The sequence below is a fragment of the Nannobrachium achirus genome (genome assembly GCF_963921795.1).
Source record: "Nannobrachium achirus genome assembly, chromosome: 16".
Lineage (NCBI taxonomy): Eukaryota > Metazoa > Chordata > Actinopteri > Myctophiformes > Myctophidae > Nannobrachium > Nannobrachium achirus.
The window spans coordinates 27001216-27073304 of NC_137823.1; the positions used below are offsets into that span (position 1 = coordinate 27001216).

The window sequence follows — 72089 nt, forward strand, 5'->3', positions numbered from 1 at the left end:
TGGTTCCTTATGAGGGAGAATATATAATCACAGTCTTGTAGCTGATGTAGAGGAGCTGGCTTTGAATCTCATTGAGGCATTACAGTAAGTGATCCAACAGCTATTAATAATAGGAGTGGACAGAGAGAGAGAGAGAGAGAGAGAGAGAGAGAGAGAGAGAGAGAGAGAGAGAGAGAGAGAGAGAGAGAGAGAGAGTGAGAGAGAGAATTGGATGTATATCAAATCTATACTATCCCATGTCCAATCTCTGTTTTCTGGAAACAATTTTCCAGAATTGTCATCCTCTTCATCAATGATGGTTGGAACCAAATCAAACAGAACAACACAAGTCTCCGTTGGAGCTGGATTCAAAGTAAATGTATGCCCACTGAGGGACCATGCATGGAAGAGGAATTTCAACAATCCAAAAAAAAAAAGATAGAGCTGTACCACAGAAAAATGTGGTTCTGTGTTCAGTGATGGATAGCCTACCCACCTGTTTCAGCGAGAATTTACTGTAGCAATATTTGCAACCGTTGTGCGCTTGTAGATCACTCGGCTGCGGCGCCTGAAGCTGCCTGCACATTCTGCGCAATGCACAATGGGATGTTGGAAAGTTGTGGATAGGCCTATACTTCAACTTTGTGTCAAAAGTAAACATGTCTAAGAAAAGCATCATTCCAGGTCAATTAACCTGCAGCATTCATCAGGTTCTTCTGATATGATAATGATATGATAGTTACCTACTCCTCCCGCGGGGGAAATTCGGGTATCGTAGCCCAACCCAGCTGCTTTTTTTTCAGCTTAACCCAGCTGAACCCTTATGAGGCAGCCCATAAGGAGCGCAAGGGGGGGAGCAGTGATAGCTGGAGCAGGGGATCGTACCTGCGACCTCTGGGGTCTCCAGAGTCCTAGGTATGGACACTAACCACTCAGCCATCACTGCTCTGTCAGGTGGGTCTCCCCAATACCTAGAATAGTGTCATTCTCTCATTAATGTCTGGTGACTGTTTAGACAAGCATTGCACAGGTTCTTCTTTGAAGCGACTGGGTTTTCTCCAAATGATGCTGCAGCTTTGATGGCATCATAGATTTATTTGATCGCACTGGTGTTGGGTACATAAAATGTGTTTTGTTGTTTTACACATTGTTTTGCTAATAAGATATTCACGTTATTTTTTGTAGGTTGAGGCCGCTATGTGGACCTCACACCTACGTCCCACCGCCGATCCGAACGATTTGGGCTTTGCTTTGTACCCGCGTTGTAGGCTACCCGCCCGTCTGTGTCCCTTTTGTGCCCATACATGGATATCTCTGTATCAGTCTGTCTACATGTTTATGGTTTATTTGTTGTTGCGACTGTAGGTCTCTATTAACATTCAGCTCATGTCCGTCCGTCTGTCTGTCACACCACATGCTCTTCTGACATCACAATGATGTTGCCAAGACAGAATTCATTTGCACTGACCTGTTCTGACATCACAGCAGAAGGCCAGCTCAGCAGAAGGATGTAGTTGACATGTTCTGACGTCACAATGATGACTCGACCAGCTCAGCATTCTCAACGGGCCTGAAAATGAAGGCCTGGCCCTAACTGGGCTGGCCCGAGGCCCTGTGTGGCCTTACTAATTGGCATAAATGTTACGCCCTACCCGGCCCGAGAACGTCAATATTAAATATCATGTAACTTTTTTTATAAAACAAATCTTAAAATTGTCCTAACTGTTAAATCGCTAAAGTTTTAGAACCCCCACTCCGTTATTTTCAGCTTCTGAAGCCTTCTCTTTATATGTTTTCTACTTAGCCGTGACAGGGGCGGGATTTCCCGGCAAAATTACGTCATCACACTACCGGCCAATCACAGCGAGGGTTATACACTGCCGGCCAATCACAGCGCATCTTGAAGTGGGGTCGCTATGGCGGCCATATTTGTAGTCGCCCGTGTGTCTCTATACTCATATGGGCATTCCCCCGATGATGCCCTGTTAGGGCAACCACACTAATACAATCCCTTTTATGCCCATATTATGGAGATCCCTGATGTCATCAATATTAAGCTCATGAAGCCCATGTATGTGCGACCTCGCCCTAAATCTCGCCCTTAGGGCGTCTTACTGGTTTATTTAAACGGATCCCCATTAGCTGACGCCATAACGCCAGCCAAAATCCATTAACAAAAAATATATATATAAAATATCACAAAGTATTACAAAGAAATACAAAAACAGCAAAAATACATAATTTTACAAAAGTATCACATAAAAAGAGAATACCCACATGTATACAAACATTTAAAAAGTAAGAAAATGTGTTATTTTATGTTTCTAAGTTTAATATGAAGAAGGAAGACTATTCCAGAGTATAATTGATCTATAAAAAGCAAAAGCTCTCTTCGAATTTGACTTAGATTGTGGTAAAATGATCTGTCCATCACTTGCTCCACGTTTGGAATATGTATGAATGTCTGAACAGCAAGTTATATTCTTCTTCTTTTATTTAAAGTTGTACCATGTAACTTTTTTTATAAAACAAATCTTAAAATTGTCCTAACTGTTAAATCGCTAAAGTTTTAGAACACCCACTCCGTGAATTTCAGCCTGTAAAGCCTTCTCTATATATGTAAACTGCGATCCTTGCCGGGGACCGTATCTCGCGCCAAAATTGCGTCATCACACTACCGGCCAATCACAGCGAGGGTTATACAACTGCCGGCCAATCACAGCGCATCTTGAAGTGGGGTCGCTATGGCAGCCATATTTGTTGTCGCCCGTTTGTACCATCCCTTCTCTAGGTAATTTCGCCTACCAGGCAGGGTGAAGGAGTCCGTATCTCTGGAATTACTGAACGCACAGGAACAAGGGACCCCTCAAAAGATAGATCTCAGCGAGGTGGAGGCAGACGCGGGGGTCTGAAGGTACGAAAAACGGCCGAAAGACGCGGACGCGACCGCGGTTTGCTATAGGGCTAATGACCACTAGTTGGGCATCTTACACAGTATAGCTTTAAGACTAGGAGTGTGGGCGTTATGTCTGAGTCATAATGAAGTGGCTGTGGTCCGCCCTCCCATTAGCCAATTTGAACATAGATAAAACCACACCCGTGTGAAGTGAGCAGTGCACTTCACACCAGAAAATACCGTTCCTGAACAAACACTGGTATACTGATGTCCTGTGACGTCATGTCACGTGGTAATTTTAACCCCATGGGAAAACCCTTGGAAAGCTTACATCAAACTTAGGGCATCCAATGGGAAACCCCTTGGTAAAACAAATGGCGAAAACGTATTGGCAGCGGTTAGTGCTGCTCAGAACGGTCCTATCACAAGTAACAACTCTCTGAGGACACCCAAACCCCCCCTCTCTCTCTCACACACACACACACACACACACACACACACACACACACACACACACACACACACACACACACACACACACACACACACACACGCGCGCGCACACACACACACACATAACCCCAGGGGCCCCCGTTTTATAGCATACAGTGTGTATCTATAAAAGAGGATTACGCGCATGTTTTTATTATTACGAACGGTTCCTCCTGCCACTGAGTAGCTCAGCATATTGGTTTGGGGATTAGAAGTACAGCAAGATGAAGCAATGAGGAACAGCAAGTGACGGATGGGGAATAATTGAGTGATTAAACAGTGAAATGTGAGTGCTAAATGCTAATCACTAACAGGACTGTCTGTCTGGTTCGAGTCTTTTTTTTTACCTCCACCAACAGAGTTGGATCGGGTAGTGGTGTTAATGCAATGTAGAAATTCTCTGTTACAAGTAAAAGTCTGGAATTCAACATTTACTTGAGTAAAAGTACAAAAGTATTGGTTTCAAAATATACTTAAAGTACCAAAAGTAGAAATTGCTCATTATGCAGAATGTCCCATTTCACAAGTTTTCAAATGTATGAAATGTAAAATGATCTTTTGAACATATATCTACAAGCACACAATGAGTCACGATTGTGAGCTTGTAAATCGGCTATTTTCAAATGGCAGAAATACATGTACTGTCGGGCTGAATTCTGTAATGTATGTTTTCTTTTAATATAATAATCAAAATCTACAAGGGTTTCAAACTTTGTGGAAAGTTCGGTCATGTGACATGGAAGAGCTACAAGGGAACACTGTTGATTTGTTACCATTCATTGTTTTTGATTATCATAGTCTTATAAAAACAACAATATTTATGATACGACCCATATTGGCAAAGAAAAGTCTCCTTTCTTTCTTTATATTTTGGCTGTACCCACACAGGAACGCACGCACATCAACAGTGACAGTGCCAAGTGCCAAAACTAGTGTCGTAAGAGGCTGCCTTTCGGATAGTACGGGAAGTACCCTTCGTTTTGCACACATTTCACAACTATATTTTGTTTATCATGACAGGAACTATGGGTTCCTGATATCCTAATTCTCAGTATTATTTTGATTCAAAACAGACTATACAGTATGCAAATACTGCATAATCCTTTTTTCCCAGAAAACTCCACCAATTATGTACACACCCTTACAACATTTATGACACAACACAAATTGACAGAGAAGTCTCCTTTCTTTACACTTTGGCCCTTCTCTGTGTACCTACAACTGTGTATCCCACAATTGTATGTTGTGGTACAGCAGGGTTCCCCAATAGGCGGCCCGCGGGCCATTTGCGGCCTGTGGGGGGCTACTGTCTGGCCCCCACCAACCCCAGTAATAATGGTGGTATAAGAGCAGCAACAACACTAGTATATCGTCGTCGTTGGGTGGAAACCTCGTATCTCCAAATGTGTACGTTCTTTCGCAAAGTAAAGCCCTGCCTCATCATACAAGGCTGTCGCACAAAAGTAGTGAAAACAGCAGATCTACAAGCACACAACGCCTCGCGGTACGAGGCGTTGTGTGCTTGTAGATCGTCTGTTTTCACTAGTTTAAATCATTTTTAAAATGATAAATGCAAAACAAACTGTTTTGGACATACAAGATTTTCACCCCACAACGACGATATCTGAACTGTCGCTGGAGTAGCGGGAACGCCATCGTCACCCCCTGCAATGTTGTGGCCCTCAGCTTGGTACCCTAGACATGATTCGGCCCTTAGGAAAAACTATTTGGGGAACCCTGGGGTACAGTATAAGCACTGGCCTGGCATGCCCATACACTGTACAACCGCCATTACATCAACCTGATTCATATCAAATCAAATTCCCTGTGTATTGATTGACTGTGTACTGAACTAGTTGGAGACACAACCCTTGTTTCCCGTGTCACAAGGCCATTTAACCTTTTGACCCAGCTTAACATTGTGTAACAATGAGGGATAGAATCGTATAGTTTCCCGGTCTGTTTTATGTGCATGCTTGGGAAGCTATAGTTTAGGCTCCCTCTGCTACGAGACAATAAAGATGTCAACGCAAGCAGGGGGGAGGTCCCCAGCTAATGACCCTGTGCCAAAGGTTGCCACAGTCATTATGCCTTGCACAAATCCCAATTAAAGCGACAGCTCTGGCCAAGGCACCATTCCTGAGCGGAGAGAGCTGGGCCATTAGTGTGGGGATAATTGTTTCCATGTTGCACTTAAGAAACCACACATGCAACAACTGGTTGATCATCATGAGCATATGTTCAGGACATGTCACCATTAATCGTGTGGGTTCAAATGATGTTTATACGGCGTTTCATCATTGTTTGCATGTTTCTGTCCAGGCTCACTGCACAGGTCATTTAACCACACGCATCCTAGCAACCCTACTCTGGGCATGACATAATAGTCAAACATTCTGCAAAAATGGGCAAACATTCACTAAAGATAGCTGCAAGTTCACAATCACAACGTGAGCTTGTAAGTCTATTTTAGGCAGACATAGAGGGGGGGAAAAGGGGAGACGAATTATAGACCTGTGGGGGACACCGGTCAATGAAGTATATAAGGTTTAAGAGGTGAAAGTGACAGACGGCTATGTTTGCTATTATTGTTGACTGCCCAGTGCCCATCTCCCTGGAATGTACAATAGACAGCACTAGACCTTACCCGTTCGAAGATATGTGCTCCAAAATATGTGCAGAGTGTGGGTTGTGGGGAAAGTTACTGTGGTGCGTGCGTGAGAATATGTGGGAGCATCATAATGTAAGGAGCAGCTCATGGAGGAGTGTGTATTTATGATGCAAATAATTTAACAGCAAATTTAGGTGAATAGAAGTATGAATGCGCTTGCTCCACATAGTTTTTTCATACCCGTTGGAAGATGAGACACACATCAAACGCACCTGGTAAAAGCGAGAGAGAGAGAGAGAGAGAGAGAGAGAGAGAGAGAGAGAGAGAGAGGGAGAGAGAAAGAGAGAGAGAGAGAGAATGCACATTCCTAACTGTGAGAGAGGGGTGTGTGTGTGGGGCTACAGATCCCATGGCCTGGAGGAACGGACCGTAACCATGACAACAGGCAAAGAAAACGCTAATAAACAGCTTTAATTTGGGAGAAATGAAATTCGGGCTCCGTCACCGTTGGTATAATGCTAATGGCCAATACCATGTGAAGTTTGGGATCAGTTGCTGAAGCGAGTGAATAGATAAACGTAGATAAACGTAGATAAGCGTTAGAGCGTTAGAGCGTTAGAGCGTGAGTGTGTGAGTGAGTGAGTGAGTTTGGTGGTTTATCTGATAGATGACAGCATGTCTATGTGTTTTTGTGTTTATGAGGGTTTAGAGGAAATCAGATACATACAGCTGGATTTAAAGTACCTCACAACCTCCATAGTCAAAGTAAGGTCCAAAATGGCGGGCTGGGTTTGCCTACAAACATGTGCAAAAGAAGAAAATACATATAATGGTTTCCCTCTCACTTCTCTCTCTGTCCTTGACGCTTTCCAACTTTAATAACAAACATGTGTATCTTACATGGATGGAAAGCATTGCTTTGCATCGCTGGATTCTTTCCTATCTCAATGAAGGGTGGAGTATGTGTTTTTGAATTCCTTATCAGATGGTAGTTGAATTCTTAAAATCTCTTGCGTTGATATTTTGCCTTCTCTTGATTAAAAGTCTCACATTCTTCTCCTAGTGTATCTTCAGGTTCATCTTCTTTTAACCCTTGTGAGGCAAATAAAATGGATAACGCAACTCAGATGAGAATCTGTACATTTTCATTACATTCTCAGGTTCTCGTGGTGATAATGAAGATTTGCAGAAATGTGCACTTATAGCAACAGAAATCACAGCTCTCCGAGATGGTTGTTGTTGTTCTGACATATTAATCTAGAAACTGCTGCTCATAACTCACAAAATCCTATTTCACGTGCAAACAGCCACTATGCAACTGTTTACCACAAACTCAAAAGCACGTATGATTTCTTTGTTTCACAGAAAGATTCCTGTGGCTGGTGTTTATTACCAACAGAGGCTGTAATAGCTTCGAAAGTAAAATATGCCTGAGAGGACCCAATGGGGGAGGCCAAGTCTGAGCTCTATTGCCCGGGGGAAGGAGTTTGTCACAGTTCAGGACGGTAGGAGACATTGCCTGCATGGCCACCACAGCTTTAGTAGCCTATAACCACAGCTGAGGCGCAGAGCAGCTCTCCCAGAAGAGTTTATCCAAATAAATCAACCCCGGCATCTTTATTTTCGGCATGTCATTATAGGTGAAAATGTTTAAAAGAAAAGTGTCCAAAATGTTTCAAATATAGCACATTTTCGAACAGCCAAAGTATAAAACAGGCTTTTATACCATAACCACTTGGTTATGGTTCGTTTGCGAGAGCAGGGATATCCCTCTTAAATCCCTTTTCCCAGATCGGTCGTTTTCTTTTATTATCCCTCACCTCTTCAGGATATCACATTTTAGTACAGCAATTTGATATACAGTAAACCACCCAGTGGTGGAAAGTAACTTAAGTACATTTACTCAAGTACTGTACTTAAGTTCAAGTTTATGGTATTTTTAGTTTGCTGGAGTATTTCCAATTTTCAATAATTTTACTTCTACTAAACCACATCTCTGAAGAAAATATTTGTACAGCCATTTCTGCCCGACAAGATGTTCGAGTGTTATCTACAAAACACGCTTTTTGCTACTATAGATATATATACGCCTACATATTGTTCCCAAAACTCACACACATCGGGTTAGATCAAGATGTATCAGTCAGATTTTTTGGATTCCATTCCAATTCCATTTCAGGGCTCCCCGCTGTGCAGAAAAGATGTCACAAATCATGAACACAGCGTCGGATTGCTGTGAAGCTTTGCACGGACACTCCCAGTATAGGCCAAGGAAGATCTGGCAAACTGCCACCCCCACTTCATGGTGGTGCTGTAACAGATCACTTCACGTTTTGGCCTATAACTCTTGAACCATAGGTTACACAACTGTCTGTAATATAATTCAAAAGTCAGTGATGATTTCTGGTGCTATGGCATCTGCATGCTTTTTTTTTAGATGGATCTGTAGGTCCCCCCATTTCCATCTGATTACCCTGAATTGATAAGAGATGTCCTTTTTCCCAAAATGTGGCTGTTGGGTAAAGTGAGACAGTTGCTTCGGGGTAAAGCGAGACACTATCTCATGTTACCCCAACATGATAGACAGGGAGAAAGCTGTAAACACCTGATTAAAGGGTGTACCAAACTTTTCTTTACTTTGCATAATTAATGAGATAATTAGCATATTTGAAATATGCTAATTATCTCATTAGTTATGCACAATACAAAATATACTTTGCAGAAATGGATTCTACAGGATAATTACATAAGGATCAACTGAGAAAGGTTTGGTAAACCCTTTTATACATTTTAGGGTTTTCCCTGTTCTTTCTGCCCGGAAATGACAGGACAAACCCTATTTAAAAAAATTCTGCTATGTACATTTTTGTATTGTGCATATTTTTTATGGTAGTTTTAAAGGGAAACAAGTGGATCACTTTATCCCCTTGATTTCTCTGGTCTGTCTCAGTTTGTTGGTGTGAGACACAAGACCACTTTTAAACAATCATATTTTCACTGCCTTGTGTCTTGAATACATTCTGATAACTTGTTAGGAACATCCCAAATTACTGATATAGCTTTTAGTTTGCCTAGAGGGGAGCAAATGTAAAAAGTGTCTCAGTTTACCCCACTCTCCCATACAGTAGATCTCTGGAGTGATATGATCAAGATGTACTGTATTAGTCTGATTTTTCATATTCCATTCCGATTGGCTATGATTGACTTCCAAGTCAATGGGTAACCAACCCAGCCTGGCCTGTCTGCACTCAGAGGAACACATTCTTCCAGTCCTGTACCCCAGGGGTGTAGAACACATTTTTTTATTGGCTACATAGTGTGAACTCTGCAACCACAAACCTGCAATATTGCAATCAATACAGATGCACTCATTTGTCATTTTGACAACATGACAACAAAGTTTATCCACGGGTTTCCAACGCCCCATAGTGCATTGCGCAGACGCCGTACCGAGCTTCCGGCGCCGCAGCCGAGTGTGATTTACAAGCTCACAACGGGCTGCATCTGCGACGCGACGTGAGCTTGTATGTCTGCTGTTAAACCGGAAGTGTGGTCCAAATAATCTCCAGTAAACTCCCGCGGAAACAGGTGGATAGATTCTGAAAAACACTTTGACACAACTGCTTGTTTGACATGCAGGGTGGGGCGGGGTGAAGGAGCTCAGGTGAATGATGTTTGTTGGCAAGTAGCATGTGAGGAATCTATTCTATTCTATTCTATTCTATTCTATTCTATTCTATTCTATGGCCGTGGCCAAATATACCTGCTGCTGTCAGCAGTCAGGAGCAGAGATAAGCAGAAACAAAGTTTGGGAATAATGTCTGGTTATCCCCATGAGGGGGGAACAACTGGATAATTTACAAAACTCCCAGCTGCTTGACTAATTTAACAGTAGTGGTTCACAGCATAGGCCAAGTTGGCATGACAAAACAAGTTGAGGAAAGCTCTATGAATGAATGATAGTTAAAGACAAAAGCTGTGGATGTGGGGAAGATGATATATTATTGTGAAGGAGACAAAACAGTCAGACATGCATGTTTAGGGAGGTATGAATTGGCTAATACAATTGGCTCTGCACACATGACGTTTTGGAGTGTGAAATACAGAGAAAGAAAGAAAGAAAGAAAGAAAGAAAGAAAGAAAGAAAGAAAGAAAGAAAGAAAGACTGGAGAGTGAGTGAGTGAGTGAGTGAGTGAGTGAGTGGGTGAGTGAGTGAGTGGAGAGTGAGTGAGTGAGTGAGTGAGTGAGTGAGTCAGGTCTAGTTCTCAACGGGCCTGAAAATTAAGGCTCAGCCCTAACCAGACCCTAACTGGGCCGGCCTAAGGCCCGGCCTGGCACGACTATTGAACATACATTTTAGGCCCTACTCGGCCCGAAAACGTCGGGTAAGTTCGGGTTCGGGAAGAATTTAGAACTCTAGTCAGGTCATTCAGTCAGTCAGAATATCAGTGAAAATGAGTCCAGAGCAGAAGCGAACACTGTATGAGAGGCAGGAGGGATTGGTGCTACCACCAGCTGAACAACAGTTTTACTGAACAACAGTTAACCTCCCTTTTTATCAAATGTTTTCACCCGGCGCTAATTGCCTAAGCTGTAATCCTGGGCTCTGCTCTCCCTCTGCCAACCATGAGGAGTGAGCAAGCCGTTTCTTATCACCTGACGGGGGAGCTTCCCCGGTTCGACCCGTTATTAATTTGATGTGTGTTGCTTACATCACTGTGTACTAAAGTACAGTCTACAGTGATTATGCAGCCTGCCATTTTCTTTCCCTGATGTAGTATTAACCTTTAGCCGATGGTGTCATGCCCGCCAGGCCTGGTTAACGATTTGTGTATAAATTAGAACTGATGTGTTTTCCCACTGTTAATGAAGTTTATCTTTGAGAATTCAACAATTAAATGTCAGCAAAGTCTACATTAGTTTGACAAGGGGCATGTGTACCTGACCTTGATTATTAAAGTTTCCTTTGGTGTGGCAAGTCCCATAGAAGACCCATTCTTCAAGAATAGAAGAATAGAAAATTCCCTTCAATAACATCTTAAGGAAATTAAAATGAGCAACTTGTATGGTTCATTCAAAGGAAGAAACCATTTTCGTGGGCTGAGGGGAGGTCACATCCTTTTTCAAGGCATCAAGTTAGCTTTCACAAGCTAAAGTGGAAAAAGGTCAGCAAGTTCGAGTTCCTTGGAGTTCACATCGAGGAGGAGCTGAAGTAAGACATACACACACGCACGCACGCACGCACGCACGCACGCACACACACACACACACACACACACACAGTCACACACACACACACACACACACACACACACACACACACACACACACACACACACACACACACACACACACACACACACCATACGCACGTGACGAGAAAAGCTCAGCAGCAACTATAATGGTTTTGTCGCTTGTAGAAGTTTAGAAACAGCGTCAAAGCTCTCCGTAACACTGTATCATCAAAGACATGTAACACCCCAGCCACGAACTGTTCACACCACTATTACAAATGAGGCCACCCAAGGGGCCTATCATAAAACCAAGGGCAAGACCACCAGATTTCTGAACAGCCTCCACCTGACTACCGTCAGATTGCTGAACAAGGCCCATGATCACCGCCCATCTCCAGGTTGGCCTGTCAACTGGAATATCTTACTATACTGTTTTTTCCGCCCTTCATGTGGATATTCCTCTCTTTGCAGACTTTACTTGTGTCATGATTCAAGGAAACTCATACCTGCCAAGTGCCAACATTAGGCTGTAGTATATCAGCAAATAGCTCACCTGCAGCTACAGTATTTGCAACTTGCCTCTATATGCAAAAACTATGAGTGGGTGTGTGTGTGTGTGTGTGTGTGTGTGTGTGTGTGTGTGTGTGTGTGTGTGTGTGTGTGTGTCTGTGTGTGTGTGTGTGTGTGTGTGTGTGTGTGTGTGTGTGTGTGCGTGTGCGTGTGCGTGTGTGTGCGCGTGTGCGCGTGTGCGCGCGTGTGTGCGTGTGTGCGTGCGTGCGTGTGTGTGTACGTGCGCGCGCTAGTGCATAGGTCGTAAGAAATGGAGAAGGTCTCATTCCAAGTTGACTGGAATTTAGCAGAGTTTGTTTGCACATGCATTGTGAATGAAATCGATTGATACAAGAAGACATTACCAACGTGGCAGAAACTGGACGTTTTTTATTTTGATGCCATACGGTTCAAGAGCCATAGGCCAAAACTAAAAGAGCCTGGTATAAATAGCTCCATCGTGAGGCTGATTTGAAAGATTTGACGTACTGGCAGCATGCACAAAAGGTTTGATGCTGATGCGTTCAGCGGTTTGGGAGATTACTGTGGCTGAGATGAGAACACACACAGACGCAAAGACTGACGGGGCAAAAAAAATAATCTCCACCTTCCGGTCTGGCGGAGAATGAGAAAGGTTACGATGTGAAACAGACTCTTATTGAGTTCGGTTTGTTGACACGACACTGCAGTTAGCAGCAGTAGCACTGGACAAGTCGGCTGGTGCTACAGGCAGCAGGAGGAGGAAAGTGCAGTCAACAGAGCTTGAAATTCAAATTAGCACCCGCTAACCTGCCAAATTCAGATGAAGATTGACTGTGGCAGGTAACACGGTCAAGTTACGAGCCAATTTGGCGGGTGATGAATGACGCTCTAAAATGCAATGTCTGAAACTGCTAAATCACTATTTCTTCCTGTGGTAATCCTACAATTCCCATGAACACAAGGCTTATGTGTAACACAATCGCTGCATGCGCGATAGGGTCCGTAATCCATTCCAGGATCACAGGTTTTGCTTGTTGTTGTTTGCTGAAAACAGGAACATTTTGTAGAAATAGTAGAAAGGCCACATAGGCCTATTTGTGGAATGCAACATTTTAAGTACCGTGTCCTCGCCATGATTTAATGGACAGTGATCCACTATCAGAACACAAGATCTTGCGGCAGCAAGTAGCCTACAATAACTGTTTTCAGTGTTTTCATCAGCGTGTCAAATGTAATGCAAATCTGATATAAATCTACAACACAGTTAGTTCACTTGCTGAGTTGTGTTCTTTTTCTCCTTTTTTGTGCTTGTATTGATAAAGAGAGGCGAGAACTCATCAGTCAAGTAATTCACAGTTTGCATGTGTCCGGTGCACGGTTCTGGCAGAAATAGTCTCAAGGATTACCAGCAGTCACAATGTTCCTTTTAGGATTTCTGGTTTATTTAATCATTAGCCCTAGCAGCAGATCATAACCTGTATTGATCTGTTATCTGCATTTGACCCATCCTAACTTCATTGATCTGTTATCTGCATTTGACCCATCCTAACTTCATTGATCCGTTATCTGCATTTGACCCATCCTAACTTCAATGAAAGGAGAGATCAAGTTGTTGCAAACAACAGTTTTTGTTCATTGCTGATGATGATGATGTTTGAGTAAAAGACAAACATTTTGGCAATTACCTGTAGACGTCAACAGTTAACGTAAGATTAAGTGCAGATGAATCTCCTTAACTGTAGACGATTGAGACAATTTGAGTTGGGGCTGAAAAGAGAATGGGTCAGAGGCAGTGATATTTAAAGGCGGAGTCCAATTGCCTGATTGGCTGACTGCCGATTGGCCAGAAGTGCTCACGCTTTGAGCTGTGAATGGAAATCTTCCTTATTGAATTCACACTTAGAGCTACATTATTAGGAGCAGTGGGCAGCCTCCTAGAGGCACTCAGGGAGCAGTTATAGGGATCCTTGCAAATAATCAACTACATTAGCATATTTCTATTGATCTGACAAGCTGTTTGTGTTTCTCCTCCCCGACTGTCACCTCTCTCCTTTGGGGCATCACTGCTGGCTTGCGCAACAGTGTTGCCAGATGGATGGATCATGTTATCGTATTAGAGGCTTAACATTATTGTAATTTAAAGAAAACTGCAAAAAAAAAAAAAAAATCACAGCCATAAATGTGTAATTTCACTAAATATGTGTATTTATTTTAAGAAACAACCTTGTTTGACACATCTACTCGAGGAAAACGCACCACACACGCTGTGTGGAAGCAGGCAACTGGACTGGAAAGATATGACTATTTCTTATAGATTACAGGGCCTGTTTCTTATGATAAGGCATTTCTTAAGAAATGCCTTATCATGAATGCAACATGAGACGGCTGCAACCCACATATTACACTAGCCTGACGGGGCCTGATGTCATACTGCGTTCACTCAGTCTGGCCTTCGGCCTATTGGCAGCTTGAAAAGTGGGCGGGAGTACTTGCCTTGACAGACAACTCCTCTAACCAATCAGCATAGCAAAACATCTCTCAGCCAGTCAGAAGAACGGCAAACAAACACGTCTTTTCGGCCGATGAACTCCGCTAGCGCATCCCCTGTGTTCCTTTTTAATTGTTGTAATTGATTCCAACTCTGAAATAACTGCACTTATTGCTTGTTTTATTGTTAGAGCCTTAACTGTTACACTTGTTGCATCGCGAGGGCAGCCATTGTTGTTTTGAAAATTCTGCAGCATGCATCTACGTCACCGTTTACAGATGGACCAATCAGGGAAAGCTTTTCACTTGTTGTCAGGAAGACTACGTTTGTTGTGCGGACAGCAGTCACTGATTGGCCCCGATCAGAAAATAATCAGTATATCGCTGCCTATACCCGTAAGGCCAGTGAGTGAACGCAGTATTACGTCAGGCCCCGCCAGGCTAATATTACACAGCACTGGGTGGGCCACTGAACCTGGAGGAGATATGCGCCCCTTTTTGGGAATCACAATCAACATCAAGTTCATGATTATTATTATTTTTTTAGTTGAAAGGTCAAGGTCACAAGAGACCAAACAAGATTAGCAACCAGGGGCTCAACAGAGATGAAGTACAAAGTTTTAAGGTCGCTCTGGGAATTCACAAGCACAAACAGCGCTACAATGAGAGATAAAGTGGGCGAGAGAGAGTGATGGATGGCAGACCCAGGACTTTTATGGTGGATTCAGACAGGGACGTGCTGGCCATTGGGAAAAGCGGGACAACTCCCGAACGGCCGGTTCATTCACGGCCAGGCCGGCCATTAGGAAAAAAAAAATAAACTGTTTGCACAAAAGTAAAAATTTAACTGTACAAAAGTAGTGAAAACAGCTGATCTACAAGCACACAACGTGTGCTTGTAGATCGTCTGTTTTCACTAGTTTAAATTTTTAAAATGATAAATACAAAACAAATGGTTTTGGACAAACAAGGTTTCCACCCGACAACGACAAAATATAATAACTCATGTAATTGGCCCACTGGCTTGTCACTTGTCATGATCTGAAATGGCAAATCTTTGAGTAGCAGCAGCAGCGCTATAGAGAGAGATCTCTCTCTATAGCGCGCAATGAGGGCCTCTCCAACTCTTTTTCCCGGGCTGAATCAGGGGCCCAGCATGTCCCTGGATTCAGAGGAGCATGAGCAGAAAATGGGAGGCACAATATGATGAAGCTTTGACCAGATACAGTAACAGGTTAATTGGCACAGACAGACAATGAGTTGATTGGTGAGTGACTATAGAACATAACACAAATAATAAGCCTTTATTAATGCATGGCTTGTCAAAGTTAAAAAGTCCAGATCTTTTTTTTTTTACCACAAAACATCCACTGTGGTTGAAACATGTTGACAGCATGTTTCCACCACATCGGTCTTCATCGGGAGATTTTGTCCAGATTTCTTTTGGTCAACAAATGTTTTTTTGTATCACTTAAAGTTTATTTAAGCTTTCACACAACATACAAACAACAAAACAGACATAAAAACCCAACAAGCCACAAAAACAAAAGCCACAATAAATTTTAAACTAGAAAAGATGCAATTGAAAATTGCGAGTGTGGTTGCCAGGGATGTGCTGGGCCCTTGATTTAGCCCGGGAAAAGGAGTTGGAGAGGCCCTCATTGCGCGCGGCCACCACAGATTTCTTTGCCTCCCAGACGCGCTGCGATCGAGGCCCCAAATACTAATGATGCGCGTTAACTGTGATCTTAGGTCTCATCGTTTTTCTGGTATAAAGACAGTCTAACGATCTTGTTTGTAGACCATCTAGGAGTAGTCAAGGAAGCCAGGGAGTAGTGGGCCGTTATACAGATGATAGACAAGCCAGTGGGGCCAATGTGATGGCTCTGTGGGCTGCTGCTACTCAGTGCTAAAGAGAGAGATCTCTCTATAGTGCTGCTGTTACTCAAAGATTGGCCATTTCAGATCATGAGAGACAAGCCAGTGGGCCAATTACATTATATTTACTTTGTAGGGGCCAGCCATTTCTTTTAATGGCCGGCCCAGACCGGCCGGGAATGGACCGGCCGTTCGGGAGTTGTCCCGCTTTTCCCAATGGCCAGCATGTCCCTGGTGGTTGCTGACGGTTGCTTACGTGACTATATTCTGCAGTAAGCTAATTGTCACGTGAAGCTCAACCAATTGTCCCATTGACTCGCTGTCCCATTGATTCCCTACTGATTCCCACTCCCTTTGATTCCCTATTGATTCCCTATCCCAGACAGATGTCTGTCTGTCTGTCTGTCAATTTCCAATGGCAGCGGAAAAGTTACCCTAGTAATAAATAAAGTTTCCCCAGGACTATAATGTGTTGCCCTGTTGGGCAACCACATTACAAAAACAACACAGTGACAACTGTTCCTACTACAACTCTGATTTCACTTTCATCCCATAGTAATCGGCTCAGGCTCTGCCCTTGTTTCATGTGTCTTTCCCAACCCCACTGTCTCTGTTAGAGTTCTTATGTGATGTCCATTTAACCCATTTGTCCTCAAATTGTTCTTCCTGTAACCTCAAGTGATGAGTCAGCTTCTCCATAACACTTTTGAACTTTGACAACCATGTATTGACTAGTAAGACGCCTCAGGACATAGGTGATGTCACCTGTGATGTCACCTGTGATGTCACAGTGATGTGTCAGGGGAACCACAGTGTCAGACGTGACCTACATACAGACAGAGATACCGTACCTGGACAAGATGTGCCAGTTTTCATAGTGATCATAGTAGGTCACTTGTGATCTACGGTCGCAATAAATGCTTTCGTTATACTTCCATTCCCTTTTTTCCCCTGAGTGTCTGAAACTTTCTCTCTGTTTTCATAGAACAAGCGATGTTGGTGGACAGTGTTTAATTTGTGAGTGTGTGATCAGGATCAATATTGTTGGTTAATGGGACAATCACAGGTTCAAAGGTCAAACAGCAGCCCAGTTCATAGTGTGGGGTCCGGGGACCCCAGGGGTCCTTGGGGGGAGGGGGTGTTCCAGGGGGTCCCAGTTGAATAACAGTTTTGTGCCGTGCTGTGAGCTTGTATGGCTTGTACAATAATAATACATCTTGAAAGGATTGAAAATGTTTTAACACAAATATGCTATTCTTTGGGTCCACTGCATTTAAATCGTACTTTATTCCAAAGCACTTTACATAGATTGTGCATTACATTCACCCATGTACACACACATTCATACACAGGAAACATTGCAAGGTGCCAACCAGCACATCAGGAGCAATCAGGGGTTCAGTGTCTTGCTCAAGGACACTTTGACAATCTGGGGGATCCCGGAATCGGACTGGGAACCTTGTAGTTCTCTATCCGGCCGGCCGCCCTACCTGCCACTCTACCTCTGGGTCACTGCCGCCCCTAAGTCAATGTCACTTTGTAAAGGGTTCAGGGCACTCATATGAACTCTGATGTGCAGGAGATTGTTGTTAAAAAAGTGATCAAGACAACCAACCAATAGCTTGCGAGGCAAGTGATAGAATAGAAATGTATGATATGCTTTTGTTTTAAACATGTTTGTATTTCAGTTTATATTAAAATGCAGTCTGTGTGCACGTAACTAAAATCTAAAGTCGTCAGTATGTCCCATCTGAGGTGTCAATGTCTGTCTGAGGGATGTGGATTGCGATCTGCTGTATCCTGAGGAAATCGTACCTACAGTTGTTTGATGAGTTTTGTATTCCTGTTTGAACAGCTGTCTGTCTGTATAGGGTGTGCCAAATGTAGTTCTAAGAGCGGCCATTTCTTGAGTAAACACAGCCTTACACAGGTGTTCTGATTAGACTATAGCATTAATTCTATGCAATCAAACAATTGAAACACCTGTGTTTTTACCCAAGAAATGGCCGCTAAGGACTACAATGATGTAGGCGCTGGCACACACTATAGGCCATATGACATGTTTATTGGACATTGTATTTAAACTCACTGTATTCTTGATGTTGAGGACAGTAACCTGGCTGTCAGGCCGCGAGGTGGGACAGGTCCCAGCTCTCTCGTACAGGCTTTTGCTATGCTGTTTGCCATTCTTGGATTATGCTGTTATTCTAAAATAAACGCTTGGACATCTACACATAATCATTCTGGAATCATATTCTTATTAGATAGTTAAGGTTTTAGAGTGAAATTCTTATTTATCAGCAAGCTATAGCCATAGGTACATGTACCAACTGTGAAACACCCAGTGAAAGTAATAAACTCAGTCTTACCACATCTCATTACTAATTTAAACCACATTCTACTAAATGGTTTAGCAGTATAACAGTTAATTATTATTTGGCATATACTGTAGTCTGTATTTGCCATCAATATAGTTGTCCATAAATCTGCTTAAATGTTAAGATGTTTATACATACCTCAATTATTGAGGGTTTATCAGTTAGTCTGTGGGAATGATTGCAACATCAATCTGACAAAGGCCAGAAATGCTGCAAATCTGTTGTGATCTGCGCCATGAGGACTGCATAACGTCATTAAATGACAAGGGGACAGGCAGGCATGCAGACAATGTTCGGTGACCACATTTTTGGTGTCACAGGGGAGTTTGCTGACCTTTTCCCTGAAGTGGGAAATGGTTCATTTTAGCAGTTTTGTCCCCTCAGCCATTGCAGCACTAACAAACTGCCAAACCGATAGGATGGTTTTCTGTGTACAGTAGGGACCTCGTGTTTTTGTCTTTGCGATATGTTGTTCTTGTGTTATATGGCTATATGTTGTTTTTGTTGTTTTCGAACAGACTTGTGAAGACAAATATTCCTTCTGAGACCATAAAGATAATTGTTAGTATTAATAGTCCCTTTTTTCCCATTATAATTTCAAAGTGGTCATATATTCCTTATTTAAATAACTGGATAGGCTTGTTTATAGATTTTCATTGCTGTTGAGCATTATGGACAAATGATAACGTAGAAAACTATTTTCATATAAAGAAGACACGCAAAAATTGGCAAATTATACTGCATGCCTATCATGTATGTTTTCTGTTTACAGGTTCAGCCTATGAACCTGTAAATGTGGCGCCCCCTGTTGAAATAAAATCACCCCATACACTACTCTGGCTTGATAATAATAGAGATTCAATCCTTTTTAGATTGTCATTCTTAGATTTTATTTTTAACGTTTGATGGGAGAATTGCCAGTGTGTTTTTTAAATAAATGTTATGCTGTAGGCTATTAGAAATTACCAAGAAACCAAGACAGATATTGTAAAAAAAATAATGTGGCTTTTGGGACTGTGTGCTCTCGCTCTCAACAAATAAAATCACGTGACAACAGCCATCTGGGCATATTGTTTAAGTTACGTTTAATGTAGGCCTACAATTTCCTACATGTAGACTACTTAATGTCTAATCGTTTTTGTATAAGGCAACAAGAAATGTTTGCCTGATCAGGTCAGCAATAAGCAAATGCAATCGGACATAGTTGGACACTCGAGTTGCGCACTTGGGTTCAATTGCGCGCTGCTGTCCTTTCAGCACCAAGTTGCCATTACGCACGGCCACAATGCGCACAATGTCAATGGGGCATGGATGAATGAATGAACGAATGGGAATATACCGTGGTGGGGATTGTCAATGTGTCACTGTCTTTATCTTAATCTAATTGTGTAACTTAAAAAGTGAAATGAGAATGTAGTTTCGTCAGTTTCACTTAACCCTGCTATTCTACAGTACTTTTTTTACCGAGCTTCTTTTCATAGTTCTGTATTGTTGCTTTTTGGGGGAGGGAATTAGGCCAGCCAATTGCATGCCGTCACTTAAAGAGTTTTCTAGCGACCATAGGGTATTAGCTACAAACTAATCTACATCATCTAGACGGAGGATAAAGTTTAGCTGCGGGTTGTTGTTGGTCTACGTCGCTCCGGCTAGAAAACTGACCATAAAAATGATTTAATATCAGTGCGTATTTGATCTCTAAAAATGGCCGTGGAACCGCTGTAGGCTAATGGCCTGTTTAGTACAACCAATATAACCCATTATGGATTTTAAGCGAGCAAGGAAAGTGAACCGAAAGGATGTTCTGAGAATAGCGCGGAGGTTATGAGAGCATTGCCAACAATAAGGGATGCATGCCGGTAGATCTGTGGCGCGTGTCGGCTGATTGGAACTCCAATCAAAGGAAAGGCTTCCTGTTAACGGACTGGACAGATACAAGTGGAGTGACGAGAAGGGAGAGGGAGGGAGGGGGCGCAGAGAAACTTCTCACGGCACCGAGCGATGGTCCAAACTGATGTGAACTTTCTCTCCGGGAGGAGAGTTACAACGCGATTCTAATTAAAGAGGCTGGCATGGTATAATCCACAAGGGACAGGTCACCACGTCCGCAGGACACAATAAAAAGTCAGCGGCGGCACCTTGGCAAACGATCTGACACTTTGCTGAGAGACGGCACGGGAGTTGTTGGGGATCCTCGAGACGGAACCGAACGGCGGTTATATTTTTCCCACCATCTTTTCTGTTCATTCAAAGGATTATGAAGATGTCTGACCAGTGAACACGAATGCTGAAGTGTACTTTATAACTTCGAAAGACAATCATTTTGTTTCCAAAAGGATCCATATATGGCGCTGGACATCGCCAAAGCGCTGAATTGATTTTACGCGCGACTTTATTCCCGTTTTCTTGTTGTTGGATGCACTGGAAGTATTTTTGTCTATAGGCTACTACTCCAAGAGGTTACAACTTAAGCTCTAAGGTAATTGATTGATTGAATACTTTATTACAGTGCAGTTCACTGATACAAGGTCAACTAAAAGGATAAAGACCACAAGAAAGCTTTTGGGCTTGTTTAAATTGGGGTCCCTTTTTCTCAATTCATATACAAAAGTCACAATAATCACTATTTTAAACGCCTGCTTGCATTTGCCAACATTCCCTTCTTCTGACTAAAATGAGCCCCAAAAACTTCACACATCACATATTTCGTTACAAAAGTGCCTTTGGTCACTGCTGTCAGCTTCTACACGGACTGAATAGAACTCTAATTATCTAATTATCTCCAATTAGAATTGGCTAATTAGAATACAAGGATCGCACACTGTGGGGGAGGCAAGATGCATGCATATATTATGGGCTACAATACATATTTTCACAACATCAACGAGTCTAATGCAGTGGTTCTCAAAGTGGGGTCCGGGTACCCCCAGGGGTCCTCCCCAGCTAAATGATAGATATAGCTAGGAACCAAATGGACCCTTATGGGAAAGTAACCCAGAAAGTATACAAATGTACACTCTCAGAGTGAAATTAACATTGATTTTACAATAAAAGGTCTCGGAGATATAGACATGCCATTAAATTGGGGAAAACAATCTTCTCTTATGGGTGTCCATGGAATATCTATTCAAATGGGGGGTCCCTGGGCTAATACGTGTCAATCTATGGGTCCTTGCATGAAAAAGTTTGAAAACCACTGATCTAATGCAGTGGTTAGCTCAAAGTGGATTCCAGGGACTCTGTGGGTTCCTCTAAGGGGGTCTAAATTGACCCATACAAGTCTATAACTCTGTCAGTGTACACATGGAACGGGTTCCATGTGTACACTGTCAGAGTTAAGGGGAGACCTTGAAATTTGAAAATGTTAGAACCTCTGATCTAAATGGACGAACAGCTTTGCGCACTGAGAGAGAGATATGTGTGCGCTGATGATGGCGACTCCAACCTCTCTTTTGCAGTTGTTCAGACAGAGAGCGACAGGGAGAAAAGGAGCTCAACCACGGCGTTCCCCTCCTCCTCCTCCTCCGCCTGCCGGGAGCGATGAGCGGCCGACTGCAGCGCAAGCCCGTTATGATGGGACTCGTGCTGCTCCTGTGCACTATCAGTGGCCACCGCGGCCAGGGCGCGCACCACACGGTGGCCCAGCCCGCCGCCACGACGACGGCGAGGGACGACAAGAACCTGCTGCTGAGGCGGATAGCGGACATGGTGAGGCACGTGGACGCGAGCCGGGGTCCGAGCAGCAGCGGCGGCGACAGGGAGAAGGTGTCCTCACCGTCGTCCGGCGCGGCTCGCTCGGTGGAGCCGAGGGATTTACGCAACCACAAAGCGGACAGAGGAGATCAAATTATTGGTGAGCACAGTAGTGGGGGAAAAAGTGCTCAAATGTTGCACTTTAAAGTAAAAGTATCAGTTCTGTATTGGCATCAAAAGTAAAAATACAAAATGTTTGAAAATAGCAGATCTTCAAGCTCACAACAGCATCGCAACGTGACGCGTTGTGAGCTTGTAGATCGGCTATTTTCAAACAGCCTACGTATAAAATAGGGCATAAGTGGTTAATGTATGTTTTATAATATTATAATTTATACCGGCAAAGTAACTAGTTAATTAATAACTAAAGTTTTCAAATAAATTCAGTGGAGTAAAAGTACAATATTTGGATCCGAGATGTTGTGGAGTAGAAGTAAAAAGTATTGAAAATGAGAAATACTGAAGTAAAGTACAAATACCTCAAAATTGTACTTAAAGTACAGATCTTAAGTAAATGTACTTAGTTACTTTACACCACCGTTGGTGGGTGTACGGCCCAAGAAACCTAGCCTAGCACAGCTAAACTATCCACCCATGTTAACACAAATACTCACTCACGCAGTTAACTGCAGTATGTAGTATGGCTACGCCAGGCTACAAGAAACCCCCCTAATCTGAGTTACAACTGTATTTGGAACGCTTTCCCCCCATTCTTAGCCCCATTCATGTTTCTCCCAGATCTAGGCATGTTGCCTGACTGGGGTTCAAGTGGTTAAATATCCCGAGTCCCGAGTCCTGACTTTGAGGCCCCTACCACCTCGAAGAGAATGTTCTCGCCTACAACTGTGTATAAACACCTATAAGAACATTAAATGCCTGTATGCGCATTGTCACCTGATAACTGTAGAGAGCAATACGCGATATCCAAATATTTTACTGGTTTAAAAGCTGACGTCCCCTTTCTCGTCTTCTTGTCTTTAATAGAAATATTCCCCAGAGATCTGAGAAAGAAAGAGAAGTTTCTCAAACATTTAACAGGTAAGCGGGTTATTGTGGCCTATGTACTATGAGCGACAGGTGTGTGTGTGTGTGTGTGTGTGTGTGTGTGTGTGTGTGTGTGTGTGTGTGTGAGTGAGAGAGAGAGAGAGAGAGAGAGAGAGAGAGAGCATGCATACATGTGTGAGTGAGTGACGTAGCGAGAGAGGGGAGAAGCATCAGCCTAATGCTAAAAAAAGAAAAGAAAAGAATGCATGGATTAGAGACAGATGAAGGGGTGTGTGTGTGTGTGTGTGTGTGTGTGTGTGTGTGTGTGTGTGTGTGTGTGTGTGTGTGTGTGTGTCTGAGAGAGAGAGCGAGAGAGAGAGATAGAGAGAAAGTATGTGAGAGAGAAAGCGTGCAGTCAGAAATAAGAAAACTAGAAAAGAGAATGGTAGTCGACGGCTGTGCTTGTTGTGGGGCAGGTGGCTGTGACCTGGATTTTCATATCGATGCATGTTCTCTTTCAGGTCCTCTGTACTTCAGTCCCAAGTGCAGAAAGCATGTATACAGACTCTACCACAACACCAGGGACTGCACGTTACCTGCATGTAAGTTGTGCAACCACGCCGAGGACGCATGCTCCTCTTGAGCTCATCCACATTGTTTTAGAAGAAGCATCACACATGTTTCAGATGAACGGCATTGGCGGAGGGAGGAGGAGGGGGCTGCGGAGCAGCAATGTACCTCCGTATGCAGTTACGTATTCGCTATAAGTCACTCCATTTCATCTTGTCTCCTCCACAGACTTCAAAAGGTGTGCGCGGCTTCTCACGCGGTTGGCGGGCAGCCCACGGTGCACGGAGGGTTAACGGACGCAAGGTACGGAACATTGACATCTCCTGTCGATTCTGTCGTGAAATGCGTTAAGGCGGCCCGAGACCCTTAAGAGACTTTCATTTCAATGAAAGACATGTGCAAGACTGCAAGTGCTGGCACTGGGCCACTGTTAGACAATGGGATGCCAGCGGGGTGGCTTCATGGGTGATATGATGTGTCTAGGTGATTCACAACACGGCACAGGTAGAACATATGGTGATACCGTCCCACTTGAAAGAGTCATTCTGCTCTAAATGTGTGACCTGTGAAAATCCATATGGCCCAATCTATAACGTGGATCAGTCACACACTGTACTTAACCAATGGGACGAATCTGATTAAAGTAAGAAGAAGAGTGATGTTTGCTCGCTATGCCTGCCACAGACTCATGTGCCAATACAGGTGATTTCTTTATAGTAAACGGCCCTGAAGTGGATTAATACACACGTGATGAGTAGCAAAAGTAATGACGCTGTAATGTGTAGCCCAGTGGCAGATAAACAACATTAGTAAGGATTTAGCAAGCAGTTAATCACTTTTAGTCTGCTGCACGCTCAATGCACTGCCAGTTCAAGTTTTGCCCATGTTATTATCCTTTTGTGTCAAACAAATACTTTAAAAGCAGTGCCATGCACGCTGCGCACAATCGTAACTGCAGAACACTATGAACGGCAGATACTGCAACAAATCATTTTTCATTGTACTTTCTGGAAAGGAAAACATTTCTTTGGGTGCTGCCAAGTTGGAGACAGCACTAAATCTCACTTACTCGCTTTTTCTTGTAGGTTCAAGCCAAACCCGAACTATCCAGAAGAGGACAAAAAAAAGAAAAACCCGGACAAAAAGTGCCTTTGGACAGTAACAGGGAAGCTAAAACACTCTGACCATCCCCGGCCGTCTGCTATTAGGCACTGCATTCTCCTCCAGAGTGGTCTCTCTGACTGAGGCGCGGAGTATAACCATCCCTGGACCCTGCCTGGCCTCAGCTGGAGGTAACCACTTGGGTCTCCGCAGAAGAGGCAGCGACCAGGCAAAAAGGACAGACTATATGATGTACTGTAGAGCGTGACAGTGGACAGTTGGACACGGAAAAGAGATGGTGTATGACAAAATGTACCATTGACTTGACACGGCCATCTTGAGACCTTGTTCCTTTTTTTTCCCAAAACAAAAAGGGATTGGATTTTATTTTTCCTTTCTTCTTCTTCTTTTGTGTGTGTGTGTGTGTGTGTGTGTGTGTGTGTGTGTGTGTGTGTGAGAGAGAGAGGGGTGGGTCATTTCTTAAAACAAAGAGTGGAATCAAAATGTGAGTTTGTATTTTAGGTGTGTGTGGACGTGACATGGCTTTTAACATTGGTAGTGGTATATTGATGTTTTGGGTCGAGCCTGCCACTTCCTCTTAAGCACTGCATATTACTGGACAAAAGGCTCTCTCAGACCCCAGTCAGCAGAGCTGCATTCTTTTTCGTCTACTTGTGCACTGAAAACTATGATTAAATTATTATACCGCATGAACACATCCTTGCCTCTTGATGTCTTTGCAGGACATTGAAGACATAGATGCGATCTTAAGGTTAGGTTCAGCAATTTTAGACCTATATGATTTGTCTCCTAAAGTACATACTCTGTACTTGGACCCACAGAGAACGTTAGCCTCTTGCACATAACGAGCAGTTCTCAAACTGGTTATTTTATAAATAATAAAGCCAGCTTGTGAAAGTGTGATGGTGACCATCCATCGTTTTAAACCGACATCTGACTCTGGTGCTTTTAGTCTCTGCAGATCCAAGTACTACAAGTAGTATATTGTTAAATATAGGTCTAAAATCAATGAACTTACCCTTTAAGTAATGGTTGCAGTCAAAATGTTAAGTTGCAGACCTCCTGTGAATCTTGGTCGAGTGTGGTACATTGTATATTTATATATCCAAGTTGTCACAAGTTTCTGCTGTACATCATGTGTACGCTATAAACCTCCTCACCAAGTGCAATATGTACATATTGTAAAAAAGCATAAAAAGGAAACCTTATAACTAGCATAAATTAAAGTGTCTGGCATATATCAAATGGGTGTTTAAAAAAAAGCATATATATTTAAAAATTAAATATATTTAAATAAATTATAAGATTGGTACAAATATGAGTGGTCTGTTTTGTATTGTTATCCCACTTTGTCAGAAGGGCATTTTAAATAGAGAGCCCCGCAAGCCTTTGTGTTTTTTACACTTTTTAAAGTAAAAACACAGAATGGAAATGTATTTTTGCGAGCAAATATTAGGCGACGTTTCTCAGAACTGAATAAAGCTTGTGAGAGTGTTCATTGCATTCAAACCGTGTTCTAGTTTAGATGCAAGAGGCAGCAAGCAGTTCACTCAATGTCGTCCAGAACAGGACATGACTTCATCAGAATGAGTACGGTATTTGAGAAAACAAATATTGGTCTATAAACATTCAATTGTTTATGCTTAAAACGATAACACAAGCAAACTGTCTCATTCTGTGCGGGGGAAGGCTTCAGAATTAGGCAGTCGACTCGTCATACACTTGTACCAGGGTGTGTTTGTACTGGCCATCTGGCACATCATTTACTGTTAACAATGCGCGAGTTGTCTGATTCTAAAGGCACAATAATACTGTCCTACCTAGGGAGTCCTCTTCATTCAATACAGGCATATATTCTTCTCGCAACAATCAAAAACTGTTGTGATTTGTGATCTAGTCCAGGGGTTACAAACCTTTTTGGTTCAGGGCAGCCCTATAAATATTTTTTTGATTCGAGGCACCCTAACCCACGTCATATTTTACTATTAACTTTAGCAAAACAGTATGATCTAAAAATAATTTAAATCAGTAATATTAAACATTTTGTTATTAATTATTATAAGACGATGACAACATCTGAATGAATTTGTGTTATCGGGTAAATCACGTTACTTGGCACAGGCTGCATTTGATGACTTCTCCAGGCAAAGGAGGCATACTGGTTCAGGGCTTGCCGTCACGGCACCCCAGGGTGCCTGGGCAATCACTTTGAAAACCCCAGATGTAGTCTTTCATGCTTTTGACACACACGCTTTATGTATCAACGGCAAAAACATAAAAAAGGACTTTAATTTCAAACAAATGGTGGCAAGGACAGAAGCATGGATTTACAAGACAATCTCAATCATCTCATCAATAATGCCAGAACACACTCCACCTCAGCTGGTGCAGTGAAATGATTGATAGCAGGAAGGATAGTGTTGTATGCATCCTGGGGATGCAGGGATGCTTAGTTTAATGAGTCCTTTATTAAAAATATGGGTCAGGGACTCAGGATGCAGAATTTTTCTGATGACAACTAAGCAGCTTGAGTGGAGCTGTTAACTGCCCTGCCAAAGAGCAACAGTTCTTAATGGAGAGGAGTGCATTTCTCATTTATATTATATTTTTATGACTTGTGCTATGTTCCACCTGCAAGTGCAACCATTCTGAAATTAGTGGTAGTTGCCATAGGAAAGAGCTCTGTTGCTTTGGAGTCATGAAGATTATAAAGGAGATCACAGAACAGACCTTTATTTCATTTGGGCCATGAACAAAAGAAACAAGGAGCAAATATTTTTGTCAGATGTCAAACAGCTGGTTTAATAAACATATTTTTGTTACAACAGACAGGTTTGTATGAAGCAATAAATTCCAAACAGAAATAATAGTATTGTCAAGAACGAACCAAGAAAGCCCAAAACCAAACTAGGATTAGCATTTAGACTATAATTAACTTTGACCTCAGTCCCAGCCTTTAACCTTGCCCTATGATCCCCAAAGACCTCTCTGGTCATGCAAAATCATCTCAATGGTATCTGGACGTCTGATGCCTGTGTGTAGAGACAGAGCTACTTAGGATTATGTCTGAAGTAGACGTAGAATGGGAATAATCGGAAAATGGTCTGAATTAACACTCAACAAACTCCTAAAAAGGCATTGTTCTAAAGAGTGATGTGTTTTCTTTAAACAGGTAAAGCTTAATTTATACTGCATCACATGACACTGACGCTTGCTAAAAAGAACTGGCGTTATTAGCTATCCTTTTAGGTAAGCAACCCCCGTTGTTCTGCAGAGTATAAATGTAGCATTTAGGCCTAGAATTATTGACTGCTTTAACTGTTGAAAAATAGCAGATCTACAAGCTCACAGCGCGGCACCGAGTGCCGCGCTGCGAGCTTGCAGACCTGCTATTTTTGAAAAAGTCGTGAAAATGTGTGCAAATCTTTGAATATATGTATTTTTAGAGCGAACGTTTGTAACTAAAATTTTGCCTCTGGGTGGTCCTTGGAGCTACAATATTTTGTGATATGAATATTCTTTTACAGGGGTCCTTCACATGTAAAGGTTTGAGAACCACTGACATAGTAGTCTCTCAAGAACAGACAAACTGAGCTGTTAACAGTTAAAGCAGTAGTTCACCACTTTTCAACCTGTCTTCATATAGGTCCTCACTAATGTTCATAATAAAATAGCACAATTGTTTTCTATTCAGTCTGGGTCTCATAGGAGAGCTGTCAAATCCTTCTACCGGTGACATCATCGTTTGACAAAAAAAATAATAATAATATTTTATCATGAACATTAGTGAGGACCTATTATATGAAGATAGGTTGAAAAGTGGTGGAGTGCCCCTTTAAGTGAAAAGGACCTTTTCTTTGACGATGGCTGGCCAGATCGCTGACATAGAAACAGGATTCCGAAGACACTTATAGAATCGGGTAAAAATTCAAATTTTCACGATTTTTCAAAAATAGCAGATCTACAAGCTCGCAGCACGGCACTCGGTGCCGCGCTGTGAGCTTGTATATCTGCTATTTTTCAATAGTTAAAGCATAAAATAATAATACACCATAATGTATACCCGTTCTGAATGGGTTAAGACATTGCAGAAATTGATCTGTGGTGATCATTCCTTATAATCACAGTAAAGCGCTCGTTTGTCACGGGCCACAGCATAATGCAACTGCAGATGTGAGGGTGATTCCCTGGCGTCGGTCCAACAGAGAAAGGATAGATCATCTGAGGTGACACCGTGGCGGTTAGTTATTGCTCTCCAAAAATCCTTTGCAGCATCTCATGCACTGTTCGTACACCTTTTCAAAGTCTTCATCGCTTCCCTTGGGGACAGATAGATAGATAGATAGATACCTTTAATATCCCAAGGGGGAAATTCAGTTGTCCAGTTGTAGCACAGCAGTATACAGTTATTTACAAAGTTACAGAGAAGTAAGAAAAAAAGATAGATAGGAGGAAAAAACAAGAGCAGTACAGTACCAATAAAGAGAAGGTGCATCAAGAGAGGGGGCGAATAATATATAAATATATATACATAAAGTGTCTTACAAAAAGAGACCATAGCGGCCAATGCTAGTTAGTGCAACAAGTATCTCACTGTCATTGTTAAACAAAGCAAAATACTCAGAAACTACCAACACAACCTAATAGTGCCAATGTCAAAAATCAGTGCGAAAGAAACAAAAAAACAGCTCAGAGAAGAAGAAAACTAGGAAGCTTGTCACCGCAAGACACACATGAGCACCCTCCCTGGAAGGTCCTTAGAGGTCAAAGTCAATACAGCAATAGTTCCGTCAGTCTAAGTTAGGAAGGAAGTCCCTTTCAATCGTCCAGATATGAGAAAGAGATGAATTCCAAACAAAATGCTTAAGACATTCAATTCAATAATAGAATGCCACAAAAACTATTACATTAATCTAATTACATGACTTAATTATATATCTTTTTGTACTTGTGGTCAACAGGATGAATTACCACCCTTGCTATTAAAACCGCTCTGTGTTTTTATGGCGTGGCTCTTATAAAGAGGCTATTCATCTACCGTTTGTCCAGAGGTAAATCTCACAAACCGCGCTATTCCGGTCAGCGCCAAAATTTCACATTGCCAGTTGGATAATTTAGTACCTCCACTATTGTTTTCCACTATTGTTTGATACTTTTTGGAATGTCTAACTTCATGGATGGAAAGTCATTCCATGGCTAGCCTCTTTCAAAGACAAATTTCCCGCCCTCTCCAATACAGCGGCGTAACGGTCAAGTTGGTGACCTGCCAAAATATGTGACCATCTTGTGGACTTAAGAGCAAATGTCTCAACGCACAGTAAATCACTGCTGTTGGTTTATTAACCGAGTTAAACCTAGTGGTATTCAGGGCACGTGTTGCAAGACCTCAATGTGCGTTATGTTAAGTCCACAAGATAGTCACATATTTCGGAAAGGTCACCAATTTCACTGCAACTTGGACATGCTGGACGACGGAGGAGGCGAGGAGTCAGACATTTGAGCAGTGGAGTTTGGTATAAGAGTTTCTGTGTGTGCGCGTGCGTGTTGTGTGATTGTGTGCGTGTGAGCGTGTCCATTTGTCCACTCAAAAGTCAATCTTGCAATCTTTTAAAATAACATTTGAGTTGTGCTTTTTTAAATATTTAACATAAACGTTATAATGGACAAGTCGAAGGCAGTGGGATGGGGCTGAAAACCTGGCCCAAGTCATAGATCATAGATAAGTCATACAGTAGATGACTGACATCACAGACCGGCCAAATGAAGTCCAAGATCTACAATGAGGACACACTGTTATTGTACCCCGTCTTGTTTGTGTTATATTGCGTGTAGGGCTATATATAGTATCCAGATCAAAATACCCTAGTTTGCCCTCATAGCTGTTTCCCAATCTCTTAGAATATCGATGATATCTAATACTGTACATTGTCACGGTCACAGCCTCTGTCTTTCTCCTCTTGTCTTTCTCTTCAGTTTTGCCTTCATTCTCCTCTGCCACTCCCTTCTGTGCTGAGCTACTGCCCCTACTCCTGCCTGATCGCCCTGAGTGGACTCTGTGTGGATGCCAGCTGTGCCGGGTTGGCAAACAAGCTCAAGAGACTGAGGGCGGATTCACACTGCGGTCTCGGGACCAGTCTCGAGGCTACTTGGCAGATGTTTAGACCGGTTTTGACAGTGTGAAGCGTGCGGTTTTCATCAGAAACGGATAGCCTCGAAACCACCTCAAGAGGTAGTCTCGAGACTGCATTGTGCGACCTCGAGACCGGTGAGCTGCAGTGTGAAGCAACCGTCCTCAAAAACGGTATTGATGTTGAACGTGACCTCATATAATGTCGACGAGTCAGGCGTCGCCACAAATAAACACTGGGTAACAGTTGTCGACATGGCCTGGTCTAACAGAGAGATTGTTTGCTTGTAGGACTCAAACGCCAATTGTTAGAGTCGAGGAGTCAAAAATGTATATATTTTTATATCACCAGTTAGCCTACTACTGCGGTGCGCTGGACTGGTGTCATGTACTTCCAATTGAGAGAAGTAGCAAGTGGCGACAGTTATAGGGTGACCATATTTTCAGCCACTCAAACCGGGACGCAAAACACTGTTGCCTAAAACTGGGACCCTAAAAGCAATGCGCAGATTGCGCACGTTACCGCGCACGCGCGTGCCCATTCTCTAACGTTCGTGCACGCGCACCGCAGGGTTGCAAACGGGCAGTGAGTGATTGACAAACAGCCTCAGTGTTGAATTCAGACACGCAATGAATGTGTTCCTTTCTTCTGATTGGTTAGGTGAGCATGTTTTCATGAAAAGAACATGATAAATGTCTATGCAACCAACCACTGAAAACAGCTACTATTATTTTAATTCTGGCGAAAAACGGGACAATTTTGTAGTGGATGTTGAAAACCGGGACATATTAGTGTTTTAGAAATATTTGTCGGGACACCGGGACACGTAGCTTGAAAACGGGACTGTCCCGGGTAAAACGGGACGTCTGGTCACCCTAGACAGTTATTTATTGTCTCGCACCAGCGCACTGAGCGCAGGGGTGAAAGTGAGACGGAACGGCCAGAACCGCCGCTCCGTTAAAACATTCGGAGCCGGGACGGTGCTCCATTAAGAGGAAGAAGCAAGCTGTCAAAATCCCATATTAAATAACCTGCCACAGCACAAACGCACGTACAAGTCCAAGAAGTAAACAATCTAGCCTACTAATGTCAGATTAACATACACAGCTACTAGTTACATTTTCTAATTAAGTGCTTCTGAATTGTTCCAGTGTTTTTGTAATCCAAATGCTGTTTGTGTTTCGCAGCCTGTGTCCATGACATGTCCACACTGCTAGCTCTCGTCCGTGAGCTGTGCCTCCCCCATCCGTTTTTTCTGATACCGTTCTCGACACTGACTCATTGCTCTGTGTCCCGCGACTGCGGACTGGATCCCATCCTTCATTTAAAAGAGCCGTTCAAGAGAGTCAAATCGTTCGCGAATGTCTCATCTCTACTGCGCGCTGCTTGGGACGGGGCAGAGTTGGCCTAGCGGAGAAGTTTTATTTGTTTTAACGGTGTTATCGGTGTGCACTGCTGTGCCTGCTTGACGTGCTTGTTACCCTTAATGTGAATATTAAGCCACACCGTGGCTTGTGAAAGCGTTTCAATTGTAGGCCATGTTGATTATTAAATAATAAAAATAATAACGTGCGCTGCGCTGCACGTCTCGCTCATCATTCTGCACGTTTATGCGCCTGGAAAATAGCAGATCTACAAGCTCACAACGCGTCGCGGATGCGAGGTCAGTGTGAGCTTGTAGATCAGCGAACGTCGCTCGACACCTACTATACAGGTCAATTGATATGCAAATAGGCTTGTTTCTTTGTTAAACAGTTGTCGAGGTGTGGGGGGTGCGAGACCCAAGACCACTGCTACACTGTTCCACACTGCGCTGTCGCGCGTCATTGAATTGTTACACCAACTTTCGTGCCTGAATTTATTGGCGACCACCATCAGCAATGTCGCATAGTTGATGACGTCTGTATTCACCAGCGAGGCACTATGTGCATACCGCCACCTGTAGGACCGGGATGTATAGTGCTAGTGGTCTCCATGGAGGCCAGAAGGTCTGCCAATGTGAATGCTGGCCAGCGTGAACCAGCAACCGTTTTCAGAATCAGTTCTAATCAAACGGATTGCAGTGTGAATCCGCCCTTAAAAGACTGCCCGAGAGTTCATTCCTTGCTGGATCATTGATTTGGTTTTGTTGGTCAGAGTTTGCTCCTGTTCTGCTAAGTTTTAGTTAGAGTTCAGTGTTCCTATTGCTCTTCTACTGTTCTGTAATGTTGTGTTTTAGTAAAGTCTTCGCTAAATATCCTTCTTCCCTCTCAAGATTGGTTTTGCGTTTTGAGTTCCTGCTATTTATTTATTTATTTATTTATTTGGACGGGACATTGTATATTGATGAACACTACATAAAGCAATGTAAATATACCAGACTTAGCAAGAATGCTAAATGCCATCCATAGTCCCCATATGAAACACCATACAAAACATTTACCAACAACAACAATCTTACATCAAGAGAAGACACCTAAAACTGCTATTACGGTATATAGTTGTATATATGTGATAAAATCATGCATTGGAGATACGTTTTAGCAGCACTAGCTGTCAAGAAGGGTCTGATTTGCCTTGTACGATGAAGCAGGGATTTACTTTGCGAAAGAACGTACACATTTGAAACTTGGAGATACGAGGTTTCTGCCCGACAACGACGATATGTACATCTTTACAAACATCAGGTAGGTTGTTTATTAACAGAGAAAACAGAATTGGTCCTAGTATTGATCCCTGGGGGACACCAACCGAGCAATTGGGTCCTGCCTTCACATTCAAGAGTCATTTCTGCCTGGAATACTCTCTTGAATGTAATCAGGCAAAAAAGGGAAAAAAGAAAAGTAGTTTCTTTCTCATACAGAAAGATATATTGTACTCCTATCTTCATCACAAATTAGTTTGTTTTAACGGTGTAAAATTAGCCAATGAAAATAACATTATGCCTAACATAGGTAAGTAACATAACACCTATCCCAATTTTCTTTTTTAATTCTGTTGTCTTATAAGAAATGTATGCTTTTGCAATTTAACATTTCACATTAGTAGCCATTGTTAAAGTGAACCACATTTTGGACTAAGTGAACCTATTAGTCTACATTGAATTGCCCCAGAAGCCCAAAAAATACCTGCCTCCCTTAAATATAGAAACGGACAGTTGCTATGCATTGCTTGTGCTATAGCATGTAGCCAGGCCTCCTACTTTAGCTGGGTGTATAACTTTATATAAAGTATATTCTGTGAATCTATACATTGAACTTCAAGCCAAGCAGTCACACACCTACCCAGAAGCATTATGCTTCATTCTCCAACATCCAGCATCATCAACATCCTGCCACCATGCAGCTACATCATGTGAGCTTGACATTGGCTTCACACTTGAACTAGAAAACTTGTGTTTTCCATTCATTCTCCTAAAGGTCTTTGCAGACAGGCGCGTTTATCCACACGGATAAAACAGATTTTTTTCTTCTTTTTTTAAGAAAACAATGATTCTCTATGACCTCATGCACACCGGATCCGAATTAGCCGTGCGACGAGTGGCTGCGGCCGTGCGGTTTTCTCTCGATCGAACCCAGTTCGATTTGTGCGTCTTGTCGCATGCGGTAAAAAAAATCATCACTCCTTTTATGACTCCTTTTGGGATCCGCAGCGCCGATTCCGCACAGCATTGCACACCAAATCCAATGCGTTTTATTCATGCAGCAAACTAAAAAAAAAAAACCCTGCAACTGTCCTGTGTGCAAATGGCTTAACACACACACACAGGCTCTGCTCTTCAGCTTGGCCTTCTAGCCATACGCTGTGGCCACTGGTAAGGGACCGCAGCCCAATATTGTTGAGCCTCCCAAGTTTTTACATGACTCAAAAACCACAAGTTGCAGGCCTGTAGTTCTGTTGGCTGCCAGAGGCACACAAATACACGCACAAGGGAAAACGTTTAAGTTGTTAACACCACGTTAACACCAAATCCAGAGCTAGAGACATGTTGATGTGATTGACTGCATTCACATAAACGTCTGTGGTCAACCACAACCTCTCCTTCCACCCCAGTCACTAATATTTTCTGTATAATTCAATCAAAAGAATGCCATTTCCAAAAAATCCTAATAAAAAGCCACAGTTATTCAGACGCATCATTAGTCCAAGAAGCCACAGTGATGCAGACAGATCATTAGACCAATAGGGGCATTATCAAAATGTCATGTGAATTATGTAAACCTCACTGCAAACTCCCGAGAGCCAAACAGGCAGTTAAAGTGTGCGTTAACATTCCTAAGATGTTAATAGCTCTTGTTTTAGTGCACATTAATAATATACTTCCTATCGTCAGACCAACACCAATGCTTACGCAAATCCAAGCGCGTCTTCATTATGGTTTTACCTTTATTTTCACAATCGTAAAAATTATGCAGGAACCCAATTTACTCTACACAAAATGACCAGAGTTTGGCAGAACCTCCAAAATGCAGATGGGAGTATTTGAGGTCAAAAGAAGCTAAATGAGCCACGAAACATGACGTGGCAAACTAAAATGGGAACCACAAAAAAATTAAACAAAAATAAAACAACCTTTGACAGCAATTTGGCATACCCGGAGTGGTACATCAATGTCAAGGGAATTAAACAATGGTTTGGGGATGATACAATATATACAAGATGTGGCCAGACAGGAAAGATTAGACCTTAAGTATACAGGTCATCAGTTCTGATTACTGCCTGTGAGTGAAGGAGAACACGAGTTGTGTGTGTGAAAAGTGAGGTAGCCATAATTTCCCTGGCATGAGGACTATAGCTCTGGTTTGCTCCAATTTGCTTTTATTGCCTGCGCCTTGCGCCTGGGTATGATCTGATCCCTCCCTCCCTCCCTTTAGGGACGGATACTTTTCCATGAATGCTGACTTCTTTTCCAGAACCACCACGTGCACCTGAACCCCGAGAGATACTGTCCACATTATTGTGGTCTTCGAAAAACGAACCGACTACTAATTATGTTCTGTCTGCAGAATCTATAAAACTTGAGTTGTAAATCAAGTTGTATGTTTTACCTTTTAGGTACGTTTAATTCACAAAATCAATTAGAACCCCCGGCATTTAAAAAGAACCGGGTGGCTATTTGTCAAAACAGTGTCAGACACCCCCCGGGTATTTGGTGCCCGGCGGCTGTTTGCCCCCGGGTGATTATTTGGAAATATACAGTAGATCGTTCATTTAAACGTAACATAATGAAATATGTAAATATATGTACAATTTAGTTTAAAGGTTCATGCTTAAGACTGAACCATAACAGGAATTTCATAGAGGCCATGAATGCTATGGCTGCCACGCTCCCTCAGTTTGGCCTTATGCCCCTAAAAAAACATAAATGCCCACAGCTGCCTTGATGCCCCACCCGAGTTGATTCAGATTCAGATTCCTTTATTTACCATTGTGCAACACACATAGGAATTTGCTTTGGAAACATACACGTGTGCATTCAATCATTTTTTCACACATAACATGAAACAAACACAAAACAACACCGTGCAGAAAAGAAATAATAATATAATATAAAGTGCAGTAGTGTTCAGTAGTGCGACATATTGCTGGTGTCCCTAAGGGTCAGGGGAAAAAGGGAAACCAGAGTCAGTGAGTAGCCTGGCGGCTGAGGGGAAAGACTGCGTCTGTGTCGCTCTGTCGTAGCCCCCAGATGCTGCATCCTTCTCCCAGAGGGGAGCAGGGTGAGGAGGCCGTGGCCAGGATGGGAGGGGTCGGCCATGAACTTTCTTGCCCTCCTCAGCGCCCTGGAGTCGTGCAGGGATTTGACTGAGGGCAGGGGATGGCCAATCAGCCGCTCCGCAGAGCGTATCACCCGCTGCAGCTTGATGAGATCTTTTGCAGCTGCAGCGGGGAACCAGGTGATGATGGAGTGTGTGAGGATGGACTCAATGATGGCCGTGTAAGTACCGAAGGAAGTACAAAATCTGCTGGGCCTTTCTCAGGAGGGCCGTGATGTTGAGTTCCCACTTCAGGTCCCTGGAGATGATCATTCCCCGGAACTTGCAGGACTCAACAGAGTGCACCTGAGTGCTACCCAGCATGATGGGAGGGGGCGGGGCTGGGTCCCTCCGGAAGTCCACCACCATCTCCACTGTCTTAAGGGCATTTAGCTCCAGGTTGTTGTTGCTACACCAGCTTCGCAGCCTCTCGATCTCCCTCCGGTAGGCCGACTCGTCCTCCTTGGAGATGAGGCCCACCAAGGTGGTGTCAACCGCCATCTTAACTCATTTCCTGCGATCCCCGTCGAAACCGGAGATTTCCCGCTGTACCACTCTGCGATGCCCGTAGATCCCGGAAATGTAATTAGCTTTAATCATTATGAAACAATTAAAAGTATGGTCGCTGTATATAGCCGCTTCGGAGACTTTAGGCCCGCCTCCTAACTCTATCCGGTCGTATTTCCTGTTTAGACCGGATCTAGGTTTCCATATCCGGTCTGAGAGCCAATCATAGCTCCGAGCTCATAGCTCCCATAAGCCATGTAAACAAGGAAGCATCCTGCTCGGTCATATCATCGTCTTTTTTCACACGTTTATTTATTTGTTTGATAGCTGTTTGATTCTTGTGCCCGCCTGGCATATGATCCGCGCACATATCGTCTGCTATGTGCGCGAACGTGTCCACGTGTTACCATAGCGCACAGCTGGCTGTTTCCAATGTTTTCTTATGTAAATACTGGCGGATACAGCAGGATACTGCCTGGCAACGGATTTGTCTATTCCAATGGATTTTTTTTATTCGAAAGCTGTAATCTTGTCTACCGGTCTACTACATGAGTCACGCACAGATCATGCACTATGCGTGCACGTGCCCACGTTAAAAGGTAATAGTCAGGGACCCACCCCTAGAGGATGTGAGATGACCTGTGATTTTCTGCCGTACTTTTTATTTCAGTTACTTTTATCTATTAGTTTGGTCATTAAGGTACACAGAAGGAGAGGCCTGCTCTGCCGGAAACATCGCGAAAAAAAGTTATGGCCATTTGTATATTCACTGTCCCATTGACTCCACTACACTGTGACTACACAGGGAAAGAAAAATATTAAAAAAAAGAAAGAAATCTACTATAAGTAGCATGTGAGGGGTCAAACTGGGGGTTCTTCATGATTCTGAATCCATTGCAAGCATTTGTTTTGCATGAAAAACATTCCTTGGGCTACATTTTGACCCCAGAAAATGGTGAAAAGTGATGTCATCAAGAAAATGTTTAAAAAATCCATTGAAAGCATTTGTTTTGCATGAAAAACATTCCTTGGGCAAAAATTCAGACCCAGAAAACGGTGAAAAGTGATGAATCATCACCTTTTTTTTTTACTTTTTTTGATGACTCATCACCTTTCACCATTTTCTGGGGTCGAAATGTAGCCCAAGGAATGTTTTTCATGCAAAACAAATGCTTGCAATGGATTCAGAATCATGAAGAACCCCCAGTTTGACCCCTCACATGCTACTTAAAGTAGATTTTTTTCTTTTTTTAATATTTTTCTTTTACAGTGTAGTGGAGTCAATGGGACAGTGAATATACAAATGGCCATAACAATTTTTCGCGATGTTTCTGGCAAAGCAGGCCTCTCATTCTGTGGACAGAAATAAAAAGTATGGCAGAAAATCACATGTCCTACCCTATTCCTTGCGCTTTTGGGCTTGTGGGTCCCCGGCTATAAGGACAATTTGGCAGGAAAACAGTTCAGCCTATGTTTAAAATAGCAGCATATGAGTTAAGGAGCATGACCGATGGGTGGAGGGAAACACAGCTGTTGGTGTACAGGGAGAACAGTAGTGGGGACCTGCGAGGAACCGGTGCTGGTGGACCTAGAGCTGGAAATGCTCTTCCCCAGCCTGACCCGCTGAGACCTATTTGTCAAAAAGTCTGTAATTCACCTGCGAGTAGAGGCAGGCACTTGCAGCAGGGACAGCTGGTGCTCCAGGATAGATGGTAGGATGGTGTTGAAGGCCGAACTGAAGTCGACGAACAGGATCCTGGCATAGCTGCTGGCAGTGTCCAGATGTTTAATTTAGGGTGTAGTGCAGAGCCATGTTCACGGCGTCCTCCGTGGATCTATTCGCTCTGTACGCAAACTGAGGATCAGACAGTGATGCGCTTCAGATGGGCCAGGACAAGTCGCTCCAGTACCTTCATGACCACAGAGGTCATGGCGACGGGTCTATAGTCATTTAGGCCTGTGACCTTGGCCTTCTTGGGGACAGGAATGATGGTCGAGGCCTTGAAGCATGCTGGGACATGACCCAGCTCCAGCGAGGTGTTGAAGATGTTGGTGAACACCGGGGCGAGCTGGTCAGCGTAGTGCTTTAGGACGGAGGGGGAGACAGAATCCGGGCCGGACGCCTTCCGGGGGTTCTGGCTCCTGAGCCTAGGTAACGTTGATTCCACTTTCTCCTCTGCCTCTTTCCTGACAATATTATGTTTTCTTTTTTGTTGTGATACTGAATTCTTATTGGGCAACATCAAATAAAATGTTTTGCACATAATCAGTGGTGGCTTTGATTTAGAGAAAGTTACTGTATGAACCGCTGGAAAAACAGTACATTTACAGTATGATGATAGTTTGGCACAAATCTAGTACCAGCCAACAAGAGACTTAATCAAACTCATCTAGGGCTGCAACTAACTCTTTTACTGCCAGTCTCCCACTACCAGCGATTTCGAGAGTTTTTACTTAAGATCCAGACTTTTTTTTTTTTTTTTATAGCGCGCATGTCAACAGCGTATGATTACTTATTGTAAAAACAGGATACCAGTCGAAGAGGGACAGCGTGCGCGCAGCTCGGATCAAATAGAAAATATATATTGTTTGTTTTCATAACTTGATACGTTGATTGTCCCTGCAAAATAAGTAAATTAATGTGTAATAATAATAATAGTAATAATAATAATAATAATCGAATATATTCGATATTCGTGCCAATTTTTAAGACCAATATTCAAATGTAATGTCTGAGAAATGTGAACAGCCCTAATACACTATATATTTATATATATATATATATATATATACACTATTTATTTGTATATCAACAACAAACAAATCGACACAACTTTCTAACACAACTGATGTCGTGCAAAAAAAGCCGATCTACAAGCACACAATGTGTTGCCTTGCGACACGTTATGACAACACATTACTGCTTGTGAAACAAACAGCTTTCTCCCCTCATTTATTTTACTGACAGTGAGATTATGTATTAAAATTATAATCACCTCTAAGCCTTAAGTTCAATGTGTTGTGTGTTGTTCATGTTCACACATGTACCGCCTTTTCTCACAAGGTCAGGACATGGGCTGGTAATGTAAATCTGTCTTATTTAGCAACAAGAGCCAAGCCTTGTTGGTAAAGGATGATTACTGCAAAAGAACAGGATGTTTAACAAGACGAATGCTTTTTTTTTCTCGTAATAAGGAATATTATGGCACAGTGGAAAAAGAACACAAACTACCTTAGTAGTTTGTGCTGCCAGGTTTGGGTTCATTGTTTCAATATGCATAAAATGGAGACCGCACTGTTCCCCGGCAGGAATTCCATTGGCCACGCAGAGTTTGACCTTTTGTCAAATAGACCAGGGGTTCCCAAACTTTTTTGTCTCAGGGCACCCCATGAATATGTTTTTAATCTGAGGCACCCCTACATTATAACTTTCACTCCCAGCACCTTAAATTCATAGATTATCGTCGTTGTCGGGTGGAAACCTTGTATGTCCAAAACCTTTCTTTTTGTATTTATCATCTATAAAATGTACTAAACTAGTGAAAACAGCAGATCTACAAGCTTGTAGATCGGCTGTTTTCACTAGTTTTGTGCGACAGAGGTTTCTGCCTGAGTGTGACGATATTTTAGTGATTATGTTGCGAGGAAAACGTTGAGATAATAGCCATTTCGGTTAGAACTGACTTTGTACTTCAAGTTTAAAATGATACTAAATATTTCTTCAAGTGGCCAAATAAATTCCAAATATTATCAAATTATCTCGCGGCACCCCTGGACTGCCGTCACGGCACCCCAGGGTGCCCCTTCACCCACTTTGAAAACCCCTGGTATAGACAACTTAATTTGTTTATATTCATTCATCCATTCATTCCTTATCATTTAATATATTCATCCTTTACCCCTTACGTTCAATTCATTCATTTTCATGGACTCCTTCAATGAGTTCATCATTGTTTTATTTGATGGCCTTGCTGCCCTGGCATTTGTCCTCCGTGCCTTGAAAAATACTGACATCACTAAAAGCCAAGTGGCCTTTCCCCTAAAATGATGAAATTCTAGGCCTGAATAAACTGAATAAACATTTGTATTGGGCAAGCACAATGAATGACAGCCTCACTGTCACAACTATTGTCCAACAGTACAATATTTACTTTTGAACTGTTTTTCTTTTAACCTGTTCCTTTGTAAGTACGTCATGATGTACGGTATGGTCTGTGTAATGTGACTAGGGCTGCAAATGTTTGGACACATTCAAAGATGGACATTTAGAAATATCTAGTGCTGAAGGGTAAATTGTGGCCTGACAGTGGTGCTAGAGACACAGCCGTGAGGGCAACATCAGCAGGGTTCATCCTCTGCGGGGCATAAATGCCCTGAGCCGGTTTCATGGCAATCTGCTCATTATTTCATTCTACATAATGATATTGTGTGCATGTGCAACATTTGGTCTAAATAAAAATGCAACGCAACTGCTTGCAACAAAAGAGTTTTAAGGCCAGTCCACACCAATGAAACTCTTTGCAACTGCCAAGAAAACAAGGAAAAAACAGGTGCTCCTTGCAATTGGCATTGAGAATAATCATTGAGAATAATCATTGAAAGTAGTTAAAAGTAGTTGAATGTTGCAAGGTGTTGCATTGGTGTAGAGTGTAGACTGGCCTTAATGGCGTAAAGAAAAGTACGGTAAACCTTTTTATTGAAACTGTTCAAAATTCCAAAGGAAAATGTATGGACATTGCCAGAAAGCTTAACTAACCTTTTGCAACCCTAAGTAGGACCAATACTCTCGTCCAGCACACTTTTAATTAGGCCTACCTAGTATACCAGGCCTAATTAAAGGCATGCATATTACAGAAATGTTGCTCAATACTAGACAATAAGCCATGTTTCACTTCGTGATTAGGTTATCAATTGCATTGCTAGAATGGGGATCAAGATTTAAATTCTAAATTTAAATTAACCCCCATTGTATTGGGCGAGAGAAACACATTTTATTATTAACCACTTGAACCCTAGCAGTCCCTATAGTGGGGCAAACATTCAGAGAAAACAGCAGATCTACAAACTCAAAACGCTTTACACAAGCTTGCAGATGGCTACTGTATATTTCCAAATAGCCTCCCACTACCTAATACCTGCCGGGGGTCTGATACCATTTCTATTTGCGTATAAAACGCCCCGTCCAAATAAACGCCCCGGTCCATGCAAACACCAGGGCTATTATTTGCAGTTCCTCAGCCTAATTGGAACTGTAACCAAATAAAGGGGGGGGGGGACTGCATCCATGAATGAAGTATACAGTAGTAGGCAGTGGTGGAAAAAGTACTCACATTTTCTACTAAAGTAAAAGTATCAATACTGTATTCTAGAAATACTCCGTTACAAGTAGAAGTCCAGAATTCAACATTTACTTGAGTAAAAGTACAAAAGTATTGGCATCAAATGTACTCAAAAAATGAAAATAGCAGATCTACAAGCTCACAACGCGTTGCGACGCATCGTGAGCTTGTAGATCATCTTTTTTCAAATAGCCTAGCAATAAAATAGGGCTAAAGTGGATTAATGTATGTTTTATAATATAATCATGTATATCTGCAAAGTAACTAGTAACTAAAGTTTTCAAGTAAATGTAGTGGAGTAAAATGACAAAATTTGGATCCGAGATGTAGTAGAGTAGAAGTAAAAGTATTGGAAATTGGAAGTACTCAAGTAAAGTGCAAATAACTCAAAATTGTACTTAAGGGTTAGGGTTAGTACTTAGTTACTTTACAACACTGGTAGTAGGCTGTGGTTCTCAAAGTGGGGTCCATGGACCCTAAGGGTTTCTTGAGGGGGGTTCCAACCTATAAGGGATAGGTCTGCAACGCTGAGAGTGTACAAATGTTGTTGTACACTCTCATTTGTACACTCTCAGAGTTATGGGGATTCTTGACATAAAGAAAAGTTTGAGAACCACTGCTGTAGGGTTTAAGACTGGTTAATTGGTTAAAGTGGTATGGAGTGTGGGAATCCACTATTATCATTAGGCACCTCATAAAAGGAAAAAACTTACATAATATGGGTCTTTGATGATCAACTGTTTCTGAGGGTCGTATGAACCGAGGAGTTCAATCTTTGCCTTGCAGTTTTTCACCGAGTTAGCCTTCTTTTTCAGGTCGCTGCACACAAAGAGAAAACAGATCACAAAATTGGAAGGAACGACAACTCCTGTCTGATATTATGTGTTTGGGCCCAAACAGTATATAATCCTGCACGTCAGAGAGAATAAAACTGATGGACATCACATTTCAAATTTCAATATGGTGTCCAATATGTAGATAGAAACTGTAATCCTGATCCTCCGGGCAACGATCAGAACAGCTTGGACACAAATGTAGGCCATATGCAATGCATATGAACACGGTTAAAGAGAAGCTACTATGATGGTTACAAAGCAACACAAGAAATCAATACAGGGGACGTTTATGGCTTTATAAGGCATCATTCCAGTGCCAGCTGATGGGAAGCTTTCCCAACGTCTACAGATGGCTACTTACTTGGATCCGAAACTATGCAACACCTCCAGCAACTTACAGTATTATAGGACTGCAGGCAAAATATGGCAGATACTGGTGCCAAATTGGGAGCTGATCCATAATCCAGTACAGGGCTGAATCTAACAACAGGGATCTCTATGAAACTGATACCCTGTGATGAAAATATAATATTTGGTGGCGTTACAGACAAAAAAAAATCTCAACTTTGACCTAATTCAGAAAAAGCTCTTGCCTGAAATGGAAAGGTCAAGAATTAAGCACATTTCACTAACTGATAACAATGAGGCAGAGTCTGGTAAGGTCGTGGACGAGGCCCCCTTTTAAGACTGGTCTCTATTTCTCATTCTGGCCCGATTAACATATGTGGAGGGGGGAAATAACAGCCCCCAAAGAGCAAAGACAAGGCATCCAAGGAACTCAGTAAGCTGCTTACAGATCAGATCCGCTATATAGGCATGTGATCTCAAAATGATCCTTAAACGTTCAAAGTAGCAACAAAAAAAAAAAGGGAAAGAAAATCCCTCCCCCTGCCCCTGGAAAGAGCTTAAGGAAGGATATTGCTCATTAAAGGGAGACCTTCACCTACACATGACGTATAGGTTTGATGTTTTTCACTGGTTTTCTTGTACAGATGTGTTATTTGAAAGACTGGCACACGTCCATCTTGGGTTATTTTCGAGGCCATTTCTCTGCACTGATGAGGACATAAAACACATACTGACCTCTTCCAAACCAGGCTTATTTTCAGGGCCAACGAAAACCGCTGCTGTTTCCTACGGCTTGAATAATAAAATGGGATAATCATGGACGGGACTTGAGAAGTGTATTTTGTGTCCGGCGCATGCCAAGAGGCGACGTCTAAACCATTTGCACATTCAACTCTACAAAGTTGAATAAATTAGCAGGGAATCACAATCACCAATTTAGACTTGGTGGCTCTGAACTGAGCACTAAGTGCTTTTGAATGGCAGCCAACTAGGGCCATACAATCACTAGGGATGGGACGATAAGCAATATTATCGTTTATCGTGATAAAAAACTCTCATGATAATCATATCGTGGAGATTTAAATTATTGTGATATCGTCCTCCGTCATGCACTGGGATCAATTCACCTTTTATTTGCCGAGTTGCATATCTGGTACCACTTAAACAGTCTATAATTGGTAAAAAAGTACTTTTACCAATAAATAATATACGTACTTGATACAGTCTTTTTTCACCCTCTATCAAATGTCTTTGCCAAAAAATAGCCGATCTACAAGCTCAAGTTGCGACGCGTTGTGAGCTTGTAGATCTGCTATTTTTGGGCAAATGTTCTGCCCCAGGTTACTGGATTTTGATTATCGCGATAACATCGTAAATCGCGATTTCTTTTGTCACAATAATCGTGATATGAAATGTTCATATCGTCCCATCCCATACAATGCCACAGCATAGGCTAGATGTTTTTCAGACACCAATATTAGAGATGCAATTTATGGCTCTTTGAAGTGAGCCAGAGCCATGGCTCTGGCTCACTTAAAAGAGCCGTTCAAAAGACTGGCTCATTTGGCTCTTTTGGCTCAATGCATATTTAAAATATTTTCGTTGAAACATGAATCCACAAGGTGGCACGGTGTGGCACCACATTCCTCTGCTGACAGTTGAGATCACAATTTTGTATTTACCCTTTTTATAAAACATGTGTGTGTAAATTAAGCTACCTTGACTAATGTTGTTATTCATGCAACACCTTAAAAAAACCAAGCAGGCAACAATGAACTCGCTCCTCCCTAGCGGTGTATAGCCAGGATTTACCAACTGGCTAGGCCTGGCACAATGTGAGCTTGTACATCGGCTATTTTAAAATAGCAAACATTTAAATATTTGCAGGGACATAATACAGTCATTTGTCATGGAAGTGGACTTCCCAAGCAATATGGAGACGTTTTAATTATAGAAATCGCTTAATAATTGTCTAAGCCATGATCAAATCAAACTGTAGTGTCTTAATTTGCTTCCTAGATAGCTGCACATTGCCGCGCCGCACCGCGCAACGCGGCGCCGGCGTCGCCGCACCGTGTTGCGAGCCAATTCAGCCAAATGAACGGCTCCCTACTCCGCGAACCGGATCCCATCGTTCACTTCAAAGAGCCGTTCAAAAGATTCGATTCGTTCGCGAACGTTGCATCTCTAGACACCATGTCCACATGGAAGTTGTTCCCCCAACTGCAATCCACACCCACAGAAACTCAAAACACTGGGACCGAGTCCAAAATACGCATACCTCAAATTGCTCTCGTCCATGCACAGGATGTAGTCAAAGCTGATGAAATCTTCCTTAGTCACCTAGAAGAGTGAGGGAAACAGAACAGAACAATGGTCAGCGTTGGCACTTTCTGAGCAGGCATCACACTGTAAAGCATCATTTATTTCAGGGGCATTCCGGCACGGTCCCCCATAATCTGCTGCTCTGAATATGACCCGTTTTTGTTTTAGTTTTACGGCGAAGGATGAGCAGGGTGCACCACACTGATATTTAAAAATCATTCTGATCTCATAGAAAACTTGTCAGGGTGCCAGAGATCTTAGAGTGAGAGAGAGGATGAAAGGGGGGGGGGGGGGGGGGGGTAGACCCTTCGACAGAGTTATGAAAGGAATCAAAGCAGCACATCTGTAAGTGTGTGGAGGGCTGTTGTGCAACAGCTTCCAACAGGACTGGCGGGCCGGTGTGACTCAATGAAACCAGCAGTAAGAACCGCAGCCTCTTAAGTAGTTGTTGAGGCGTTTCGATTTAGAGTGCAGTGCATGTTGCCTTGGAGAGAAGGTGAGGAAAGCAAGAGGCAGAGGGGAGAATTAATAGAGGCTAGGGAGAAGATAGTACGCTCAATAGCGTACTAGCCCCATATACAGTAGATAAAGACTGCGCTGATTTGACAGGGACAGCGTGGCCAATTAAGGGAACGCTCGAGAACTGGATGGGTCGCATAAGAACAGTTTTATTCTAAACCAATAAAATGTTTGTAGTCCGTGTTTCCTCTTGCAGCCACTGGCATTTTATGGCTGCATTTTATGGCTGCATCTTCATGCACGCACGCACACCCCCACAAATCCTCTGTTACACATCGTCTCAGAGACATGGTGGTAATATTAACACATCGGATGCCCACGTGGTGTCTACAAGTCAATTTCTTTGATGTCGCTGGAGGCCCACGACGCGTTTGGCGCGTTGTACAGTAAACTAAACTATACTGTACTGTAGCTACTGCACTTGGCTACCGCGGTGATGAAACAAACTCCATTTCCCAACATGCAGCGCGCAATTACGTCACCCGGACGTGCTGTGTGTCTCGTTGACTTCCTGTTTAGCGGCTGCACAAAAATGCTGTTTTCTCCGGATTCTCTTCCTTTTTTCATTTTTTTCTCAAAACGGCAGCCTCTTCTACATGCCGTAACACAAACACTGTGGCTTAGAAATGATAAAAAACGGTCCTGACTGAAAGAAAAGATTTTCGCGAAATAAACAGGACATACTCGGATTACATTTACTCGGATTACTTTTCTCGCCAGTACTCTCGCCGGTAGGTAAAATGACGCGTTGCCATGGGCACCAGCAAATTAAGACGTCAAAACCACGTGGGCGTCCGATGTGTTAAATGTAGATGTTGATGGCTTTATTTCTCTCTCACACACATATACACTCTGGTAATCTCATGTTGAATGCATTATGTGAACCCTCCCATGAGTTAGACATAGGCCCTGGTTAGATTTCTCAAATGCTTGACTGACAGCTAAGCAGGGAGGCTGTTACTGTGCATGAGGAATGGGTTGGGAGTCCACAGTTCAATATTATAAGTATAAAGTTATAAATATAAAACTAGACAATTTTGTGATTTATTGGATTCCAACCACTGTGACCTAATCTGCTGGGAAATATAGCATTTCTACATTTCTTACGCATTTGTGGTGCCCACTTTGAACAGAAAAGTGGGAAATACTCCTGGCAGTGCTTTCTATAGAGGCCTCTCAATACACAATTCAAATTTGGGGTTTATCGGATATTATATATATTTTAAAAAAAGCTTGCTGATCTGCTATTTTCACATTAGTGAAACGTTAAAATCAACATTAGTTATTCGTTTTTTTGTTTGTTTTTTAGGGTCTTACCTTGATTCTTTTTTATTTTATTCATGGAATTATTTTTGTTTTCAACTCATGAACATGTGTGAAATTTTGGGGGAAATCTTCAGAAAACCTTTTAAAATAATAATAATTAATGAATTAGTAAACAAAAAAATTAAGGGATATTCACTCGCAACCTGTGGGTCCTGACTAAGAGCAACCTAGGGGCCATCACTATATTTTCGGTTCAGTCCATCGTAGACCCACCCGACACAATATTGTAGCATTTTATTACCAGTGAAGAGCAGGGATATCATTTGGCAAGAAGCACATCATTTTTGTTGGATACGGCCACATTTGAACGCATCGACTATTTGCACAATTATTTTTCCCTGGACCAAGCAGGACAGCCCAAGTCCTCTCTCAAAATATTATTATTCACATGCAAACAAGAAAGAAGAGTCCTTTAGTCTTTCTTAATGGTGGCTCCCTCTTTTGGGCCGATTCACACTCAAACAAGGAGCCGAGTTTATTTCGGTTCGGGAGGGCTCCTCCCACCGAAGTCGCTTGTAAATATTGGATGTCCTTGGCATGAAAACGTTTGTGGCCGATAAATGAGGTTAGCAGGACGGACACATATCTGACTGGCCCTCGCGGCTGCACGCTGAATGACTGGAGGTCCAGTGAGCAGCAGCTCCAGCACCCCCCAGATCGGCTATAAACCATAGAGGTAATATATAGCTATAAACCTATCAACACGGAACACTAGCAAAGTTGTGTTTAAGCTCTTCTTTTCTCTTTAAAACGGGATTCAATTCGACGGGTGACACGGTCTGTTTTGGAAAAATCCAATCGGTTACTTTCGCTGTTTGTTTCCTGCTGTTTTTCGCTGTTTGTTTCCTCATCTGTCTCTGTTTCTGTCAGCGACTGTGTGTGTGTGTGTGTGTGTGTGTGTGTGTGTGTGTGTGTGTGTGTGTGTGTGTGTGTGTGTGTGTGTGTGAGTCTCCAGCCAGAGCGAGAGTCAATGTATGCAATGCTCAATACACGGCCACAAGCATTTGGAAGTTGGCTTGTGTCCTTTCCAAACAACCGCTGTTTCCTTGCCTTCACTGCCGGAAAAATTAACTTGAAGCTGGGCTGAATGAATGAGAAGACACCACTGAGAGCCGAAGTGAGTTCAGGTCGTTCATATCGTACAAAAGAGTATAAATAAGCATAAACAGGACCGAATGGCCCTGGAGAGAGGGAGAGAGCACACCAAGCTGGACAGTCCGTACAGCGATTTGGATTTTGAATGCCTGAGCTAGGGCTGCTTGATTAGGGAAAAAATCATAATCACCATTATTTTGGTCGATATTGAAGTCATGATTATCGAACATGTTGACTTGGGAAACATTGTGCATCCATTTCACTTTTGTTTTTAATAACATGTCTTTTTAAGTATGGGCTGCCATAGTTTTGCCATAACTAATGTAGATTAACTGCCATGTATCTGTCCTATAGATTTCCTGATTTTCAGTGGCGGCGTGCAACATATTGTCTTTCACACAGAGAAGAAAAACTACAGCCGCGATGATCTGTGTAGTTTTTATGGTCCATAAAAAACAGGTGGTTTTGACCAAACAATCCATATGGGAAAAGAAGCGGAGATAAATCCATGTTTGTGCAAGAGCTTATATAATGTACAAAGCAATGAGGAAAAGGAAGTGAGTAGCAGCGGTTTCACGAGGCATCATGGGAAATTGAGTTTTTTCACTCAGTTAACACGTCCCTGGACGTGATAACGGGGCCGCCGCACCCCACGGGGGGTAATCCTTATCACGTTCCTGGCGTTTTTGGCATCACATGTGTTAATAGTGTTTTTTCTAGGTTTTTATTTATTTTCAGCTTTTTGCTCCTTTATCGTTTTAACAAGCCATTGTGCTTTCTTGGGATTAAATCCATTAGTAGAACTTGTATGAACCGTACTGTCCTGTGCTTTTCCTATGCGCACTGCTAATAAAAGTATTCAATCAATCAATCAATCAAGGTCATAGACTACTTTGTATTTGAATTTCGGATGATTAGACAAATTTATCGCTATGCCTTGCGGTGCATACACCACCTTGTCTGACCAAATTCAAGGCTCTCTATCCATCATCTTGACTTGAGTTAGAGCTGCACAATTATGGGAAAAATTATAATCATAATAAGATTATCAAATTAACTACAGACGTCAAGTAAACAACTCCTTGGGTGCTACAGTGCACACGCACGCACAGTTTCCTTTAGTTATTGTACTGCCTCCATACGCAAGCACAAGTCTCCCTTACATACGTCCCCTCAGTAAAAACAACCACTGGATCATTGTTTCCAAAACAAATTAAAACTTTTTTTTTAAGTAATAATAAATCTACAAGCTCTGTGAGCTCACAACATGTCGCATCGCAACTTGTTGTGAGCTTGTAGAAGGGCTATTTTCACTAGTTTCTCGTTTGGGTCTCGAGCTAAAAACTTTGGGAACCCCTGCACTAGATGGCAGTCTGTTTGAAGTTTGGTTCTGAAGGGGAACACACCGGCTGTGGACAGGCTGCGGACATTTTTCACCGCGCGGCAACGCCTGGAAATAAAACAGTGGCATATCAGGGTGGTTGGCAAGGCGTGAACGTGCGCTGTGCGCCTACGCAAGTCTGAAGCCACTGGTGTGGGTAGGTTCATTAAAAATAACAGGGGCAGCTGAGCTGTGTTCCCCTTAAGAAAGATAATGCTTCTCTTATTCAAACATCAACTTCTTCTCTTCTATGTTGGAAGTATTCCAAGCAGCGTGCAGATTGGGGTTGGGATATGGCCACAGAATTAGCTAAAATGTCAGGGTCACTCCTCAGATGAGGCTGATCTGAAGTCACGTTGAATGTGAAGTTGTAAGTTCTCCAGCCATTAAATCTAACCTCCAGCCAGAGGTGTCTGATAAGCTCCAAATTGCTCGACATAATCCATTATGGAGTACATTAATAATAGCTTGGATTGTTGTCTGCTTGCGTCATAAAGCATCTAAACTTTGTTTTTGTGGGACCAGCACAGTCTCCAAATGGTCTGCTCCTCTTTGGCCGGCCTGTCTGCATGTACTGGCAGCAGTAGAAGTTCAGCAAAGTTCAGAAAAGACACAAGTCGTGAGGGGAGAGGGAGAAAAGAGAGGTTGAGCTAAAGAGCGAGGAGGCAAATGACAGACAGAGAAAGAGGGCAATGGAAGAATAGGGGGGGGCAAAACCTTGTCAAAGTTCATTGTGAGGATTGTGGATTTGGCTGGCTTCGGGCCAAGGGTTGAGCCTCCCCATCCCTACTTTGAAGAGATTAGTTCAGTGCCTGACTGACTGGACTTGCACAGAGATAAATGAATGAGACTGCAGATCTACTGCACTGGGTGAGACGCTTCCATAGTTCTGGTGGTGAGAGAGCATATTTGGCTATAAAACACTCTAGCAGGATGACAAAGTGTTTTTTTGCAGAAGCTTCTTGGTGTGAACTGTGAATGGAGCACGGCTATAGAAATCTGTCATCTATGAAAAACAACACCATTGTGCGACATTGTATAAATTAGGCGTTATATTTTAAAGCAATTGCTTCTTGGCCATGAGGCTCTTTATTTGTATTGAACAAAATCACGTCAGTGGGTAAACACTGTCATTTCATATTGGTATAAATAATGTATTTATATTTTTTAATTTTATTTGGATAAGTGTTATGATGTGGATAGATTGTGCCCAGTTCAGTAGCTAGGTACCCTTTTATCAACATGACATACAGTAACAGTACATACACCCTGACTCTGCCCATACTAAAGAACTACTAGAGTATCTATCAAAAGGTAGCTCTTTTAGGAACCTCTCCCTCCGCTATATAGCTCCGAGATGAGTTCCAGGGAAGGTCATCGTATCCAAAAAGTAAAGGTCGGCTTTCTCTCTCTCAGATGTTTACTTTTTCATTGTGGAAGAAAATCTAAGCGATAGGGTTAAAACACAAGTTTAAATCGCTGTTTTTGTCAGCCTGTGGACAGTTTTCTTGTCCCGACCGCTTGGTGGCGAAACATTTCTGGTACACAGCTTCCGTAAGATTGCGTTGGGAAAAACTGCCCAAAAGCTGACGAAAACAGCGATTTAAACTCGTTTCAACACCATCGCTTAAATATTCTTCCACGCTAAAAAAGTAAACATCGGAGAGGGAAAGCCGACCTTTTTCTTTTTGGATACGATGTTCACAAAACAGACCTTCCCCGGAACTTACTGATTTGGGCATGTAGCTGCGAGGAACCTCATCTCGGAGCTACAGTATATAGCGGAGGGAGAGGTTCCGAAAGGAGCCATCAATAAAGTGGACCCCCGGGACAACTGGCTGTACCTGTTGAGCCCTGTGGTTGGTCTCAATGCCATGTTTCCTTAGGCAGGCCAAACCACGAGCGTCCGGCGAACTGCCTGTATTCCAGTCAGATGTAGCAGCACTGTCTATCACCCACTGCAAGGACAGAAAACACAGAGGGGGGAAGGCTAGCTACTGCTAGAACGGGTGGTTGAGTTGGGCGGTCGTACCTGCTTGGCCACGTGCCTCATAGGCACGCCATGCCTCTTCATGCAGGCTTGGCCACGGTGGTCTGGAGGGTTGCCTATCTCATAGGTGGAGGTGGCAGCACTGTCTATCCTCCACTAGACAGAGCAGTAGAGGATTGATTTATCAAATACACGCAGGCACACACACACACACACACACACACACACACACACACACACACACACACACACACACACACATGCAAGCAAACACAGAAATACATAATCCCATAGCACAGCATACTGTATGCGATGGGCTTTTGAGAACAGATTTATTAGTGACACAAACACTTGAATTTAGGGCAAATATTAACAATCGCTGGGCATTCATTTAACAAGAGTATATGAACTGTAATTGTAAGACTTTGCAACTAGCAGCTAGCTACACTATTACACATTACAACCAACTTACACTACACCCGTCTCACACTCATGCAACATAAAACACTCTTATAAGGGAAGTAGTTACCAATTATGTTGTATCATAACAGTTGACTAATTAAAGAGATGTTTATAAGGAAAACAATGCTACAGAATTGTATTCTTCTGCAGTTGATCAACTTGATCTTAAGTCACATTATAGTAGTCTGTATCTTGGAAAGGCAAAGTCTCAAGCAATTTAATGCAGTTAGTTCGTTTTAGTTTTTATTTTTTGTATCTGTGCTGTCTCTAAAAATTACCTTGATTCAGCATTGCTGTTTAAAAAGATGTAAAGATTTGTTTAAGCTGACAAATCTCCGCTGATTATTCTTGGTATGCTTTTAATAGTTACAGTATATGTAGGTCAGCATGACTGAGTAGTGAGTGGGTACGCTAAATAAATACCCTGTTCAACTAAATTGAACAAGAGTATTATGTGGACATTACAATTATGGCAAACTAAACATATTTTGTAACACACTATGATGACTTCGACTTGTGCTGTAGCAATATTGGCCTCTATTGTAATTATTCATTAATCGGTCTTAATGATCATACCTTATCCTCAACACCAGCATCTGCTACCATCTTTCTGAAGACTGCTTCTGCAATGGGGGATCTACAGATATTCCCTGTTCCAAACAAACCAAGACACAAATTTCACATAATGTGCAAAATGTTCTGTGACAGAAAGATATTTGAGAAAACACTACATCTAAGCAATGCGTTGTCATGATACAACGCGGTCGTTTGATGAAAGAAATTAGTTAAAAGTAACCTTAGGGCTTACGTGGTTAATAAGCAACTAAAACTTACACAACTCGCCGTTTCATAAAATATACTGTATATCTGCCACGGCAGTTGCTCAGGGGTAGAGAAACCGTCATTAGAACACAGAGGGTTCCCGAAGAGTTCCCAGTTCGATCCTGGGCTCCCCCAGAGTTAGTGTCGAAGAGTCCTTGAGCAAGACTCTGAACTCCTAGTTGCTCCCGGTGAGCAGGTTGGTGCCTTGCAAGGTTTCCTCTGTCATCGGTATATGAATGTGTGTGTGAATGGGTGAATTGAATCATGTAATGAACAATCTCTGTAAAGTGCCTGAGATAAAGGCGCTATATAAATGCACCATTTACCTATAGGTAAACAATTTCATTAACATGGGAACATTCTAATTTAATGTATAAATGGGCAATTTTCAACGACGTGTTTGTGACCTTGACTTTGTGCTGTTCAAATGAAACTTTAACTCTTTCTCACACTTTACAGAAACAGGCCCATCTGATTGGAAGAAATCAGCCCCTCACTGAACCCACCCTGGTCAGAATAGCCGATGAAAACGGCATGAACCTACAGACACCGGAAGTGGCGGAAGTGCTGCAGTTAACGGAAGTTACGTCATGCGTTGCAGTCCGTTTACATAAAGATTGTAGCTCTTAACTCGCTCTTAATAGGCATCTTTTGTCAGAATCCATGTTTTTGTTTGGATATTGTTTATTACGAGCGCAACCGATGGGTCGGGAGAAGTAGAACAGTTTTATCCGCCAGCGGGGAATATGAAAAAACAATAACACCCGGTGAAATTCTCCCGGCGGAGCCTATGGTCTTGACCAGGCTTTTCTCTTCGCAGATGAGTAAGCCTGGCTACGCGAGGCTACGCTGAACCCATGAGCAGATAATCATGGATGATGATGGATGCATCCTTTCCAGACCGGCATGAAAATCAACACAGCCAGTGGTGTAAAGTAACATTTACACAAGTACTTTTCTTAACTAGCATTTTGAGGTACTTTTACTTTACTGGAGTATTTCCAATTTCCCATACTTTTACTTCTACTCCACTACATCTCAGAGGAAAATACTGTACTTTTACTCCACTACATTTATTTGAAAACTTTAGTTGTTCATTACTTTGTAGATTTTGATTATTAGCCTATTACAAAACATACATTAACCACTTCAACCGTATATACATTTCAGCCATTTATAGATCTGACAATTTAAAAAGATTCTTTTAACATTTTATAGTCTACATTTGAAAATATTTTGCAAGTACTTTTTACTTTTGGTACTTTAAGTCCATTTTGACACATACATTACTTTTGTACTTTTACTCAAGTACATTTTGAATTCCAAGACTGTCTGTCACTTATACAGAGTATTTCTACATAGATTTTTACTTTGACTTAAGTACAAAATGTGGGTACTTTTTCCACCACTGTCTACAACAGCAATACTGTAGGTGCCATATCAGGTATATAGGCTAATCAAATCAAAGTCCTTCCGGTGGTCAATAAAATAACCATGACGTTGGCTAATGGTTACATCATCACCCACAATATGCGCATGGCTGTGTTGTAACAACACAATGATAGATCCACTGTTCTCTCTAGGCCTGTCACTCACAATTATTAGGCTACATAATCGTCTATAATCGCAATTATTTTTGTCCTAATCGTCATGATCGTTTCCATGTTGAAAAATGCTCATATATTTTCAAACATTTTCAAAAATAGTGGAAATAGCAGATCTACAAGCTCACAACGCGTCGCGATGCAACGCCTTGTGAGCTTGTAGATCGGCTATTTCCACTATCAATTTTCTTTTTAAGTGTAAAGTCGCCAAATATGTCACTAATGTCTTTGTATATTTAGGTCATGTGTCATGTCTGCCATGTGCAACTTAAAAGCCTACAAGCCAAACAGAAATTGTATTGTCAACGTCAAAAACACAATTATAAATCGTTAATACACAAAGCGCTGTTGTGCCATTCATTTAAAACCCCTGTGCGTCGCAGCTTTTCTCTGTCTCTCTTGACGATATTGTTGAGCCTTTATCAATATTTACGACATGACACAGTCAAAGCTTTGTGTTTTATACTTCAGTGAGCCTGTTGTGTGGGTTTATAAAGACATTTCTTACCCAAGCACACGAACGACACTGACTTGCTGGCTGCCATGTTGCTTTTGAAGGGTCCTGTGTCAAGTTGGGTTGGATGTCCAGTGTATGCCTGATCAAAATCAATTAAGCGACACCACGCAAAGCGAGCTTTCATAAATATCAATCTAATTACAATATAAAAAGCAACATATAATACTTTAATAACTTTACATTTGATTAGGTAACAGATGCGCAGGTTTATACCACCTCAATGTATAGAGCATTGGTCCTTGAGGGAGATGGACCCTTATGGGTCTGTAACTCAGAGTGTACAAATGGAACCAAATGGACCCATATGGGTCTGTAACTCAGAGTGTAGGCCTACACGCACATGGAACCAATTGGAGTCTAACTGGTCCATTTGGTTCAGCTAAAATTATAGGCTTTTTATAGGAAGTAGGAACCAAATGGACCCTTATGGGTCTGTAACTCAGAGAGTGTAAATGGAACCAAATGGACCCTTATGGGTCTGTAACTCAGAGAGTACAAATGGACCAGGGTGAAGTCCAGGGTGAAGAGCTATTCACTTCACCGCGTTGTAGTTTCCTAGCTATCACCTAGGCTTTGTAATGTATTTTTGAGCGGTGGTCACACTGTCTCCATAGCGTGGCCGTGTGTGTATCCGTGTATGTATGTGTGTCTGTCTATATGTAGTCTGTGGCGTATGTAGCCTGCAATACCTTTTCTGACCACACATGTTAAGGGAGGGGCGCTGTTGTTCAGGCCTGGCACACTCACACTCACATTCACACACACTTAATACACACACACACGCACGCACACGCGCACACACACACACACACACACACACACACACACACACACACACACACACATGCACACACACGCCGCTCAGTTCACACGACACAAGTGTGATTTTTAGGTGATAGCTAGAAAACTACAACGCGGTGAAGTGAATAGCTCTTCACCCTGGACTCTGATAGAGGCTTAACTGGCCATTTGGTTGAGCTAAAATGATAGGCTCTATAGGAACCAAATGGACCCTTATGGGTTCTGTACTCAGAGAGTGTACAAATGGAATGAAATGTACCCTTATGGGTCTGTAACTCAGAGAGTATCCACCTGTTTCATTATCACTGTAGCATTATCTGCGGGACACTTCCGGTTAACAGCAGACATACAAGCTCACTTCGAGCTTGAGCTTGTAGATCACAATCGGCTGCGATGCCGGAAGCTGCCGCACACCTTCTGCGCAATGCATGATGGGATGTTGGAAAGTTGTGGATACAAATGGAACCAAATTCACCCTTATGGACCGGTCCATTTGTACACTCCCTGATTAAATCAGTTAAATTAACATTGATTTTATCATATTGTATTTTATTTCTTGTTTGTTTTCAGCTCTTTCCTCTTTCTTTTCTTTCTTATATATGCTAAAACAGAAACTTGTTAATCTGATAACTGATATCCTGTTGTTGATAATCTGTTGGCAATAAAACTTATTTGACAAAAAAATTAACATTGATTTTACAATGAATTGGGGTCCCAGAGATAGAAATGCCATTAAATGGGGGTCTGTAGCCTAATCCCTAATGTAGACCTACAGTATGTCAAACTGGGTGTCCTTGAAATTGAAATGGTTGAAAATCACTTCTAGAGATGTAAAGGTCTTCTCTTACATGGGGTTCCCTATATCTTTTCAAACGGGGGTCCACGGGTTAATAAGTGTCAATTTCGGGGGCCTTGACTTGAAAAGATTTGAGAACAACCATGCAGCTGTAACTCAGGCTACAAAGCCAAGGACCCCCTTGATGAATATATTATTAGTAAACAACAACACCTTCTTATTGTCTCCACCAGCCGAAGGCTGAGGGAGAGTATGTTTTCCCCTCCGTCCGTCCGTCCGTGCGTCCGTCCGTCCGTCCGTCCGTCCGTCCGTGCGTGCGTCCTCGCAGTTTGTGAGCGCCTAATCTCAGTCGCTGTTGGCCCGGTCGCTGCCAAAGTGAGCACACACATTCCCTGGAAGCCAATCTAGAACCTCTGCCCTAAATTTTTCAAATGGGCCTTTTCTAGCGCCACCTAGTGGCCGATGTTCGCAAAACACATTTCTGTGCACTACTCTTACAGATTTTGTCCAAAAATCCTACAAATCGGTAGGCAGTATCTCGACAGTCATGTGATCGACACGGATCTGTCCGATTTTGCATATTCCATCCTGATTGGCTAAGATTGGCTTCCAAAGTTTGTGGGATCGAGCAGTTTTGAACAAAATGCCTCAAATCACAAACGCAAAGTGCAATTATCATGAAATCGCGCACACACGTTCCCACTAGGACGAGGAAGAAATGCCACTTATTTTTTTTTTAAATCAGCCTCATGGTGGCGCTATAACAGGCCGATTTGTGGTTTTACCTATAACTCCACCGATCAGTTTCAAACTTTGTAAGCGCACTCCCTAGAAGCTAAGGATAAACCTTTGCCCTGCATTTTTCACATAAGCCTTTTATAGCGCCACCTTTGGGCCGACTTATGTAAAACACATTTTTGGATATTACTCCTTGAGATTTTATCCAAAAATCACGCAAATCGGTACACAGTATCTCTATAGTCATGTGATCAAGTCCGATCCGTATGATATTTCATATGCCATCCTGATTGGCTAATATTAGCCTCCAAAGTTTGCAGGATTGCACCACCAGGACGCACAGTCTGGTGGAGACCTGTGCTCGGAAGAGCACTGCTTCTAGTTCCCATATGAGATACAATAATTCATCACAGAAATAAGACAGGAGAGTGATCAGAGTGAGAATGGAATATTTACTATGGAGAGAGAGGATTCAAGACAGGTATACAGTACATAAATAATGGTTCTTGCTCTCTCTGACAAATTATGTTTTGACATGAGTTTATGTATGGTCATTTGGTCAGTCAGTAGATGACGTTTCAACAGTTCATAGGATATGTTTCTTGTCCACGAATGACAAGACAAAGAGTCCATATACAGTAGGTTACTGGGGGGAAGAGATGTCCTTCTGGATGACACCAGATGTCCCAAGCTGAGCCTTAGAATACCAAAACAATTGTCATTGTTTAGTTACAGGCTCCAGGCAGTTGATAAGGCCTGATTTCTACCAGACGGAGACCTTGTGCGTGTACTGTACATGACATTATATGACACAGTCACTGTGCCTTAGGGTCAGGTGGTCATCAATATGTATTGATAAAAAGATGATATGAACCATAACAAAATACCTATCACCCCTTCCCTTGGCCTTGAAAATGACACGCTTCATCTTAAATGCTTCCATACATGGGCAAAAACCTGGTCTTTTATTGTCCATGGCGAATTTGAGAATTTCTGTTTTACATTGCGATTGAAGACTTTATTAGAAGTTATATAGGCTATTATATGACCCAATTACTCATGTCAGTCTCCAGCATTGGTAGCGTGGCCGTGTGTGTATCCGTGTATGTATGTGTGTCTGTCTGTATGTAGTCTGTGGTGTATGTAGCCTGCAATACCTTTTCTGACCACACATGTTAAGGGAGGGGCGCTGTTGTTCAGGCCTGGCACACTCACACTCACATTCACACACACTTAATACACACACACATGCACGTACGCACGCACGCGCACACACACACACACACACACACACACACACACACACACACACACACACACACACACACACACACACACACAGCAGCCTCCACCGCTCAGTTCACACGAGTGTGATCTTTAGGTGATAGCTAGAAAACTACAACGCGGTGAAGTGAATAGCTCTTCACCCTGGACTCTGATAGAGGCTTAACTGGCCATTTGGTTGAGCTAAAATTATAGGCTCTATAGGAACCAAATGGACCCTTATGGGTTCTGTACTCAGAGTGTACAAATGGAACGAAATGTACCCTTTTGGGTCTGTAACTCAGAGAGTATCCTATCCACCTGTTTCCGCGAGAATTTACTGTAGCATTATCTGCGGGACACTTCCGGTTAACAGCAGACATACAAGCTCACTTCGAGCTTGAGCTTGTAGATCACAATCGGCTGCGATGCCGGAAGCTGCCGCACACCTTCTGCGCAATGCATGATGGGATGTTGGAAAGTTGTGGATACAAATGGAACCAAATTCACCCTAATGGACCGGTCCATTTGTACACTCCCTAATTAAATCAGTTAAATTAACATTGATTTTACAATGAATTGGGGTCCCAGAGATAGAAATGCCATTAAATGGGGGTCTGTAGCCTAATCCCTAATGTAGACCTATGTCAAACTGGGTGTCCTTGAAATTGAAATGGTTGAAAATCACTTCTAGAGATGTAAAGGTCTTCTCTTACATGGGGTTCCCTATATCTTTTCAAACGGGGGTCCACGGGTTAATAAGTGTCAATTTCGGGGGCCTTGACTTGAAAAGATTTGAGAACAACCAGCTGTAACTCAGGCTACAAAGCCAAGGACCCCCTTGATGAATATATTATTAGTAAACAACAACACCTTCTTATTGTCTCCACCAGCCGAAGGCTGAGGGAGAGTATGTTTTCCCCTCCGTCCGTCCGTCCGTCCGTCCGTCCGTCCGTCCGTCCGTCCGTGCGTGCGTCCGTCCGTCCGTGCGTGCGTGCGTCCTCGCAGTTTGTGAGCAGCTAATCTCAGTCACCGTTGGCCCGATCGCTGCCAAACTGAGCACACACACTCCCTGGATGCCAATCTAGAACCTCTGCCCCACATTTTTCAAATCAGCCTCATGGTGGCGCTATAACAGGCCGATTTGTGTGGCCTGGTTGTTACCAGCTAATCTCCGGCGCCGTTGGCCCGATCGCTGCCAAACTGAGCACACACACTCCCTGGATGCTAATTCAGAACCTCTGCCCCACATTTTTTAAATCAGCCTCATGGTGGCGCTATAACAGGCCGATTTGTGTGGCCTGGTGGAGACCTGTGCTCGGAAGAGCACTGCTTCTAGTTCCCATATGAGATACAATAATTCATCACAGAAATAAGACAGGTGAGTGATCAGAGTGAGAATGGAATATTTACTATGGAGAGAGAGGATTCAAGACAGGTATACAGTACATAAATAATGGTTCTTGCTCTCTCTGACAAATTATGTTTTGACATGAGTTTATGTATGGTCATTTGGTCAGTCAGTAGATGACGTTTCAACAGTTCATAGGATATGTTTCTTGTCCACGAATGACAAGACAAAGAGTCCATATACAGTAGGTTACTGGGGGGAAGAGATGTCCTTCTGGATGACACCAGATGTCCCAAGCTGAGCCTTAGAATACCAAAACAATTGTCATTGAAATTAGGTACAGGCTCCAGGCAGTTGATAAGGCCTGATTTCTACCAGACGGAGACCTTGTGCGTGTACTGTACATGACATTATATGACACAGTCACTGTGCCTTAGGGTCAGGTGGTCATCAATATGTATTGATAAAAAGATGATATGAACCATAACAAAATACCTATCACCCCTTCCCTTGGCCTTGAAAATTACACGCTTCATCTTAAATGCTTCCATACATGGGGCAAAAACCTGGTCTTTTATTGTCCATGGCAAATTTGAGAATTTCTGTTTTACATTGCAATTGAAGACTTTATTAGAAGTTATATAGGCTATTATATGACCCAATTACTCATGTCAGTCTCCAGCATTGGTAGCGTGGCCGTGTGTGTATCCGTGTATGTATGTGTGTCTGTCTGTATGTAGTCTGTGGTGTATGTAGCCTGCAATACCTTTTCTGACCACACATGTTAAGGGAGGGGCGCTGTTGTTCAGGCCTGGCACACTCACACTCACATTCACACACACTTAATACACACACACATGCACGTACGCACGCACGCACGCACACACGCACACACACACACACACACACACACACACACACACACACACACACACACACACACACACACACACACAGCAGCCTCCACCGCTCAGTTCACACGAGTGTGATCTTTAGGTGATAGCTAGAAAACTACAACGCGGTGAAGTGAATAGCTCTTCACCCTGGACTCTGATAGAGGCTTAACTGGCCATTTGGTTGAGCTAAAATTATAGGCTCTATAGGAACCAAATGGACCCTTATGGGTTCTGTACTCAGAGAGTGTACAAATGGAACGAAATGTACCCTTTTGGGTCTGTAACTCAGAGAGTATCCTATCCACCTGTTTCCGCGAGAATTTACTGTAGCATTATCTGCGGGACACTTCCGGTTAACAGCAGACATACAAGCTCACTTCGAGCTTGAGCTTGTAGATCACAATCGGCTGCGATGCCGGAAGCTGCCGCACACCTTCTGCGCAATGCATGATGGGATGTTGGAAAGTTGTGGATACAAATGGAACCAAATTCACCCTAATGGACCGGTCCATTTGTACACTCCCTAATTAAATCAGTTAAATTAACATTGATTTTACAATGAATTGGGGTCCCAGAGATAGAAATGCCATTAAATGGGGGTCTGTAGCCTAATCCCTAATGTAGACCTATGTCAAACTGGGTGTCCTTGAAATTGAAATGGTTGAAAATCACTTCTAGAGATGTAAAGGTCTTCTCTTACATGGGGTTCCCTATATCTTTTCAAACGGGGGTCCACGGGTTAATAAGTGTCAATTTCGGGGGCCTTGACTTGAAAAGATTTGAGAACAACCATGCAGCTGTAACTCAGGCTACAAAGCCAAGGACCCCCTTGATGAATATATTATTAGTAAACAACAACACCTTCTTATTCCCATATGAGATACAATAATTCATCACAGAAATAAGACAGGAGAGTGATCAGAGTGAGAATGGAATATTTACTATGGAGAGAGAGGATTCAAGACAGGTATACAGTACATAAATAATGGTTCTTGCTCTCTCTGACAAATTATGTTTTGACATGAGTTTATGTATGGTCATTTGGTCAGTCAGTAGATGACGTTTCAACAGTTCATAGGATATGTTTCTTGTCCACGAATGACAAGACAAAGAGTCCATATACAGTAGGTTACTGGGGGGAAGAGATGTCCTTCTGGATGACACCAGTTGTCCCAAGCTGAGCCTTACAATACCAAAACAATTGTCATTAAAATTAGGTACAGGCTCCAGGCAGTTGATAAGGCCTGATTTCTACCAGACGGAGACCTTGTGCGTGTACTGTACATGACATTATATGACACAGTCACTGTGCCTTAGGGTCAGGTGGTCATCAATATGTATTGATAAAAAGATGATATGAACCATAACAAAATACCTATCACCCCTTCCCTTGGCCTTGAAAATTACACGCTTCATCTTAAATGCTTCCATACATGGGGCAAAAACCTGGTCTTTTATTGTCCATGGCAAATTTGAGAATTTCTGTTTTACATTGCGATTGAAGACTTTATTAGAAGTTATAGGCTATTATATGACCCAATTACTCATGTCAGTCTCCAGCATTGGTAGCGTGGCCGTGTGTGTATCCGTGTATGTATGTGTGTCTGTCTGTATGTAGTCTGTGGTGTATGTAGCCTGCAATACCTTTTCTGACCACACATGTTAAGGGAGGGGTGCTGTTGTTCAGGCCTGGCACACTCACACTCACATTCACACACACTTAATACACACACACATGCACGTACGCACGCACACACACACACACACACACACACACACACACACACACACACACACACACACACACACACACACACACACACACACACAGCAGCCTCCACCGCTCAGTTCACACGAGTGTGATCTTTAGGTGATAGCTAGAAAACTACAACGCGGTGAAGTGAATAGCTCTTCACCCTGGACTCTGATAGAGGCTTAACTGGCCATTTGGTTGAGCTAAAATTATAGGCTCTATAGGAACCAAATGGACCCTTATGGGTTCTGTACTCAGAGAGTGTACAAATGGAACGAAATGTACCCTTATGGGTCTGTAACTCAGTGAGTATCCTATCCACCTGTTTCCGCGAGAATTTACTGTAGCATTATCTGCGGGACACTTCCGGTTAACAGCAGACATACAAGCTCACTTCGAGCTTGAGCTTGTAGATCACAATCGGCTGCGATGCCGGAAGCTGCCGCACACCTTCTGCGCAATGCATGATGGGATGTTGGAAAGTTGTGGATACAAATGGAACCAAATTCACCCTAATGGACCGGTCCATTTGTACACTCTCTGATTAAATCAGTTAAATTAACATTGATTTTACAATGAATTGGGGTCCCAGAGATAGAAATGCCATTAAATGGGGGTCTGTAGCCTAATCCCTAATGTAGACCTATGTCAAACTGGGTGTCCTTGAAATTAAAATGGTTGAAAATCACTTCTAGAGATGTAAAGGTCTTCTCTTACATGGGGTTCCCTATATCTTTTCAAACGGGGGTCCACGGGTTAATAAGTGTCAATTTCGGGGGCCTTGACTTGAAAAGATTTGAGAACAACCATGTAGCTGATAGGGTCGATTCACACCGTAATAAGGAGCCTAACTAATTTCGGTTCGGCACTGTCCAAACCCAAATATGGGTCGTCGTCCCCGGTTCGGGGGGGCGTCAACCGACTAAACTCGGCTCCTCGGTGGATTTGGGAGGGAGACACGCCGACTTCCAAATTCTTGTGTGGCCGTGATTAGAACGTTGCATAGCAGATACACGTCAGCTGGTTCTCACTCACTCTGGATGGAGAGTGGAGGCGCGCGCGACACACACACACACACACACACACACACACACACACACACACACACACACACACACATGGCTTTGCTGCATCTCGCAGCTTGCTAGTCGCTGACTGTTTTCAAGAGGAAAGAAGAGCTTAAAGTAAACACAACTTTGCTAGTGTTCCATGTTGGTTTATAGGCGACCTGCAAGCTCCGCGACGAATTGTGACTGTGATGCATGCAGAAAGAGAGGCGGCACGTCTATAATGTGTAGATTGAATGTCGCGTGTGTGTGAGTGATGAGAGAGACAGAGAGACCCCGCTGCGCTGCTGCTCACTGCCAGTCACTGGACCTCCAGCGTGCAGCCGCGAGGGCCAGTCAGATATACTGTACAATACATGTATCCGCCCTGCAACGCTCATTTCTCGGCCACAAACGTTTTCATGCCACAGACCTCCAATATTTACATGCGACTTCGGCTCTAGCCATTAAGAAAGTATGGATGAACTCCCCCCGAACCTAAATAATTTCGGGTCGGGGAGCCATCCCGAACCGGAATTAGGCTCTTTATTAGAGTGTGAAACGACCCTACTCAGGCTACAAAGCCAAGGACCCCCTTCCCTTGGCCTTGAAAATGACACGCTTCATCTTAAATGCTTCCATACATGGGCAAAAACCTGGTCTTTTATTGTCCATGGCAAATTTGAGATTTTCTGTTTTACATCGATTGAAGACTTTATTAGAAGTTATATAGGCTATTATATGACCCAATTACTCATGTCAGTCTCCAGCATTGGTGAAATTGATCCGGAACGGCCCGGAACGCCCATACCGTTAAAACATTTGGGGCCGGAACGGCGTTCCGTTGAGAGGAGGAGATAAAGCCTGCTGTCAAAATCCCATGTTAAATAACCTGCCACAAACGCACGTCCAGGAAGAAAACAATAGCCTATACTAAAGTCAGATTAACATACAGTAGGCTACACAAGTGTTACTAGTTATATTTTCTGATAGAGTGCTTCTAAATTATTCCCGTGGGTTTGTGTATGTCAGTGTAATCCATTCTGTTTGTGTTTCAGTGTTTGTTTGACACGGAGTGAGCGACTCGTCGTCTGTGGCAAGCTAGATGCAGAATAGACCAAAATGATTCTATTCTGCATCTAGCTTAAGGCCATATACTCGTTGGGAATGGGAGATGTTGTGGAGTAGAATTAAAAGTATTGGAAATACTCCAGTAAAGTATAGGCTATAACCTACTTAAAACCTGTACTTAAATACAGTACTTTAGTAAATGTAGCCTACTTAGTTACTTTAGATAACTGGTTATAATAATATTAATAATAATATATTATATTATCTGGAATTTACATAGAGCTTTCAAGCATGCTTTACATGTGTGTGGGGGCCTGGGGAGACAACAAATAAGAGAGCAGGTGATGGTGACTTGACTAGGATAGAATAATGTTGCTCTATCAGCATTTCGTTCTTTGTTGATGCTGCTACTGTATGTGTTTATGTGGATATACTAAACAAAATGTTGATGTACAGTGACCATAAACATCTTATCTTATCTTAGGTGATTCTGCTAGCCCTACTGCTTACCCTTCTGTATGGAACAATGAACAATATGAAGAGGCTTATTGTCTCCACCAGCCGAAGGCATGGGGGAGAGTATGTTTTTATAGATATTTCCTTTAGGATTTCAATCATGTTTCATGTTACAGTAAGTGTAATGCTGTTGCCTATAATTCAGGTGTAGGACCTGTAGTGTTCTTATTGTGTGTATAACTGTGCCAAAATGCAGTTTTCTATGCATTTCAGGGGTGTTGGGGGGTTAGAGCCTCCCAAAAAAACAGTTCCGGCAAGAATTTCAAACAGCTTTCACCCCTGGTCTCCAGGTTTTCTTAAGAATATGTATGATGTATGATGACCCTTATGACAACACTATGGCACTATGGCATATTATGAGTCAACTAGTGGGCCTACTAGTCTATGGTTCAAATGTTTTTGACCTGTTTAACCTGGAGTGTTTGATTGATTGATTGATTGATTGATTGAATACTTTATTAGAACTTTGCATAGGAAAAAGTACAGGACAGCACAGTTCACTGATATGAGGCCAACTAAAAGGATAAAGACCACAAGAAAGCTGGGCTTGTTTGCATTGGGGTCCCTTTGTACTCAATTCATATAACATTAAATGACAAATAAAACACAGTACTCAGTACTATGCAAAAAATATCATCATAAGACAGTTGGAAAACAGAATTAAAAAAATACATATTTACAGTAAAATGGCCAGGGGAAGAGGGTAAGGGTCCATTAGGTTCCATTTGTCCACTCTCAGAGTTACAGTTATGGTCATTCACTCCGTGGCAAAAATGTAATTTTGACAAAGTGCACCACAAGCCATCAGGACGATGACCCTTACTAACTTAATTTGCAGATTTAGTTTTGTAATAGCCTACACATTATAAATCAATTAATACATTAATAATATAATAGGTTAAGCCACCCATAGTCATTATTAAAATAAACTCCACCAGCTGCAACATTAAAGTAATTAAGACATTAACATTTAACTCAGCACAAGTAACACAATAATATAGTCCAATATAAGAAACTTTGGGTACAGAGAAAAGCACATGCATTATCAAACATATAATTTTCCAAATGTCTGTCTGTCTGTCTGTCTGTCTGTCTGTCTGTCTGTCACAGCGTTTCTCCTCAGTGGCTGGAGCAATTGATCTTAAATCGCATCACCATTAGCATATGAACACACCTGACATAACTGTGAAGCCCGTTTGTCACTTTCAACAAATCATATGCTGTATATTAGCATTTTGTGTGTGTGTGCGTGCGCGCAGTTGGGGGGGTGGGGGGGTGTCTGGCCCTGTTACAGATGTTGTCCAAAAATCATGCAGATCGGTACACAGTATCTCTGTAGCCATTTAACGAAACGGATATACATTGATGCCCATAACCCACACACTGGGTTCGGGTTCGGGTACACTGCACATCATTTCGGAGCTCATATCTTTGAACGGGTAAGGGCTAGTCATTATTATTAATAACATGATAGTCTAATGTATAGGCCTAATTATGCAGTCTGCTTATTATGCTATTTGCTACTTGAAGTATATTCTGATATCAATACTTTTCTTTCGTAAGATATTGAATGCAGAACTTTTACTTGTAATAAAATATATAATTTACACTGTGGTATTGCTATTTTTAGCTTTAGTCAAAGATCTGAATTCTTCTTTCCACCACTGGCTGATTGTTAATTATGTCAATTATTTTTGCGTAAAATTATTGATTGTAGTAACTAGCTGTTTAATAAAGCACAAGAACATGTGAGGTGATTGGCAGATGAGCAGAAGTTTAAACTGTGCATGTGCTATACTCCCATGCATTTTTCACAGGAAGAGTTGTGCCTCTTTCTAAACTCCTTGTCCTTGGCCACATGACATGAACAACCTTTCAGCCTTTCCACAAAGTTTCATGGTTTTAAGTCAGTTCGGAAGCTATGCCTTCTTACAAGGCATGACGTCAAACAGACAAGAGGTCAAATTAGGTAATCAGTCCATAAGGCAAACAAATCCGATATGGGGTAGGGAGGCGAAGGTAATCAAACTGGGTAATCCGTTTGCAAGGCAAACAAATCCAATTAATGGTATGAGAAGGAAATCCAAAAACCTGAAGGCTGTCAATGGATCAGAGGTCTGGTCAGGAACAGGCAAGCATCAGACAACTGCAAATACTTGCATTTTGACCAGTGGTGGCAAAAATATATACTCAAGTATTGAAAAGTACAAATTACAAAGTACATTTTCTTTCTAATATCAATGCATTTTGCTGTAGGCCTATTGAAACGTAGACATTTTTTAAATGAGGGAGAGATTAGATCTGAAATTACAGCAGAGAAATAACTACAAGAATCAATGACAAAAACAGATACACACCATTCCATGGAATGGGCTCATTATCAAAATTGTCATACCTTAGGAATCCACCAGTAGTCAGCTACTGGACTACCAGGAGTCTCCAGTAGACCCCGCACGGCAGACTAAGATGTGACAAAATCTGGTACAAAGTATGCCTTCTCCTGGAGTTTAATGCATTTTGTGCTTGGTCCTAGATTGAATAAACAAATAAATCCCTGTACTCTGGCTGTCTATGAGAAGCACCAGATCTTAGGCTAACATGCAGATATAGGCCTATCCAATTCTCATGAAATATTACGTTTTAGACATCGGGACATACATTTTATTTAATTTTACGCATATGCCTTAATATGATTATAATTACATCTAACGATGCTTCTCCTCCATTCACGTTTGGTGAATGTAGCCTTGGCCAGGAAAATTTGATGTCTTCAGGTGGTAACCATCGATCATAAGGTGTTTCGACCCTATGGTTTCGACCCGCAAACCACAACACCCTCCTGATGGCCGGGTCGGCAGTGGTGGCCAAATCACTGCCCATCTCCTCCTCCTGACCAAGGCTAAACTCCCCTCTCCTGCTCTATTTGTTTTTGGAGCTGTGTGGAACACAAGCTCCCTATACGTGGCCGTGTGTGTGGCCGTGTCTGTGTGTCTGTCTGTCTGTCTGTCTGTCTGTCTGTCTGTAGCCTACAGGACCTTTTGTGACCACACGAGGGCGCTGTTGTTCAGGCCAGGCCAGACACCCACACACACACACACACACACACACACACACACAGCTCCACTTCGAACAGAGGTTCGATTTTTTCCCAACAAGAGGCTTCTCTGGGGAGGTATTGGGTGGGTCCCTCCTGAGGTCTTGAGGTGACACAGGTGCGTAGAGTTCTCCAGTACTGTGGGGTTATTCCTGCCTGGAGTTCTCCTTCGTCTCACCAACTCACCAACTAAGTTGTGCGCTGCACCTGTGACCCCTCTTCTCCACACTTGGTCCTGGCTTGATGTATTTTTACCTTTTGTGTTCCTGCAGATGTTCTCGCAGTGACACTTTACTTCCAATTTCTCCCCAGCTGATGTTGTTTAGGTGAGCCATCTCGTTAGCTGTGATTAGTTAAGGGCTGTTACCGTTATGTTTGTATTGTTGAGTCTCACATACTCCCCCCCTCTCGGGAGACTCTGAGGGTATCTGAATAAATGTCTGTAGCTTGTGTTGGTGCCCTCTCGCGAGTGCTGTGCATGAGGTTGCTAACCTCATACACCCACGCCAGGCTCTTCCTGGTGGTCATCTTTCTCTCCAGCGTCACCAATCTTCCTCGGTTTCCATCCAGACTTTCCTGGAAGTCACTGGTTGCCCTGTATAACATAACATTGAAATTAGAAACACCTTAACTATTTATTTTTTTTGGGCGTTTTATGCCTTTATTTGATAGGACAGTAGACTGACAGGAAGAAATGGGGAGAGAGATGTGGAATGACATGTGGCAAAGGTCCTCCGGATCGGGAATCGAACCGGCGACGCCAGCAGGCATCATAGCCTAGTATGTGGTATGCGCCTTGACCACCAGGCCAGCGGGCGCCCCTATTTTATTTATTTTATGAACAGTTTGTCTTTCACTCAACAGGGCCTGCTCCCATCGCAGTGAGGTGGTAATAATTAAGAAATAAACCATGTCTTGAATCACCCTGAAGGGGGCCATTTCTCAATAATGACTGCAGATTTTTTAAATCTACTAAATCGATAAGTCTGATTAACCACTTAACCCTGTATTATACTTAGCTGTACAATCTTGGCATACAATATTACCCAAAATAGCCAATCTACTTTTGCTATTGCATGGATTGGCTATTTTGGGTATTATTGTACACCAAGATTGTACAACGAAGTGTAATACAGGGTTAAGTGGTCAGACTTATCGATTTAGTAGATTTAAAAAATCTGCAGTCATTATTGAGAAATAGCCCCCTTCAGGGTAGTAAAACTATGCCGCACTTCACACTGCACTTCCTTGGGTCCTCAGCATGTCAGCAATATACTTATGAATTGTCAAATCAATGGAATAAGTGGTTTGCGAGATATGCGTGCCTGTTTGGAGCAGGACAATTCTAAAGAACCACACGTCACGATCTAATCATTCAAATTCCAGGCAATGTGGGCACCCTGTGTGACGTCATGAGGTGGACTGTCAAGGGAACTGATATTAATAATGACTGACGAGTTTCACTTGGGGAGATCCACAGAGTGGTGTCGGGGTGTCACGCTCCTATTTTTGGTGTGTGACACAAGTACAGTATAAAGGCCCATTCCCACTGGGCCAGATAACAGAAAAAAAAATCTCTTTCTCCAGATATTTTTCCATTCAAAGTGGATGGTAGATACAGATTAAAAAAAAATATTTGCCACAGATAAAAGTATCTGTGACAAATATCTGTGGTAGATATTTTTTTTGATATTTGTTTTACGTTTGACATGGTGAATCTCAGTTCCTTCAGCAGCCAGGTCTCTCACAGTGACATTTCAGAGCATATGGTTGCAAGGCAGGCAGCATAATCTGCACAAGCTTATCACCATTAGCCTGGTTAATAAACCAGAGTGACTGCACAACACCACCCCCTGTTGGTAGTGGTGGTAAGTGTGTGATAGAGTCTGACGCTTGCAGTCAGGCTATATCACCATACCCTATTTATGTCATATTTATTTGAGATGAACATGTATTCAAGAGCCTTTCATCCTTTCCCATTTTCTCCCAGTTTGGTCATTACCATGAGAGCATGTGAATAAATATGACTCCCAGCAACAGGGACAATTCACCCTTTGTCAAGTCCGCCCGTTGTCCCGCTCCTCTTCGCTCCCATTGGTTGCTGTGTCTTGGTGGGACAAACGTCCTTTCTCTCCATCCACTACCACTGAAATTCAGTTTCTTCTTATTGTTATTTTGTGTATTCAATTCTCATTGTAAACCTCTCAGGTGTAGTATATTGTAGTGATGTTTTTAAATGTTTTTATTTTTCCAGAAATTATGTTTTAGCTAATTCAACATGAAAAAGACGGAACCAGGTTGGGACCAGGCAGAAGGAGCCTGCTGGTTGGTCAGTCAGGGACCAATCAGAAGGCTGACAAAGGGTCGATTCACACCTTATAAGGAGCCTAACTAATTTCGGTTCGGCACTGTCCAAACCCAAATATGGGTTGTCGTCCCCGGTTCGGGGGGACGTCAACCGACTAAACTCGGCTCCACGGTGCTGCCAAAATGTTGTGACCTCCCGACTTAATTTCGGTACTAAGCGATGTCTTCTCATTCATTCAGCCCGGCTTCAAGTTCATTTCCTCGGCTATGAAGCCAAGGAAACAGCGGTAATTTGGGAGGGAGACACGCCGACTTCCAAATGCTTGTGGCCGTGATTAGAGCGTCGCATAGCGGATACATGTCAGCTGGTTCTCACTCACTCTGGCTGGAGAGTGGAGGCACGCGCGACACACACACACACACACACACACACACACACACACACACACACACACACACACACACACACACACACACACAGCTCGCTAGTGGCTGACCGTTTTCAAGAGGAAAGAAGAGCTTAAAGTAAACACAACTTTGCTAATGTTCCGTGTTGGTTTATAGCCGACCTGCAAGCTCCGCGACGAATTGTGACTGTGATTCATGCAAAA

At 42.6% G+C, this 72089-nt stretch overlaps 1 protein-coding gene across 2 annotated transcripts; it reads right to left on the reverse strand.

Annotated features, from left to right (window-relative positions):
• Nucleotides 1–28292: 28292 nt before the first annotated feature.
• acp1 (acid phosphatase 1) lies at nt 28293–55879 on the reverse strand (the record flags this gene model as incomplete). Of its 2 annotated transcripts, none has more annotated exons than XM_080744446.1 (6): nt 28293–29231; nt 43335–43440; nt 46087–46148; nt 52484–52597; nt 53480–53553; nt 55838–55879. In XM_080744446.1, 6 exons carry the CDS (start codon nt 55872–55874, stop codon nt 29154–29156), a joined length of 471 nt encoding a protein of 156 aa, XP_080600572.1. In that variant the 3' UTR covers nt 28293–29153. The 2 variants fall into 2 exon arrangements, with proteins under 2 accessions (XP_080600572.1, XP_080600571.1); XM_080744445.1 differs by lacking the exon at nt 52484–52597 and adding an exon at nt 52296–52409 and having other exon boundaries at nt 55838–55874.
• Between the last annotated feature and the right edge of the window lie 16210 nt (nt 55880–72089).